A 72,089-nucleotide genomic window follows, 5' to 3' on the forward strand; every position below is an offset into this window, starting at 1 on the left:
CGTAGCTCAATTTCACCCCAAAATTGATCAAGCTACGTAAGAGTCTGGCTTATGAGATGTCTGATTAATGTACTGTCTTCCAATAAAGCAGGTACTTAAGATAAAAAGAGCAAATGAGAGAGGAAAGTAGAGGAAGTCTTTTCAGTGTATTTTTCATCACTTTGTATCTTTCTTGGGATTTTTATTTTTTATTTTTTACCTCCTAGCTCTGTCACACTGCCCTAAAATGCATCATTTTGAAACCAGAAGCTGATATGATCAAGTGAGGAAAGTACAGAAAGCATACTTAGCACTCTATTTCATGGCCTATCCAAATATCTCATTACCTCTCAGCCAAATCTAAAGATGTACATTAACTAGAAAAGTATGCATGCAAAACACTGCAATGCTAGAGTGAAGAGCACAGTAGAGATGCCAGTGAGAAATTTCTGTGAGGGAAGAGAAGTTGTGCTTTGCTCACAGAAGCACCAATTAGGGTGCACACAGATCAACACACCAGTCACCAGAAAAAGCATATGCTTCAGCTGATAAGGGTGATGAAATGGCATATAGTAACATCATTTACCATTAAAATGGCAAAACGTCTTAAAAGAAAACCCGTTCCTTCCAAAATAGGTGCCACATATGTTGATAATATCTGGCAGCGAGTGATGTCTTCAGAGATCTAAGTATCAACAGGAGGATCCTCAAGCCCACCTGCGTAATTCACATCCTGTCCACAGAAAGCTACTAAACAGAGCAGAGCATGCAACTGCACCCACCATCAGCGATTGCTTTACCCCATACTTTTATACTTTTCCAATATCTTTATCCCAAATCTAAAATAAAGGAGTGGATACCAGTGGGGTTTTACAAAACTATAATAAAATAAACTTGTCCCATACTTAATACCAGCATGAGTCGATTCTTATTTTGGGCATTCAATGTAGAAATAGTAAGGGTCAAAATTTATGTAGGAAGAAGGTCAGCGAGACCTAATAGCTCCTCAAGTTATGACTCCACTAATTAACACTATTATAATCTTCACCAGAATAGCTCTAGTCACAAATTAACAAGCAAGCTGTTTCTTTACCATCAGAGAGTCTCAATTATTCCCAAATGGAACCAAGCTGGTTCCACTACTTTCTCGCAGGTTGGATAAGGCAAAGTTGACGTGTTTTGATTTTCAGACATGCAGAATGGAATAGTAAAGTAGCTAGGCTACTTTATTCATGGGCAAGTGTTTGGCACTAACATACAACCTTATATTATAACCTAATAACCTCATATTCTAACTTTTTTTTTTTTTTTTTTTTTTTTTAAATACATGCTTAGAAGTTTCTCAGTTTCAGGACTAAAGTAAGTCTACTGCATGCTGGAATTCCTCTATTATGAAAACTCCTGTTGCAGTGTTTATCTTGCCAGTGTGGTTGGTGGTCCTTGGTCATGATATCTCACAACTGGCATCATCCTATATATTACCACTGACAAAGTTTAGGCTGAGTCCAGTGGACACAAAGACAGTGGGAAAAAAAACACAATTCCACAGTATTTTTGGAAAGCTGAAGCTCATGAATAAAATGAACAGTTAAAAAAAAAAAAAAAATAGAATTCCTGCTGTAGTCAATCAAGAACTTTTGTTAATGAGTTCCAGACAGTCTTACATTTTTTAAAAAGCATAAGATTTTGGATTTTTGCCATTTAAATCAGCAACTACTGTATAAATTACATTTGTAAGACCCATTGGCTCCAACCAGAGAGACTGAGTTATGAAAGGACCAGGTAAGAGGAAGTGGAAAAAAGGACAAGCTATAGAATATCTGTGAGTAAGATGACTAATATCACTACATATATGAGTTCCCATTTCTTTGGCTTCTTTCATGGATATTCAAAGATAACAGGAGGACAGATTCAGAAAGAAAAAATAAAAAGAGAGACAAATCCTGCAAAGGAAGGTCATATTTACAAATGCTTAATATTACTTCAGGTTTATAGGAAATGACTTATGAGTTGCTTTTTTAGTATTAAGAGTTTTTCATGAATTTTTCAGGAGAGATGGCAAGATTATTAATGAACTAATAGCCATAGGAAAAAAAATTATTTCTAACAGTCTCCAAAAATCTAGCAGTTTCACTTCTGTCAGTAAAAATGAGGTAATGTAGCAAAGTCCCGACTATGAGGAAACATGAGCAGATTTTTAGATCACAGTTAAGATTCATGTTATATCCCATGCTGTGCTGAAAGGGAGAGCTTAACCAGTTAAAAACTGCATTAAAAAAAAAACCATCATCTCATTTCTTTGTTTTTTTCCCTTTGTTATACTATTTTTTTTAATTAAAAAATGTTTTTTATTCCAATACTATATACATTTTTCTTGTCATACAGATTACATTTTTCTCAGCTTTAGTAACGAAAATAAATGTTTGCTTTTGTTTACAGCCAATTTCTCTTACGGATTCAGAATCAGAGTATATTAATTCTAAATTCACGGCTGGAATTGAGGACAAGGAAGGCGTAATGAAATATATTTTTTTTCTTCTAATTAGTAGAAATGTTTCTACTCTTTGAAAATCTTGGTAAATTTCTGTCTTTCCATTAATCTGGCACATTTGTTTGAAAAGAACATGTGGCAAAATGGAAGAACTTTCAGTTAACGTTTCATTTTGCTGTATTTTCTCACCATCTTTCTAGTTTGGTCAAATATGCACTGATCTTTTAACCATCACCTGAGGAAGTTAACAAACTCATAAGCAAGGTAGATGGATGCATATAAAGCAAGAACCATCAGTCACTTGTTGACAAATAAATCCCAGAGCAAATACCAAAATATTTAATTAAGCATTTAGATCTAGTTTGTGTGTTCCTTTAAGCTAATGGTTATTCATTCACTCAGTCACAGACGACGCTTTTTTTCATACTCGAGTCTTCTCTGGTGGCCTATCACACTGCATGGAACATTTTCATATAGATGTACAGTGTCATTCATTAAAATGTATTTCAACATTTAAGAGTACGTTACTTTTCAAAAATGAAGATGCCCCCTGCTAACCTCCTGCGAGAGCATTTGTGTTTCATCTTTAACATAAATTCGTTGTGCTTTAACACAGCCCAAGCTGCACCCAGGACAAGATTGCTTACAAACGCACTTCTCTTCCGCTTGTTTCCTGCATGTATTCAGAGCAGTTCTGTTCAACGTCACCATTTTCTGTAATCGGGACTGCCTTCTTTGGTTACTTAGAGGGGAATTTTATCCCCAAAGCCCCACAACTGATGTTGTTTGTAATGCTACAGCTGTCATGCCACTAAATCAGCTTCCAGGACAGTGACTACTGATGCAATGAGCAGACAATTTCTGCACTCCCTCAAAATGACCAGGAGAACCAGAGACGTATACTGGAATATATTACCTTAGTGCAAATTCAAAGAATGTGAATCTCTCTCATGTTCACAAGACCAAACTCCTTCCCCATAAATGTAGAAAGCTCTTGAGCATTTGGAGAAAATTAAACTAAATACATCTTGCCAACAGCAAATACTCAAAGGACAACTTTTGTTTTAATTACTGTAGACATAGAAAAAGGAGTTATTTAAGGAAGTCTGTCAACTAAAAGCTATATATAACTCCTGAGGAATTCCTTAGTGATTTTCCTGGTTAAACAGATTTCCTTAAAAATACATTCATTTGCTGGACAGACTGGAATTATTGTAAAATGAAATAGATATTTTTTCAAAAGTCTAATGTGACTTGCAATGCTAACACAGCACACACATCCATTGGACAATTTAGGTTTCTCGTATTGATCTTAAAAAAATGAGTAGGCATTACAAAGCCAATGTTTTTATCTACTGAGTAAAAGGGCAGAATGAAGTGTTAACCACTGGAGTTGAAGCTCCCTTCCTCTCACTGATTTCAGTAAGCATTTTTCCAGATCTGAACATTTTTGTTATGTTCAGTGGTATTCCATTCAGGGCTGTGATATCCACTGAAGCCAAAGAATAGCAAAGTTTCATCCTTTAGAGACTCCAATGTCAGCTAAATAACCCAGGGGGCCATTCTCTGAATTAGCATTGCAGAGTATGTACCAGCAGTGAGGGTTCTACTGAGCAAGGAAACAACGAGAGCAACAGACCAAAGTGCACACAGTCCTGATTTTGTGCTATCATGAAGGCACATATACAGTTTTAACCTTTTGCTTCCTTCCAGATTCTGGGATGAAATTCTTACTCAGCTTTACATTCGCCTTAATTTATTTCATAATATTTATGTCAAAATTAAATTTTAAAAAATGCTGGTTTTGTAATTACCTTTGTGAAGATTTAGAGTTTATATACAATTTATAATTGAATGCTACTTTTATTTTATAGCACAGTGCCAGTCTGCACTGTTGTGAAAGACCTGTGAATAAATATTCATAGGGATGAATTCAGAGGTGATGGGCAACACAGACTGAGGAAAAGGAGCCCAGAGTCTGTGTTGAGGTAAATCATGAAAAGAGGAAACAGAAGAGGAAAAGCAGCTAAGTGAAAGGTATGTAACACCTAATCTAAGGCACATTTCTCTCTCCTTCAGCACACACAAAACTTTTACCAGTTTCTTTTTATGGTTATTGAATGCCCACATTACCTGAAAGTGGAATTTATTGTGCTGAGTGTTAAACTTTAAGTTTTACAAATAAGCTTCTTTACAAAAATATTTCTTATCTGTAATCTACATCATCAGCTCTTACACTACCACTAAGTTCATCCCATTGTCTCCCAAGACGGTTACCATGAACATATATCAGAATATATGTCAGCCTCAGAAATACACATTTGTACTAGAGTGACTATTTTCTGTTCCTTATTCCCTTGCCTCTATTTTAAATGTACGTGTATGTTTGCTTAGAACTTAGCTTCTGAAACAGAAGGACAAAATGAGCAATTCTGACAGCTGTGAAAAGATTTCCATAATACAGAAAATCTAAATGCCTCTTCAATCACTTTCTCAATGAAAACATCCCAGGATCAAAGAAATCCAGGGAAAGAGGAAAGATTAACCTAGAAAAGGCAAATTAGCAATTCAAGTGAATAAAGCTGGGTTTGTTGCTTCCTGCTTCAACAGTATCCAAAGATCAGGGCCTCAGTGCTACAGCTTTCACACGTGTGCAGGGTGGACAGCAGCTTGTGTGAAGTGAATCAGGGCCAGCACAATTGTTTGAAGGAGGAGGGATGCACGGTCCCTGGCAGCTCAGAAGTGCCTTTTCTCTCTGGTTTCATGCAGCTGACATACCGAGCAGAGGCGCCAGAGAGAACATGGCGCTGTTATGGAAATAAATGACTTTGCAGACCCAACGGAAGGAGGTGGGAGCGAAAAAGCATCCTCACCCCCTGCCCTGGCAGCTGTGTAAATCTGTCCCTGCCAGGCGAGCTCCGGGAGGTGCTCATCGGCCGCCTCCCCGGGAGTCAGTGAGAGTTCAGGTGCTTACTGTGTCATCAGGCTTGACCTTCAGATGCGACACTGCCAGGACGTTTGTTTTCCCACAGCAGTGATTGCTTCAGTCAATTATTATTGCCCATCCTAGAGTGCAAACACATAAGGACTTGATTTACAGTGCAAAAATGTACATCCTGAATTTGTTTCCTCTTTTGTTTTTGGACTGTCGGAGCATCTCCACCTTAAAGAGATGACAGCAAATTACTTCATAGGTAAATATAGCTATGTATAGGAAGGATAAATAGCAGCCATTCAGGTCACTGTGGGATGAGCGTTCAGTATAGCTTCGGACCAGTAGTGTCAGATGCGACTATATATTTTAAGCTTTTTGTTTTAAAATTTTTATTCTTTCTGCTTTTCTTTGAAGAAATCATCATTAGCAAATTTCTTGATTTGGAAATCTAACCTCTAAATCCATTTTAACACAGATTTAAGATTGCGCATTCAGTTCTTTAAGCAATGTTTAGGTATTACCAATATACTGAAAGATAGATGAGACAGCCTCATGGTAATACAGCTTTTAACCTTTCCTCTCCTCTACCATGACGGCGGAGAATTACAGTAAATGATGGTTACCTTGTCTGCAGTATGGACAATTGATTTGACCTCACTGCATCTGATGCTCTAATGGACTTTGTGGCTGAATCCCTGGAGATATAAAATATGTCCAAGTGAATTGGGGCAGGTTAAAGAACGGACCTGCTTTTCATGGCTGGCTCAAGCTATAATAGATCTCCCGGTTGTTCTGAGAAGAAGATTAAAAATGATCAATATCCAAATCATTAAAAAAAAAAAGTGGTGGCTTCTGTAAATCTACTGTAGGTGGGTTTTTTTTCCTGCTAAACACCGGAGGGGGGTGTCTGGGTTGATAACATGAGTTTCTATTACAAATGTTTACTTCTGTTTACTCTCTAGTAGCATGCTCCTTTTTATATTAAGAATCAGACACACAGATGGTGTGATTCAGCACTGCTTTCCTGAAGTCATACTTGTTTACACCATGAAGAGTCAGGCCTTAGGTCTATTTAATATAGATGAAATAACAATACTGTAATATATTTCCTGAAGCAGAAAATAAAATCAAGGACAGATTTCAGAGAATGATGGCAACTGTGATAACTGTGACTGTCCTCACAGTTCTGCTAGCCACAGTGTCTAAGACAAAAATAAAGGTCTAATTTAGTGAAGGAAAAAGAAAAAAAGATTTTTCCTTGGCTGCTCTGAGTCCTTCATTTGGCAAAGTGCAATTCAACATCTTGTTTATCCTTTCCCACCCTCTAAGGAACATGTCTCTGCTCTTTTCCCACCAGCACATAACAAAGCTCAATGTGAGTGTAAGTCTGTCCAGCCTCTGGAGCAGCCAGGAGAAAAGCTTTCATGCCCCACAGCTGGGAGCTCACCCACAGACCTTCTTCTCTACATACAGCAGCAATGGGCCAGGCAACTTCAGTGGGCTTATATGTATGCACATACTTACCTTCCTGTAATACCCAAACATTAAGAAGACAGATCTACAGCTGATCCATTTGAGGCATGCATGTATTGGTTTGTATTGCAACTTACTGAGTGAACTTGAAATGCAGAGGAGCCCAAATCTCTATTCTGGACAGTTTGAGGTTGTTTGGATCTGACATTTCTGTGTGTTCACTGACAGAAATAAGCTCATTATGAAGTTGTGTTGGAAGATGGATGCCCTTTTTCCAAGTTTTGAGAAGTGTCTAGGCAGAGTAATTGGACTGCATTAGATAAATCGAGTGAATGTGAAAAATCTTCATTAGAAGGGAAGAAATATGTGGTTTTAAGTGCTAAGACACTTCCACATAACATTACGGTTTGCATCTACACTCACAGTACGCAGAGAGATTCATGCAGATGTCCAAAAATTGAAAAGGCTTTAAATGTATTTTATCCAATTGTTTGTTGAACAGTATTTACCTTTTGCATTCCACAGGTTGTTTTGAAATCTGAATGTGTAATAACATCTCTGAATGTTTTAATTTAAGCTAATGTGCTATTCCTTTATGTAAAAAGTAAAGGTATTTTGAAACTCTTTGCTGAATACTCTGAGATTGTCCATCCTCTGTGTGCTAGCACTGAGCTGAATGCCTAGCATCCGTGCATAGAAGAGGGAACAACTGCTGCCCCTCCGATCCAGCTATTCTTGTATCTGGAAACATTGTCAGGTGCTACAAGCATCACGCCATCTGAAAGGCCAAAGTTGAGTACTACGTTATTGGAGTAGATGACACCTTATTCTTATTCTTCAACAATTCTAACAACTTAGAGTCCCTCGTTGTCCCTTTATGAACACAGATGTCATTGTGAGGGGGGGACAGCCAAAATGACAAGAAGGTGACCTGTCAGTGAACTCAGGAGCAGGTGAGGCCTGTCAGCTTCTAATTTGAAACTGGTGTCAGTCCTGAGGAATGGCTGGTATAATCACATTTGTAACTGATATCCTATAAACGCTGCAAACATTCACAGTGCGCCTGTTATGAGTAATATGAAATTAACAATTCGTGTTTATGACACAAGACACCGACTGAACCAAGTAGGTCTCCGTAACTGGATCAGCTCCGTCTGCCTTCTAGAGCAGCGCATTGAACTGCTTCAGCCAAGCCAAATTACTGTGTGCTTATGTTACAATAGGCATTGTATTTATTTTGAAGACAAACTTTTGTAACTAGGTGTAAAGTGAGGACCTCAGAACTAGCTCCTAGCTCAAGTAATTGCATATAAAACTTCTCTTGCTCAAGCCCAGCCATTAAGATGTTCATGACTTTTAAGTTAGAATTTGGGACCTAACAAATCACATGTTGTAGCTCACATTTTCTAAATAACTGAAGGGAAGGCTCTGTGTAAATCTTCTCTCTCAGACACATAAATTACCAGCTGCATGAATACTGCCATTAAGACATGCAGACAAGTGCAAGGGGTGGGGACAGGGCAGGATGCCCAAAAGAGGTGGAGTTACAGAGAAAACAAGGCATTTGCTCACTGAGTAATTTATGCCTTTTCTGCCTTCACTGTAGCTGAGCAAGAATGAACACCATGAGGCAATGTGTCAGGTGCTGTCATTTCACTACCATTGAGGCATTTTTCTGCAAATTGTTTTCTTCCTATTTCTAATCATTTCCACCTGAATTTTTTATTAGGAAAAGTCAAAATTATAGTATGTGAAGCAAAGATTTGAAATGAAGTTGCATTCCAGGATAAACTGAAGCTCAAGTGCATTTCTCATTTGAAGACAGCAAAATCTCACAATCCTTTGCATAATTATTTCCAATCCAAACTGACAGGAGCCCTAAAGTTCAGTTCCTTTCCTGACTGCACTGCTGCTAAGCTTGGTGCATAGATCAGAAGGTCCTTTCCAATGACATGCAAAATAAAAGAAGAACCAGACAAAAAATCTATTTCAATTATTACACTGGGATTTAGTTAGCAGAGCTGAAAACATGTGAGTCCAAATCCCAACTAGCTAATGGAGCTTTCTGAGCAGTTCTATACACCTTCATACAGGCAATCCAGTGGAGCTAACAGCCTGTTGTAGCACTCTTTAGTGGTAGGCAAATAACACTCATTTCCATTTTCTACAGAAGAACTGCACTCCACAAAGCTTCAGCAACGTAACCAAGGCCAGGTACAGCATTATAGCTGTGGTTCAGACACTGACATCCCTTGTCCTCTGACCCAGCACTGACACAACACACTTCTAACACTGCCTAGTTCAAGTTGCTGGCCATGAATACCACCTAATCAGCAAAGTAAAAGTATAATTTCAAAACCAACCTACAAAACTGCTTCAACCAACCTACGAAACTCCATCGCACCTAAGCAAAGGCCTAGCTCTAAATTTCACAATCACACTGCACCACCTAAAAACACTCCTGTGAGAAGGATCCTTGACTTTCATGAGTCAGGGCTGGAAGCTGCACCCCACTGCAGTTGATGCAGTCATCTCTCAATGTGTAGAACTTGTCACGTTACTCCAATGGCACAGCACAGTTGTTCAGTTTGGATAAAGTAATGTATCGGAATTGTTGAATCAAGGCCTGATTCACTGATTGATCACCTGAAGCAAGGACTGGGCCAGCTTTAGGAACACAGGTGAAGGCAATTCAGCTGTGTGACCTGAAGGAGTGGAACCTGGCTGCATCTCTCTAAAAGCCCATTTAAGGGCTGATTAACACTAGCAAAGGATCTCTTTCTGGAAATCCCTCCTCTGTGGAGCTTTTTGTTGCAAGCCTAAATTTTTGGATACAGATGAGCATTCCTTCCCTGTTTGCTCCTTTGCTATCTCACTACGGTACTCTTTCCAAGTGTATTTTGTTGACTGTACAAGTGCAGAAAACTTTGGTAGCTGTTCAGAGCTTTTCTAGAACCTGGTAACATGTGTTTCAGTTATCCTCCTACTTACACAGGTATAATTATTAGAATTCCCCACATGGTTTATGAGGAGAGCTGTGTAACAAGGCCCAGCACAACAACCAGGTCAGCTCCAGGGGCTGATGGGCAGTGGCACCACCTGGGAGCTCTGGGCACAGTGCCTCGACTAGATTGCTGCTGTAGCTTACTTGTATGAGCCTTCTAAATCACTGGTCATATAAAATGCTCCTCTGCCAAATTGGTTATGGTTTTGATATTAGCTGTAAATATCCATTATCTTTTGATTTCCTAGCTAAGCAAGCTTGAGTGTGTTTATGTCTTCTATGGCTTTCATTAGAGTAACACTCTGATCTAGCATAAGATCAGAACAGAGGAACTTACGATTATTGATAAACACTAATATTAGCTTCTTACAGACCTTCCTTGTGACCCTTGTACTGCTTGTACTTGTAAGGAGCAGCTGGCACCCCTCAGCTCAGCCCATTACCTGCAAGGATCCCCTGAACACCTTGCACTGGCCATGGCAGTACTGTAGAAAGGAGGCTGCAGTGGGCAATTCTGAGCTCCTGCTTCCAGTGCTGGGCCCCTGTGAGGCTGCCAGAAGACCAAAAGACAAGATGAAGAAAAAAAAAAAAAAAGTCAACAAAAAACTATTATCTTTTCTCAAAAACAGAAAGTGGAAGAATGAGACTCTGGCCTTGGTGGTCAGAGAAGACTGATCTGAAGATCTTGAGAAAAATCCCCATACACAGAAAGAAGCAGCAGAGCACATCCGTTTTCATGACAGAGGTTGGTAATATTTTGAGCACTGAGGTCCTGCACTTCCTCTTGACCTCACAGCACCACTTTCTGTTCATACAATTAATGCTGGGGAAGCTACCGTTCCTACCAACTTTCATTTTTAAGATAAAATCACTCCTTTCAGGGTAATCTTGAAGAAATGAATAAGTGGCAAACTTAAAAGCAGGCTTACCTAGTGAAGAGATGTACAAGGGAAAATGGGAATATAAATGTATGGCCCAATTTTTATTTTATTCATTTCTAGTACATTAGGGTAGGCAGAATTGGAGTAGGAGAAAAGGAAGTTTGACTTTTGGGGTCTTTTTTCTATATCATGCTGAATGGAGAGCAACGCTACACATAAGCTCACCGTGTGGGAGATGGTACTTGAGCATGAGGTGTTTCTCTGACCAGCCTGAATCAAGGGCTTGAGCAGCCTGTATCTCATCCAGCTCCTGTAACTGTTGTCTTCTGGGGATTTTATTCCAAACTTCATGAATATTTAGCAAGGCTTCTGAAATAAACTGGCTCTAGCAGTATACACTGAGACCGTGAACCAATGATTGGGGAACTAATCTGTTTCAAATCCTTGCTCTGCTCGATTCCATTGCAGGTTTAGTGATGAGTTCATAAATAATAGCTGTTTGCTGACCATGGCTCCCATACACGAGTGCCCTAATCACTGAAGATTATTTTTTTTCCCCCTCTATACAGAAATTCCATCTGCTTGAGAACGTTTCCTCTCAAAACCAATGCATTTACAAGGTTAGTGCTAGTTTTGGTGACTCAGTATTTTCTTTAAAAAGAACACCACAGTATTTCAGTCAAAAACCATAATCAGCATGAACTCAAATGGCACAGATTCCTAAGCCCTTGGCTGCATGGCAGCCTGCGTGCAGCTCTGGGGCAAAATTTGAGCGCTGCAGCAGTGACCAGCAAAAAGCCCTTGAAGCAGGAAGGCAGCATTAAAGCCATCCATTAAGCAGTGTTTATATTTACCGTGAGGTGAATTACAAAACTCCTTGTTTTGTGTTTGAAATTTGAGGGCCTAGGAAAGCCATCTGGGAATGGTACCTCAGACACAAGCTGTTATAACAGTAGCAAAATTCATGGCTGCATCTTACCTGTTGGAGCCCTTCTTCTCCTACTTCCCCAGGAATCAGCACAGCAGAGGCAGTGGGATGCCCACGACTCACAGCCTTTCCTGTTTCTTCTCACTGGAGCAGTCCTGCAGAAGGACAATATAGATTTATTCAAAGGAGACAGCATGGAAGCAGACCTTGATGCATGTGACAGAGCTGGAGGCATCCCAGTGTAATTAATGAGCAGTGAAACAAGTAGTTATTTATGTTGCACATTTCTAATGAACGGGAATTAGTCATGTCTTTAATTCTTAGGTGGCTATTTATGCTGCTTATCTGATATCTGAAAGGAAACTGTACTGAATATTTTCTACTCCAAGGAGGATTGGGTGGCTAAAACAAGATCTAACTTGTGCTTTTGGCAAAACATTAGGAAACTAGTTTCCAATTTTGGAAGTGTCTGGATGTAGTTTTCCATATTTTTTGCTTTCTTTGAGTTTTCCTGACTTCAGTCAGGAGGTGAAATGCCAGAAATACCCAGGGACAACATATCTAACAAGACCGCTCCCCCATGGGCGTAGCAGCCCGCCGGGTGTTTTTCCAAACCACCCCTGAACTCTGAACCTCCAAATCATTCACAGATCTCTTCCACTGGGAGATGAAACCACATTGCTGCATGGCTGCAGGAAGGAGCGTGGTGGGGAGCCGTGAGGAAAGCTGTGTTTTCCATTGCCTTCCTGAGCTGGGATGAGTGGTGGCCACACTCACTGCATCAACCTCTGCTCGTGCTGGATGCTGTGAGGGATATGCACTGAGCAACATTAATTCTGTGGTCACCCAGAGCGTGAGCACTGCCCTGTTTCTGCTTCAGCTGAAGCCTGAATGGAGCTGGGCTGGGAGAGGCCTCCATTTCCCATTACACGATGGTATTTTCTATTAGACACTAAAGCCCTCTGTCCCTGATGATAAGCTGGTTTTTATTATGAAATATAACAGTTGTATTTTACACGGCTCTTCTGTGCAATGCAATTTACAGAGTTCTTCTGGTGGCTCTGTCATTGACAGGGTGCCCTTTAAAGCAGGACTTGTAGCACACCGAAATTTTCATGATTCTAAACTAGCAGAAAAAGAAATATTTCGATGGCTGACAATTCCAGTTAGGTAACTATTATTGAAGTGTGTACAAGATTGCATGTCAAAACATTTTTATTGTTAGCTGGTAGGGATCACACTGACTGACAGCAGCAGTTTAACAACTGAACCACAGCGCAGTTTGTTATTGTACCTGTTTCTCCATAGAACAGCTCTATATTTTAGCAGCTGCTATCATTTTTAAGTTACAAAGCCTGTTCCCTCTCTCCCACTTTCAGTGCCTTTACCAAGTTGGTACGAGTGAGTAATAAAAGGAATTTAAAGTGCTTTAATTTTGTTTTGTTATATGGCATTACATTACCATAGCCTCTTAATAACATAACAAATATATACAGGAAATACAGCTGAAGTGAGTACAGAATCATTGAGAGGAGGAGGGGACGTTAGGTCAGGTTGGTGGGGGCTGGTTGTAGTGGCTTTTTTCCTTTCTTTGGGGAGCAGGGGGCTGAGGGGGGCAGAGGGTGGTTAAGATCCAATTGTGCTCCTATAGTTATGCAGTTGAGACACTCCAAACAGAGAACTAAGTGGAAAGCAGAGTTCTGCATCAAGCTGAGATATTAAAAGGAAAACCACTTAACAGAGCAGAAGGGAGACAGTCAACTTACAGCAGCACAGTAGTTTTTCTCACAAAAAAGTTGCTCTTAAATCCCCCGGGCATTACTCACACATGACTTACGCTGCACAAGCAGCCCGCAGGCGCACTCCGCTAGGTGGCGGGGCAGGCGCTGCCTGCTGGCTTCCCTCAGCTGCTGCCTATGCCTGTAGCAGAGTTCTGTATTATGCGTGTGCTCAAAATTCGTGATTTGATTGTCATCCTTATATTAAAATATTACCTGCAATCACACAGCCGTCCTGAAAAATCCCAACTTCTTTGCTTTGAGATTTTGTAAGCCATGTGTGTGGTTACTTACCAAAAAATCTTTCATATGACCACATCTCGAGGTGGAAGTTACTCCGATCTGCTGCTATGGGCTGCTATAGCATCTGTATATTTATCTTACTATTTTAAACCCCCCCCCAAAAAAGTTGTTTTTAATGTTCTTACAGTCTACCTCAGCACAAATATCACAAATAATCACAAAAACTGCAAAGGGGAATGTTTGAAAGCTACAGAAAAGTTTGGGACTGGAAATTTCTGTTTAGCTGGGTGTAGTTGTACTTATTCAAGCAGAATGCTTTCACAGGCAGTGATGCTGACTATGCTGCCAGCATTGTGCCCATGCCGGTTCTTGCTTTGTCTGTTCACACAGATAACTGGGTGCACTGTGGCCGTGACACATGGCTGAGCTGCACTGCTGGGCTCACCTGAACGTGTTCCCACATGCAGTGCCCTGCTGGCACTCTCACACAGTGTCTGCCTTTCACCCAACATCGTACTTCAACACCATGGCATGGCTGCAGCAGCTGTTGCTGGAGGACAAATACGGACAGGAAATGGAAAGGAGGTGGTGAGCAGAAAAGTAAAGCGGTCTCAAATAAGGAAGCCCTTTATTTTCCATTTGTCTTTGAAGACTGGTGAATGTGCACCAACTTACTTGCATAGCTTCCACACGAAGGAACTGACTGTTTTGAAAAGGAATGCAAAGATTCACACTTGGGCAGAGAGATTTCAAAGCAGTGAAACTGCTTGGCTCTTAAAAATGTTTTTTAAAAGCAACACTAAAAAATATAATAGGTAGCAGCACAGATAAGACAGCATTAATGAGTACAGTCCTTGCTGGTAAACCACTGCTGTGCTTTTGAAGTAAAAATGTCAAACTGTTTTTGTTTGTTTGCTAGGAGTCCATCTCTAGCTTCCTCTTATTTTCATTTGAATGGGATTTGGACTCTGCCTGTCACTGTGAAGTAGATTGGAGAAGAGTACTGTCAACACAGATGAAGATTCAGTTTGAATAAAATTAAAATAATTAAGTTCTGTTCAACATCAGTTTGGTTCTGCTTGAGTTGCCAAGACTCCTTACACAATTTGGGATGGGAGTTGGGCTTTTTTTTGGTAGATTGTGATTTCCTTGGTTGGAATGCTATGTCCAAAACCACCAACCAGGAGAATGAAGGTCTTCCACCCAAGGGTAACGTCTGTTATCTCCAACATTTGGGATATTGTGTCCAAAACAGGAGATATCAGCTTTGGAGGAACGTGATTTCAGAGTATTAAGCAGTTCCAAAGACCACTTGGATTTGATCTCCAAATGCCTGAGATAAATACAAGCCTTGAAAATGACCCTCGACACCCTGGGACCTTTTCTGTGGAAAAAGCTGAAGCACCCAGAGGTGTATCCTTGACTGTGCTGCTGAGTCAGTTAATTACAGTGCTCTAAATGAAAAGAAGCTTTGGTTAATGTAGGAGAAGAAAAAATAGTACTAAGGTTGACAGTTTGTGAACACATATGCTAAACATACGCATATTCCTATACAGCAGGGAAAGGAGTTAGAGGAGAGCAATTTTATATCCTAGTGCCTATTACCTGGACAGAGCAAGGAGCTGAGGAGACATGCAGGAGCAGCCCACAGCTCTGCAGCGTTGGTCATGCTGCCAGCAGCCTGCTGGTACAGCCACGCCACACTGATATGCTACTGCAGCCCAGCAGGCTGCCAGGGAACTGCTGTGGGAGCTGGCTGGGGCAGCGACAGAGCCCAGCCAGTTCCCTGCCATCTGTAGCAAGCTCAGCAACACATTGAAGCTGGCTGAACTTACACCTTGGGGTGGTTCAGTGTCACGTGCTCAGAAACAAGAAGCTTTGCTAGACTGTCCCAGCAGCACAGAAATGCCATATGGATCTGGTAGAAGTGTGAATTTTGTCTCAATTACAGATAATCCTAGCACTGTGCAAGCAAACACCTTAATGAAAGGTAGGGACAATACATTTCTTGGCCTTGTTTAGGCATCAGCATTAGGGTTTTCATGGAAAAATGCTTCACAGAAACAAAGACAGGATTTAGCTTTTCCTACCTCTCTTCATTTCAAAATTTTCATTCCTTATCTTGCATAAGTTCACTGAACAGTCACTGTGGCTCATCTACTGTATAAATGCTTGCAGATCACACTGTGCTGTGGGATGTTTTTTCACAGCATTTAGAATGTGCAGCTGCATATGGGAATGTAGGAGGGGTCAGCATTGATGGGGTTCACATTTAGCACTGCCTACTGGAATCCCAAAACTAAAAATGAGCCAGAGGAGAACAGCAGCACTTTGCCTTCCATTCACTTATGGTCAACAAGCAATTCCAAAGATCTACGTCTGATTTCACAATTCTACACAAGCACCCTTGCAAATCTCTTTCAATCCACAGCAATAAATATGTAGGCACCTGATGATTGGACTGAGATCTGAAATGAACATTTACTTTGGTCCATGAGGAATGTACCAACTATCTATAAGCAGTAACCTAATCAAAACTATCCATGGATTTGAAAAATTCTGTTTGAAGAGAACAATCAGAAGACGTATAAGCATTCTTAAGTTTTTCTACCTCTCACTGATTTCAGTACAGACAGTCAAATTGAAGTCAGATTGTAAATGCTTGTCCTTATTGAATTATTGCCACAGACACTAATGTGCCATAAGTATTTAACAGTAAATAGACGTAGCATTAGGAGCACGAATTTGGAACCAACACAATTTATACGAAACCTACGGCAACTTTGTGATCACAGTTAACAAATCCAGAATTTTCACCAGCAAGACAGACACCCAGGTCACTCAGCTGCTGTGGCTGGTTTGTTTGCGATTTGCCTTGTGAATGCAGATTACAGCCACAACACTCAGTAGTCACGTAAGTGATAACTTCTGGGATAAGGTGTTCATCAGATGATAGACTGAAACCACATAAGAAGCCTCAATCTTTTAGTCAAAAAGCAATTTTGTACTTTTTTTCTAAGGGCTGAGTTCTGCATGAAGTTCTTGACTAAGAATAGCTCACCCTGCCTGTCCAACCCACGGGCTGCAGCAGTGCTGTGAGTGGCCCCATACAACCATCCCCACACAGCTCTGCCACTCACCCGCTGACCCCAGGCACTCCCTGCTATTCCATCCATGCAGTACTGTTATCCCATATCCCTGAAAACATATTGGGCAAATTCATCTTTTTTTTTTTTTTTTTTCCAAATGTCACAGATATTTTCCCTGTTATTTAGATAGAGAATAACAGACACACACTGATGTGGATGTGGCTGTCTGCATCGCTTCTGAATACCTCAAGCAGCACACCATAGGGTTATGCATATGCCAGTCCTTACAATCTTTTTTTATTTTTGAGTGCAACATGAATTTGGGTGTAATCAAACTATGATGTGGTCCCCTTGCAGTCAGAGGAGAAAGATTAAATATGGCTGTATAAGCCAGCACTGATCCACTGAGAAGTGGGCAGTCTGGACCACAGGTAAGTGTGATGTCAGTTTCCATGCTATGAGTAATTATGTAATGTGCCCCCCCCACACACGGAGGTTACCCATAGTGTCCAGAGCTGCTAGCACTGGATTTAGCTTAAAATCCAGGTTTAGCTCCTCTTAGAATGGGATCCAAACTTGTATTTCATATCAAAGCATGTAATCCCATAACAATTCTAGCTGTATGGAACAAATGAACAAATGAATTTAATGTTAGTGGTTAAGAAAAAAAAAATTAATTTAGTGGACTGTTGTTTCACCTCCACAGGAAATACTTATCTTGTGATTGTGCTAGTACATGCTCCTGATCCTGATTCTACAAGGTTGCAGTGTAGACTGTGGGTCTTAGAAAGCCAATCTCCAGTCAAAGGGTCCCATCATTGATTTAACATTTAACAAGAAAAGGACATTTGTCAGAAGGTCACGCAGCCACACTTGCCCCTTCTAGATACAAGAAGTGAATGCTGTATTAACAGCTCAACATATTTTCAGGTATCTTTAATCTCTTTCCTTGCACTCTGTTCTTCTATTGGGCAGTCAACTGAAGTCAGACTCGCCTCACTGGCCCAGAAGAGCAGCCGGCACTTAGAGGCAGAAAAAAATCCACACCTTCACACTGCTGACCTTATTGTTCTACAGACTGTTGATTGCAAGTCATCAAGTTTCAGCAGTTCAGACAGATCAACCTCTGGAAAAGAGAAGCAAAAAGAAGGAATTAACCTTCTTATATATACAGGATGAGGACACTACCTCAACTGACTGACAAATGCCACTCAATTTTGCATCATATGAATGTGCTGGGGCTGTAGGGCAGCACTAATTAGCACTTGCTATTTGATTGCTGTGGGCAATGGAGAAGGGAAAGCAATGGGGGCAGGTGGAGCCCATGGAGGTGGGATGAGGCTACCCTGGACAGACACCATCCCAGGCTTAAATGTCCCTCCTTACAGGGGCAGGTGCCCAACAATTTGCTCAGCTCCAGCGCAGAGCAGAGGGAGCTGTTCTGAAAATTTTAAATGAAGAAGAAAAATAACATTTGGCTAGAAGAAGGAATTTGCAAAATTTCATAAACACATCATGGGGATTTATTTAAATACTCTTTCAAAACTTGCATAACAAGGAAGTAGATGCAGATAATTTTTATGCATCTCACCAACACTACAAATAAGACCCATTTTTCAATCACAGTATTGAAAATATGTTTCCTCCCTTGAGTTACACGTAGTCAAGATTGTCACAAGGGGATTTTTTAAAGAATTCGTTAAGCTGAGAATATTTAAGTTAACTTTCAGAAGATCTGTCTACATTTCACTGTTTTAAGTCTCCTTTCATAATTATGTTTAATGCAATCTCTGCAAAACAAATAAGATCACTCATTTCGCATAGGCATTCACCCACTGCAATGAGCTCAAACAAAGACAACGGCAGAGATAAACAGCTGAGAGTGTACAGCCATGTCCTTCAGCCAAGCAAACCCCCAGTTTTTTTTGTTGGTCCTTTACAGTTCATCATTCAGAACTGTCACATTTCTCACCTCACAGAAAGAAAAGTCCCACTGGAGGACATCTAGCAGAGCTTTCTCCCCCTCACTAGCAGCCTTCTGCTATGCACACAAGCCACAGCTTAATGCAGATGCAAACATTTCTAACAGCTTTTCCTTAAAGTACCTGCTTGTCACTGGCTTGGCTATTTTTGATGTTGTTATACTTTTGAAATGAAACTTGAAATTCCACCTTTCATTCAAAAGGGGGTCGAAATTCCCTAGGAAATTGCTTCAGATTCTTTAGGAATGTTTGCATTTTCAAAAGAGTCAAAGAAACTAAACGTCTACGCTATATGTCTAAGTTACGTGTAATTTAACAAGGGTTGGATTAACAACAGAAATAATTCAGAAAAGTATATGCTTGTGATTTAATTATTCAATTATTCCCTTCTACTATTCTTAATAAATATTTAAATATTGCAGACAGCAAGATAAGTGAAACATCAACACAGTGCAACATGGCACTGATTCAGGATGCACCATTGGATACTGGACTCGTCAGGCCTTTAGGACGCAAGCTAGTCAGTGAACATCAAGTATACTTTTTGATGAACTATTTGCAAATGAGATGTATTCCAAATGTTTGCTCATTTAATTAGAACATAAAAGATGATTTCCTTGGCTGGACCTTGCTTCTGACCCTTCTTGCCTCTGTGTGGTTTGTACGATTCTTGGCTAATGAGATATAGGATATGTACTAAACATTTACACATTAAAGGCATCCTTCATTCAGCATGAAGGTGTTGATACATCAAGGATACCTCAAACATGCTGAGATTCCAGCAACTTGTCAGACAAATTAGCACCTTACCAATCGGGGGTAAAATTGAGTTTCACATTTCTCCCTGGTGGGAAGAAAAAAATCAAAAATCACTGTAGTTTAATACTTTCTTTGTAAATATGAACACAGAAAGCCTTATAACCTCTGTAGTGTAAATTATAGCCCTCACTGACTATCTGATTTTTAATTCATTGGTTTTAAATGATCCTAAGCAGTTTACAGCAAATCTATTGTGTCATATCTCTCTTAGGGCAGACATTTTTCTTCTATTAAGTCTCTCTCTTTTACAAATATTTAAACTCCATATCTATATATATCAAAATGGAAGGAAATCAAAGTCTTAAATTTGTATGTTCCATTAACATTAACTACCAGCCGCTTTTAACTCAAACTCTAAGGGATATGTGGAATTAAAGGACTGTATAGCAATGAAACTACGATGGTTTAATTTTTTTTTAAGCTGACTAGTCCTGAAAATTAGTGGATAAAGATTAGGGTTAGGACTAATGCATAAAGATGCAGATTGCTGGCACCATGCATGAGACATGCAGAACGCCAGAAAGACCTACTACCTGGAAATCCAGCCTAGTAAAGCATCCCAATAGACTGAGAGTAAGGGTAAAGTCAGCCATAGGTGCTGTAGACACTACAGCATGAACCAGTGACCACCCAGTGCCTCTGAATCACCAGACATTACACAGCATGGACTGAGGACGCTACAACACATGCTGCTACTTACTCAAGATTTGAGGAGAAGCTTACTATCATAAACCTCAAAGATAGGAATTATTTAGGCATCCAATAGCTTTCTGCAACTTACATAGCTGAAACATTTACCTCACTGTGAACTCATCACAAAAACACACATTTTCCAAAATTGTGAGGTCAGCAAATGAAATCAACTTGTAACCTGTGCAGGAGGAGGCGTGAGCTTTCTATGGAGACCAGGTGTGTACCCACAAGTCATTCCTTACTTTCCCCTTGCCAACTTCCTCATTCTCAAATTCAGTTATGTTTTTTTTTAAATATAGAAAAGAAAGAAGTAGAAAATCTTCCCAGTTGCAGATACTTGAAACTCGTTCAAAAATTTAGTAATTATCATCATACTAATGGATTTTGTCATCAGCCTCTCTCTCTTTATCAATAAACCCTAGTATCTAAACAAAACACACATCCATCCCTGTTCCACAAGGACTGTGACTGTGATCCCACATCCTAACTTCTTATCCGGAGAAAACTGAAGATTAATTTTGTTATGCTATATATATTTGTTCATGCTATATATTTGCATGGAACTCTAGAGCAAGGCTCCTTCTCAGTAACATACACTACGTATATTAAAACACTTGCACACTTTTTCGCCTTAAGATAAAAAATATCTGACAGATAGCACATTTTTAAATGCTTAAGAGAGAAAGAAATACTGACTCCCATGCATAGAGTGCGGTTAAAAAGAACTGATTTAGAGACAAGATAGTGAATCTGTAACTAAGTGTCTTAGCATTTGACTAAAACAATAATGGCCAGCACTAATTGCATGTGGTCTGTTGCACAGCTACTGGAATCAAATAGTAAAGAGGATCACAGTTCCTTATTAGTTAGGACCACCTACAGTGATGGAAAGCCTGAATGATCAAAGAGAAGACATTTTTATGCTGCAAATGTTGATATACTCTTGAGCTTTCCAGCACAATTTAAGATCCGGTATGAGCACTTGACACACTAACATAACACACTGGGCAGCGCAACACATGTGATAATAGACTACACAAGCTTCACTTGCTTGAAAAAGAAGTGAATAATATTCAGTACTATTTTCTTGTTCCCTATTGCATTGCAGAATAGTTCTCTATTATTACCAGAGTGGAATGACTTATTTTCTCCTACTTGAATCAAACCTAGACTAGCTTTTGTTCCTTACACTGTATCATGAGAGATCCCATCACTGCTATCCAGTGATCACTGGATAGATGATGTAAAAAAACAGGCATTATTTATTTGTAGAAATACAAAGTAATCCAGTGTGATTACTTATCATTTGTAACTTGGTCATCCAGGACTATAGACTTGTTTCTGTCTTGGCTGAGTAGCTGAAATGTTTGGCAGAGAATAATTAATGTTATTCGAGTGACTATAATTACTAAGAGAGATTATCATTTTTAAATTTATAACTGCACTTTGTTTATTGTTGTTCAGTCTCCTGCCTTCAGTAGATCATGATGTTTGGTGCTGTAATTAAACAAAATCTACTCTGTGTTATACAGAAGAACTTTATGGTTCAAGTGAAAGGTGTTGAAAAGAAAACATGAATATTAAATTCTATTTTTACAAGATATCATCTGTCACTAAAAATCTACCATTAAATCATAGCGGGAACCTAAGAGAGCTTTCATTTAATATAACAGACGTAAGAAGACAGACAGATAACAGTGCTTCCAATAAGAGCAAGTTTTACTGAGCAAAGAGTATAGCAGTTGACTTTGTTGCTGTAAGAGGTGTGGGAAGAAGGAAGATTGCATAACTGGCAGAAGAAATACTGATTTCGTTCTTGTATAATTATCCCACACACTGAGAATGGTTGCATACCTTCTGCTCTGCTTTGATGCATTTATTAGTGTGTGCTTATGGTCCAAACATATATACATTTCAGACACTGAACTAAACTCCATTCAAAGCAGTTTAGCATTTTTCTCTGAAAGCTCTTCAGAACTCTTGACTTGAACACCTCCAAATTCTTCAAAATCTACTCTGAACCAACCCCATGTTTAAGGTTCAGATCTCATTAGTTTAGGCTAGGAATGCTCTCTAATTACTAAGAGAGTTTTCTCAAGTTGCACTTTAGAAATTCATCTTTTTTTGTACGCTGTATTCATAAAAAGCTAAAAATTGTGGGGAAATTAGCATTGATGGATGTTTTCTTATCCTCCATCAGGAAATGATGTACTTGAAACTCATTACAGATCTTCATAGAAACTCTGCCGAATGTGCCTTGGGCTTTGTGCTGATCAGCACACACTGAGCTTACTGCATAATTCATCTCTCTTGTGTCACATTTAATGTATAACATGCATTTCCTGTTAATTATGAAAATAAAGATGCGTTCTTTCTTTTAGAAACATAATCATTAAATTACTACAGAAATTAAGAAACACAGAGATGTGTTTTACTCATTTTACATGAAATTTCTAAGTCAGTGCTATCTTTGGCTCTGAGAACTCAGCAAATGCACCTTGCTACTCCTTCACACATCAGGCAGAGCCTCCCTACTGAAGCCTCACAGAGATAGGTCAGTTAGAACCCTGACATCCTTATGGCCATCAGGGCTACCCTCCTAAATGGAGCTGTGGAGCCCATTAACTTTCTTTCTTACAAGGAGTTTTAAATGTTTTTACGTCTCTCAACATGGATATCAGTGAAACACTGGCAACCTGTAACTCATTTTCCTCATTCAAGGTTGAAGATTATTCACTAATGTTCTACTTCACTTCACCAATCCATCTTTGTAAGTCCGTTCAGCCTCCCTTAGCAAAAGAATGAAAAAACAAAAATCCTACCTTAGCATCATACCCACACCAATATTTATTTTTAAGTCACATTCTTCTGCCACCTCAAAAATTAGTAGAGTGTTGGAGCAAAGCAATACTATGAACCTGAAAATTCACCATTCTTCTTTGGTGCAATGATGGCGAAGGAGGAGGCTCATCAGAACTCCCTGGTTCATTCAGTTCCCATATTTCACCAATACACTGATTATTCTCCTCTGGAGGAAGAATCCTATGCTGGGATTATTTGCTTTGAGGCTGGTGAGGGAACTGGGTCGATATTACTTTCATAGTTTACACTAGCATCAGGTCAATTTGGGGTTTTTAGAGGTTTTTACTAACTACCAAGGCAAGGTTGAGTCAGATGCAACAGAATCACAGAATCAAAGATGCAGTAGATGTAGTATATAAATTCCAATTGTAATATTGTACTGCCTCTCTTGGAATATACTCAACTGTCACAACATGCAAATACCTACAACGTCATCTGCATTTTCTCATCACAGGTAGGAGTATCGTTTTTGGAAATGCAACCACATGTAGACTGAAGCTTACCTCAGATGCTGTGGCTCTGTATTTCTTGTTCAATGGGGCCCTAGGAAATGTATTACTCCTCACTGCTGAGGTGGACCCAGAGCTTTCCTAAAACGCCTCTTAAATATCACTGGTGTAAGCTGCCACTCCTTCCTTTAAGGGTAGCTGAAGAATGCTACTTCACGATGTTTAAAAGGTGAAGATGTAACCCTCAGTTAAATTAGGTAAGCAAATATGTAACAAATTATTAAAATAAAAAAATCATGAAATATTCTTTCATGAAATGCAGGGATTTACAGTCATCTGACAATAAATGCTTTTCCCCATCATTTTAGCATTTCACAACAGGGCAAATTTGTGGTGTTTTTTCAAGGTATTGAATCTTTTGTATATCTTAAATGAGATTTAAGAAATAATTCTTTGTATTTTTTCATCTCTAGCTCAGTTTTGGAGCGCGTTATCTTGGCACAGCCCATTTCGTAATTACATACTACACTTGTTACACATTTCTTGTATAAAGGTGCGGGTTTTTTTTTGCCATTAAAGAGATTTCTTTTAGCATTTCTTATCCATTGTTAGTTGGTTTACGACATTAGAAAAAAAGCTATAGAATAATTCAGACATATTCCAAGCTAGAAGTCCAGCTGTTCTAAACATTAATCATTTTTCCTTCCAAGCTTAAAACCTTGCACTGTTGCATTTTTCAACCTCAGATTTCTTTCACTCTTCAATGCAGTAAACAGTGGGACTGATATTTTTTAAAATGTATCTGTGCTGATCATTCGTCCTTTGAAGTACACTATCTGATTTGCCAGAATATCTTAGAGCTAAATTATTGACAGAAAGCCCTGACATAACATTTAGGACAAAAAAAAAAAAAAAAAAAAAAAAAAAAGTTATTATAATCAACTACATTATAATATTTTCAACTCATCTTACAGAAAAGTGGGATTTTTGCAGTTTTGATCCAAGAGATTCAGAAATCTGACAAATTAAATCAAATTAAAATGTACTCCTCCTTAGTTCTGCTGAAGAAAGACTCTACCAATACCTAAATTTAAAAGGAAAAGAAAATCTCCCCTCTCTGCAGTAACAGGCAGTTCTCCTGCCCCTGCCTTTTAATTTAAGAATTCCTGGCCTACATTACTCTAAAAGTCACATGTATATTGTAAATCTTCTACACAATGAATGCTTGATTGAGTTTTAGATACAAGATAGTAGAAATGGTCCTCAACATAATATTTCTTCAACACTGTACAAAATTTCTGTGCACTTCATGTGATTGAAAACAGACAAACTCAGGAGATCTATTCAGACCCCAAACAGCTCCATGCAAAAATGCTCCATTTTCCTAAGAATCCTTGCATTCTTTTGGCTCCAATTTAAATTTGCTATTAACAATTACTGAAATGAACAAAAACACACAATCTATTCTGAACCTATCTGAGGTTTACCTTCAGTCTTTCCATGGAAACAAATATCCGTAAGAATAATGGTGCTGGGTCAGACTGCAAGGGTAGATAGTTTAGAGCTGAGTCCAGAGCTGACCAGCAGTTGATCACCATGGGAAGTATCTATGAAAAGGTCTATTCTTGGGTCAAATGAACAAAGAATCAAAACTATCCCAACTACAAAAGACAGCTGACAATCATTTGCTTCACCTAACCAGAGAACGCTACTAAGACTCTTCATGCAAGTTTTCTGCTCAATTTGTTTTACAGATTTTTCTAAAAGAAGCATTTCCTCTGCCATTATGAAAAAAAATTGCCAAATTTTCCTGACTCATTATAGGGCACTTCTCCTTAATACACATATTGGCTTTCATAAGTTAGAAAACAGGTGGGCTTCAGTGTGAGTGCTTTGCAGAGCATGAAGTAAGGCAAACCTTCTCACAGATCACTAGCACCTCACCTTGAATTCAGAGACTCCTAAACGCAAATCCCAGCAGTTAATTTACTTGCTTTGCCTCCACATTAGGGTTACAATGCCTACATGCTTCTCTTTTGGAAAGAAGAAAATAACTTGGAGGAAGATCAGAGAAGGCAGCTTTGTTAGATATGGGAGTCCTTGCCTTGGCAAATGCTCTGTCCATCAGAAAAGCATTAAGCAAGTCTTTCAGAGCCATTTACTCAAGAGAGATGTACCAACAAAGGGCATTTTAAAAGAGTTGGATTAGAGGAATCCCAACTTCAGTATCATCATAATAAATAACCAGAATCTGATGCCTCTTCTGCCAGATTCGTTCTTCCTCTTGGAACAGCACGTCACTGTGCATCATGGAAATGAAACAGCAGATGTTTCCAAAGATAGAGCAAGATTCAGTGTGCTTGTCAGCTGTCTTCCTGGACTGCAGGCAGACACTGTAATTATAGGCAGAAAGCCACTTCTAAAATACCTTGCAAAATTTGGGAAGAGATCTAAAATTTTAAATAATGACAATATTCCAAATATTTGTAGCTGATATTTGAAAAGCAAACAGTGCAGGAGGTAATACCATTCCTCCAGTGAGTCCGTTCAGCTAAATCCCTATACAGAGTCCAGCTGAATGTCTGCAGAAGAATTTGACACTAACTTCTACGACAGTCATTCAGTGGGTGCGAGCTGATGAAAGATAGAGAGCTCTCAGAGTCAGAATCCTGTTGAAAACCCGTGGCAGCTTTAAAAGCAAAACCAGGTAATGGTTTCCAAAAACAAACAAAATATAACATGAACTTGATACTCCTTTCAATTTATGGTTAATCTTTAATGCATGGACCCACCCACAAAACAACACATAGTTGTTTTCATTGCATATCTTGATGGAACAGAGAAAGCATTTGGCAATATATGCACTTTCACTATGTTAGAAATAGCTAAGCAATTTGGAAATGGTGGACAGAATGTAAGAGCTTACTGCTTAGGACTATCTGTCTTCAGCTGTATCCTGTGTGTCAGATTATTGTTTGTTCAGTTAGGAGGTTTTCAGATTAAAGATGCACAGAGAATAAATGATTTCAATTAAGATAGATGGTGCAATTACAGGGAAAAGTAATGGTGGAATTACAAAGGGACTGAGCCTCACAGTTTGCACTGAAACAAAATGCAAGATTCTCGGGACTTCCAAAACATATGCCTTTTGGCTCCCCAAGTTACTTTTTTCACTAGCTCTGAAGTTAAATGAAAATCTCATTATTCCAATTCAAGGAAAGTAGCACTGTGAATTTTCAGCAGGGCAAGAGCCACCATGGGATATTGTTTACTGAATGACAGAGCATATTGAGATACTGTCACTATTGGGAATAGACTTCAGAGTGGTCTTGTGTAAAGGGTGAAAAGACAAGGCAAACCCAGGCTAGCTGTAACTGCAAGATGTCAATTTCTTATTGCCATTGTGTCATTTCTCAGACAGAGTATACTGCAAAATGGAATAATCTTTGGGACTCCCAGGATGACAAAGTTTCACTTGAACATAAAGAAAGCACATGCTATGCTGTGAAGGACCATAATCTCTTGTCATTTTCAAATATGCTTGCTCAAGTAGCCCCGTTTTACTAATGTTACACCTATTCCCTCTTTTTTGTAACAGTATTTATTAGATTTTAATTGCAATGTTGGAAACAGGAAAGGTTTTTGTTGTTCTTGGTTTTGTTGTCATCATCCCACAATCAAGATTTACCATTTATTTAAATGAGATGAGCCGGTATATTCAGTTCAGCTGCTAGATTGACTGTCACTGAGTTGTCAAATACCAGTTATGAATAGTATACAGAAGAAGAACAAGTTGACCTTGAACTCACTAAATGTTTTATGAATAGTTCCCATTTCCAGAAAAATATGAATATGTTTTCCAGATTTGCTCCTTTTGCTTTCCTTAAGGCTGTTCCCAGCAACAAATGCCTTTCATCTTACTGAGAGGCTTGTTACACAGAAGGTTTGGGAAGGGTAGAACAACATTTTAATGATGAATTTAATGCTTGTGGATCGTAAAGGATTGATTATATTGTAGGCTGAGTTCCTGGACCTCGCCAAAGGCTATGGAGAATATTGTAGCAATAATGCTAACATTACTTCCTAACAGTTGTCAAATTCAGTTTTATTATTTTCCATTATTGAAATGATTTGGTCTCGGCAACTATTCTATCTTCTCAATTAACATTTTTATTCTTAAGAAAATAAGAGTAGATAATGCTATTTCAACAGAATAAATGAAAGCAAATATAGTTTCCATCTATCTAGCTCACACAACCCTACACATTATTTCCAAACATCAGAACATGACCTTAGCGCCTCCAGCTGGTGCTGGAAACCAGGAATTCTCATGCATATGCCAGAGAAGATTGCAGGAAAATGGGGTGGTTTGTACTGTATGACCCAGGTCACAAGATTCAGTTTGTAAACAACAGAAGCACTCCAAATAGAATTAATTCAGGACACTTGTATTCAGCACTAGATTTTGATCAAACACTTCAGAAGTAAAAAATAGCCACTAATTTACTCTGCCATGAAATATATTGGTTCCTTTTCAAATACACTGGGTCCTTTTCAGAAGGTACTTTCAGCTCTTTCAGAATTTGTGGACAAAGTGGTTTCTAGCTAATATATATTTTTAAATGCTTTTTAGAAAGCCTCTTGCATAAGAGTTCATAGCAACAGCTTCTCCTACTGATTTAAGAGCACAATAAGGTTTCATAAGAAGGATATACTTGAGTTCATAGATTGCTTGTTTTTTGCTTTATACTTTATTCACCATAATCCTTACCTCCTCTTAGTAAACAAAAACAAAAACCAAAAAACAAAAACAACAACGAAACAGTAAAAATGGCAGTGCCACTATTGATCTCTACCCCAAAGCAGGTCCCCTTGATCTGGATTGAACCTGTCTCTGTCAGTAACAGTTTTTCGAGGAGACCGTGCTATTTAAAATGTTTCACAGGGCATCTAGTTATTTGTTCGTTTGTTAGGAATGATGGAAGAGACTATAATAGACAAGCAGCCTCAGCTGGCTGCTGGACGTAAGACTAGATCTAGTCATGTCACAAAGACAGAATATATTTCCTGTGCACTGTGGAAAATAGTTCTCTGAAACATCTTGACCCAAGACTTATTAAAAAAACTATTACTGATATAAATTGAAATTCAAAATGCACTTTGGAATTTCACCACAAACATTTTTTCTCTAATGCTGGTTTTGATGTTATGAACAGGAGGTGAGCGGTACAGGCTGCAGAACAGTATATGCATAGCAGTTATCCATTCTACACTTACATGATCAATTTTATAGCTGAATGTAAAAGGAAATATGTTTTCCTGCAGAGCACAACTCCTGTCATCTGTACCATATATTCAAGTACATTTGGGAAAAGGACAGAGACTCTCATTATAATCTTCTTTTATCTAATGAAAACTATCTTTGTAGTTTTTAAGGCACTTCATCTAAAGGATAGCTTTGATGTACACAAATAGTAGAAAAGAATGTGAGGTGCCAAGTGTAGTCCTGACTGTCCTGTGTCACTAGTAATATCAAGGATCACTAATGTCACTTAGAGAGGCATTCAGAGCGCTCATCCCACATAAGACGTGGTGAGAAGAAACCCTAGACCTGCTCCTTTTCTTCTGACACACTTACAAGACAAACACATGCACCATTAAAAATAACACAGCTCTGCTCTGATATGTTTCCCTCCCATGTGTCCAACTTAAAAATATGCCTCAGTTCACAGTGTTATGCTTATTAAGATATAATATTACCGTTCTGCTATGAGCCACTTCAGAGGACAAAGCCAAACATTTTCTCTGTAAAGTCTGAAAGTTCCACAAAAGACCCTAAACATTTTATTGTCTTTAATGATCAGAAATAGTCAGCAGATGTGATCAACAAGTAACTTTTCCAAAACTCTCTAAATACCAAGCACAGTTTTTGCCCTAACCTTTATATCCTTTTTTTCCAGAAATGTACATAGATGACTGGTCCAAACTAGATTTGATTACAAAAGATGCCAGGATTTACTCAAAAACAGACATCTAGTATTGTGTTTAAATATGGCTGACACGTGTTTTATGGAAATCATAGAATAACCAAGGTTGGAAAAGACCTCTAAGATTATCCAGTCCAGCTGTCCACCTATGACCAATATTTCTCACTAAACCACTTCCCTCAGTACAGCATCTAAACATTCCTTGAACGCCTCCAGGTCGGTGACTTCACCACCTCCCTTGGCAGCCAGTTCCAGTGCCTGACTACTAAAAAAATTATCTGGTTTTATAAAGGATTAAGTTGTCTCCAAAGTGTACACAAAGTTACACATTAGAATATGTGTGTTCCTCATTTTATTTCTGAGTTATAAAAAACCCTGCGTACCAGATAGCCATCATATGGACATATGAAGACCTGGCAGTCTGGAACCTTTCTCCTCACTTTTAGGTGAACCATTCCTACTCTTAATTGTTCTTAATTAACCTGTATCTAGAGAAGTTGAAAAATATAAAATACATGAAGTTTGAGCAAAGTCTAGAGAATCGGAGAGATAATGGAAGGCAGAAGATATGGAAAAATGTTATTTTCTACTACTTACTGGTAAAAGTCCTGATAAGGTGGATGTTTGTTTACATTCCTCAGACATCCCCTCTTGTCTAACATTGTGAGTATTCAGTAAACACAAGCAGTGATATGACAGGCACCTATTCAGCTTTCTAATTATGTAAGTACAAATATCTACAATTTGCTTTTCAGCAATTTCTAACAGTAGAATTGAATCTGATAAGAAAGGGAAAAGGTGAATTTTTATACAGTAATTCCCTTAGGAAGCAGGGAAGTAGAATTAAGCAGAAATGTTTGTGATTTTTAAGGCAAATCGACTGTCAATTTGAAAGAAATCTATAAAAACAAGTGATTAATAGAGACGGAAGTGATTTTTCTTTTTCCTCAGAGCAATTAAAACTTTGGGTTTTTGTGGTTGCTTTTTTTTTTTTTTTTTTTTTTTTGTTTTCTTAGCAGACAGTAAAAAAAAAACCAACAAACTTTCATATCAAAGATTCTGTTTTCATATAACTGAAATGAATGCATGAGGCAGCTTCTAAGTCAAATCCCGGAACGGATTAAGAGCATTTTCTAGTCAAAAATGAGGAGAAATGAAACCAGGATCTTGGTGTGCCCTCTTCCCTCTTGTACTGATGGTTCCTTGGCACACTGATATACGTGCACCCACAGCTGCCTATCCCAGTTGGCCCACAATGGCTGCCTTGACACAAAGATTCACTTGGCAGGTGTTTACTTGCATCACCTTCAGGACCCCAGTGAGTTACCTTGACTGAAAGTCAAGCCAAAAAGATTCAGTGTTTGCCCCCTTCAGGTCCTGTTCTGTCTCCTCAGCAGCAAACTACTCCATTCAGATCAAAAATCAATTTAGTTGCAAGGTCATATGGAAATACCTCACAGCACAAAAAACTTAAGTCTCTGTCTTTGTGGAGGTCTTTGGATAAGTAGGCAATTGACCACCTAAAAGCTCTGGCCATACTTTACATGCAAAGAACTTCATGTCCATCTCCTGTACAGTCAGTGCAATCAATCAAACTCAGGACAGTCTCTGCTGCCACTCCAGCTGTTTTTTTTTCTCACTGTGTTTCCTAGTGCAGTTCACTAGTAAACTACAACAATTTGTACTAGAAAATCTTGAATAACAACCTTCCCTTATCTATAGACAAAACAGTTCATATGATCCCAGCTGGGGGAAAAAAAAGAGTTCTGTTATTGAGGATTTTACCATTTGTATTGCTTGTATTGGTTGGAAGCTTGGTTTGCAGGGGGATGGCATTCTTCCTTCCCCCACATCCCTTTTGGTGAGTTGCCTTATTTCTTTATTTCCTAAATGATTTATGAACAACTGTGAGGACTTACGGTACTGCTCAATTATGATGGTTTGTCATAACATAATCACATAATGCATCACAGGCAAAGATTTAATTGTATTCTAATTGGAGTCCTCATAGCCTTAAAAACATAAAGCAGAGGAGTTTGTTTCACTTGCAAATGTGGGCTACAGACATAATAAGTGGCCCTGTGATGAGTTATCATCAGGGGGAAGGCCTACCAGATGGCAGACATGAAACAGAAACGTTTTTTATTTCTGCAATCAATAAAAAAAAAAAGTGAGCTGGCAATCCTGCATGAAAAACTTTACACAGAACTTTTTCACAGAGATGAGAGACTTTTTCTTGGGACATACCACCTGGGAATTTGTGATCATTGTTCCTACCAACTTGTATAACTTTAACATCCCACCGAGCTGACACTTTGACACTAACAACTGTGCAGGGAGTAAAACAGATTTACAAGTGGCAGTGACCTTTTCATCAAGGGAAGTAAAGTAGACTTGAATCCACCATACCCCCGACTCACAGTCCTGACAACATCATTCAACATACGGTAGGAAAAGCACTTCAGCAAAAGTTTATGAAAGTGACATTGACACAGCACAGTACGATAAATTGATCCCAACACCATGCCATGAGTTTTAAGAAGCATCTCTTTTTTTTTTTTTCAGAGAGATTAGACATGTTTGCTGCTTGAATAATTTAGTGTCATTTGTTACTCAGAGATGACAAAATGCTGTGGTATCAGCACCTTTTTAGTTATGAACAGGTAATCATTTTGACCACCCTTCTAACTGTAAAAAAAAAAAAAATAAATAAAACAAATAAATAAATGGCAACAATTTATAACTGAATGTTCCTACCATCATTTCTTTCTTATCTTAGAGCCACATACTTCTGCGCTGCATGCACAGGCCTTATTCTCTACCTTGGATCTTGTTGCCCTAGCAACTAATAGCCAAGCTGGCATCAAAAAAAAAACAGAGGTAGCCTCTCTGATTTTTAAAGGAAATTGACTACTTTAAACCCAGTGAACGCCTGTTTTAATTGCACTGTTCATGGTTGTGAATCTCTCTCAGCATTTTTCAAGAGAAAATATCAGTGTAATTCAGCTCTGCAGTTTGCTGCATAGAAGCAGTAAAGCAAAACTTCTCCTGCTGGAAACTTCAAGCGTAGATGATTTATTTTTAGGTATCTAAAAGCCAAAAATTAGGTCTGCATTTGCTCATTCAAACTCTTTGTAATTTCTTTATGATATAAAGGCTATGATTTTAAGTTTCTGTAAGAGTAGGAATAGTTTACTTAGAAGCATTGCACAACTACAACTTATAAGGGTACTTTACCTCAAGAAGAAAATTGTTGGACAAATTTATGGTAAAGCAAATTTTCCCTATCGATCAAGCCCTAGAGGGGCATTAACAACACTTAAAGGAACAAACTGTAGAAGATGGAATAACTGACACGTATAAAAACTCAACAAGAGAGCCAAGAAGTGCTAGTAGGAAATGGAACACTTTAACATTACATCCTGGTCATACCAAGGTCCATTGGCCATGTACTCATTCCAGATAATTAATTTACAACACATTAAACCTCTGTGTGAAGAAGGAAGTTATGCATCAGTTGTGTAGGAATATAAAGTGTTATTGATTTAAGATTTCTACTGTATCCTGCAGTGACAGAAAGAAACAATCTAGTTGCATTTTAAAGACAAAAAAACCTTTTCTGAAGGACACGTTTGCTAAATAAGTGCACTTTACACTACATTTAACTGAAGTATTGTTGACATCCTAAAATAAGCATTGTTAAGAAAGAAACCTTCAGCATAATTAGGAGATCGTGGCATGACTGGATAGCATTGGCATTCGCTCTAAAAATCAAATGCTTGGAGGTGATAATGCTCTCTTTTACAGTAACAGTTTAAAATAGAAAAACACATTGACAAATATTATTTAATGAATAAAATATGAGTGATCCAATAGCATTAATACACTACAATACCTAGCAAGAGTCACACGCCTTTTCCTCACGGGGGCATTTTGCATGTAACATGTAAGGGAAGGAAATAGTTGCAGACTGGAGAAGTTCTAAGACATGAACATCATGGCCAGTTCCCTTCATAGAGTCTTTTTCTGCAATTAGATGACAATTTTCATATCACAACTCAGAAAATTCAAATTTAAAAGCTGGTTAGCATTTCTCACTGCAGTTCAGCTTCTCAGGACCATGGGACAAAGAGAATGTCTGCCCCGCATTACTCACAGCTTTCAGCAAAGATCTACTAACAAGATCATTTAAGACTTGCAGCAGTTAGAAAGAGATTTCAATCTGCCTATATGCAATACACTCCCAATTGCAAGAATTCCATTTCAAGTAAGCAATAACGGCAGAGAAAACATAAAGGTATCCATAATTGAACTCAGGCTGAACTACACTGATCTCACAATAGAGAGGGAAGTGTTAACATTCTGGTAGAAAGTTAGATCGTGTCTGGGATTCGGTACAAAATACCCAGAAAGAGGCTGTGAAAGATCTAAAACGAAGCCTAGAATTCTGCAAGGGGAAATTACTCTAGCAATATAGGAACACTGAAAAGAAAACATTACAATAGCTAGTCGAAGTACTACAAAACTCTTAGCAAAGTGTAAAATTCTGGACTATAAAAACAGGAGAGTGCACAAATTCTACAAATGAACTCATGCATAGAGGCACGTAATGTGAACGAAGAAGATCCCTAGCATGTAGAAGATTTAAGAATTGCCATTTACAGTTCGCTGCAAGAGACTGTGTGCGCTGGCAAGCATACACAGTACGAGCAAAGTAAATGACAACACAAGATCCTTTTGTAGAAATCTAGCACAAAGCCTCAGTACGTGAAGAAGTGAAAGCCATGAGTAGACAAAAAAATGGCAGCAACAGAGATACCAGAGCTGGAAGTCCACACATCAAGAGGGAAGCAACTCAGGAAAAAACTCATTAATTTTAAAAAACTTTTTTTTCTCCAGTTTTAAGCTTGACTATTTATGAAGAAATGTGTGGTGGTTTCTCTCAATGCTACAGTCAAAACTGAAGTCAAGTGCATTATTCATCATGGGTACTAATAAAAAATTTAATGTCAGTGCTCTCCAAGAGTGAAGGGAGCCTTTGGCCTCAGTCTACATCTGTGAAAAGTTATATATCTTATTTATGGAAAGCTTATGTTAACTGAAACTGTCTATAAACTACTTACTGCCATTCCCAATAGGAATCTGATAAGCATCTTTATCTTACTGCCTCCTGAAACTTCATAATTATTTCTTAACTAAGAATGGTTAATTTACAAAACAAATACAAATGTAAGTAAAATTTGTTGCCTGCACATGCATATTCTGGAGCCTTTGAGACACTGCACTGCATACAGTTTAGAGGACACATTTCTATATGATGTCTACCCATCCTTTAACCATTTCTGCTCTCAGCCTAGGACTACAAATAACAGAGGAATATTAGGGTATTAGCCTAGGTTGGTGCACTCTCCACTTTCCTGTGAGAACTCTGTATAAAGGTCTTTCAGTTAGGCCAAAGAGCACTTGTAAGTCCATTTTCATAAGGGACAATGACCACAGATTCCCAAAACATCATATGGGTGACTAGCAGTAAGTTGCAGCTTTTGCTTGGTCTGACAGAGCCTTTCCACAAAGAACTGTACCTTTCCCTAATCTTAAACTCACACTGTCCAATCACTGTGACAGAAACAATTACAGCAATTAAAAGCCAGTATTGGCAGTTCCGTGGTGGGAAAAATTATCTATACCACATGCAGCTGTACACACAGCAATAAGACAGAAACCCCTGGTTAGTCATAAGAACAGAAAGGGCAACCCTTGTGAAAGATCCCTGCATTTTCTTAAAAATATCATTTTCAGTAAAACTGGTGCAGGCTAAAGGGGAATAAAGAGGCCATGTTACAGTAACTGCTGGTCCCAGAGTCGTGACTCTAACTCAACGACACAGGAAACTTACAGAAGTGTTGCCAGCCCAGGATAGCAACTTCTCAAGTAGGTGAAGCCATCACGCATTCTGCTCTGTGGACACTGAGACATCCACATCCGTTTTCTTCTTTAGCAACCAAATCATTATTCATCCTGAGAGAATATGATTCATTATGTAAGGGACTTTGATTTCAGTTAGATATTTTGCTTAAATCACCTATTTTTCTTCTTAAAAGTTCCAATATTTGGCATTAGAACTTGAAAAATAGCAGGCAACAATAATTATCATTTTTTAAAAGAATTCAAGTAAAATTTAACATCTCTGCATTCCTCTTTAAAACTGCAATGAAATGAGCACTTTTTGTTCCTTCTCATTCTTTAATAAAAATACCTTGTGTCTTTTGAGATCTCATCAGTCCATATAAACACACTACAATGTATACAGTACATTACAATGTAGGCTTCATTAAGTATCTGAAATGATGTTTCAGTATTTCCCTGGAACTAACTGTAGCACTGCATTTTGGAAAAACGCACATACACAACTCTTCCTTTTCTATCATTTTACAGTGAAAAAAAATATGAAAAATAAAAAGAGCATTCTTAATTCAGGTTATAGGTTCAAATGCACCAACCTTAACTATCTGCAGCTTTAACAGATAAAATGGACAAAGGACAGTAAGAAGAGCAAAATAGAGTGATTTCCTGTGGGGATGCTTTAGTCACTGCTGGTATCACCAGAAGAAGAGCATAGGCTGCCTTATATATCACCCATCTGACAACACTGCTTCCCCCATCTGTATCAGAGCTGCATGTCACTTAATAGCTTGCTCAATTATGAGAAAGTGTTAATAAGTAACCTGGGCACGTTCACTCTTCACTAAATTATAATCAAGACTTGATTCTAGATTTTCTGATTGTTTTTCTCACACGACACGTCAAACAGAGATTTCGTATTTTGTACACCTTTATGGATAATTACACTACTATGCTATTCCTGTTACTATCACATTTAAAGATCTGTTCTTCTTTTCTTTAACTTGTAAATCAAGATACAGTCTCACAAAATATTTTGTTCTTATGAAGTCCTTTTTGCCAATAATTATCAGCCTAATAAGAATTTGGAGATTTCCTTGGCAAACATGATAGCGTGTCAAAGAAGGTACTGATCAGTAACACCCAGACACAAATCGCTTACCTGCTGTTAGGGGTCGTGTTAGCTCCCTCATGCTTGCACACCTTCATTTGCTATATGCTATGGTAACCACTGCACATCTCACATCATAAGCTTCCACCACACCAAGCTGACTCACAGCAGCTGGACAATTGCATGTACCCTACAAGAAAAAAGTTCAGTAAAGAAACCTGGTCCAGGGAAACAGAGTGAGAGACCCAAGCTGTTAGCCAGGTAAGAGAATATACAACTACGGAAAAATATGTATATGACGCTTAATTATGGTTAAGAACAGTCTTAATGAAAATGAAAGTTGCAGTTTCAGTTAAATATAACCATGTTTTATTTCTGCTTATTCCCCAAGGTGTTTTCTTTCCCCACTTTTCACTGAGAACAAAAAATACCTATGTTACAATGTTAGGATTTTTACGTGATTAAACTTCAGTTTTACTATCCTTTACTGAGTGTTTCTTGTCACACTCACTATCATGGATCATGCGCATCTGAGTCATCAGACCAGGGACATTACTGATGTGCTGCTGTATCTGTCCTATAGATACATATTTATATGTAAATGGTGTATCTTTGAATGAATACCTGTTAGTGAGCGCATCACAAAAGAATAGGACTATTTTTATATTCCTGGCAATAAGTATCTTGCAGTACTTTGAAAAAACACTTTTCTGAAAGAGTTTTGTGTACAGTAACTGCAGCAAACTTTAAAATCAAATCGTACCAAGAATGTAAAGTGAAGGCAGATAATAGGCATTGGTTTCTTTCTTTCTTTCTTTCTTTTTTTAACTATTCATCCATACTTACCATGTCCCTCTCTAGAATCCATGGATCATTATTCTTTGTAGCTCTTTTTTCTTCAGTGTAAGACTATGGAATGAAGTCCACATTCTGAAATTACACACAAATATGTTATAAAAAATGGAGTGTTTGAAATCAATTCTAATGTTAAATGCAAAGGACATTCTGGGCTCATTAAGTAAAAATATCTCATTTAATGAGCAGGAAAGCACTGGAGCACACTGAACCCTGACACAAAGCAAATTATTTAAGTGATAAATTATATTTTATGGGGAATGTAAAAGTTAATAATACTCAGGGGTAAGGCAATAAATGCAGAGGTGTAACTAACTTCATTGACTGCTTTACTTACAAACATGCCATATGTACCTGGCTACTTGAAATAGCAATAAAAAGAATTGGCAAACTCACGGAACCAAAGATTCATGTGGAGACCTTTGTAGCATTCTTTTCCAGTAGTCAATCCGCGTTTTATTCTTTTCAAACTCATTATTCTCCTCCCTCTCTCACTTTAGGATATATACCTCCGGTCTTTGCTTTTCACTTTCTGTCAAATATTTGATCTTGCATTCATTAAAACTGAAACCTTCTTATCTACCAGAGAGGCTAATAAAATGAGTGCTCATTTACCTGAAATGATGCCCTAGAAGTGACCTGAAACTTTACTTGAAGAGAACCAATCTATGCTGAAAGAAAACAGTGGCTCAACTGTTAATCCTCTGCCTTTCCAGTACATACAAGTTCAGTGGATGAATCTCCTAAAGTTATTGTTCAGTGAGATCAGTGCAGCAGATGAACTCACTGAGGATACACATGCATAAGCCTGTGCAGTAGAATAAGAGTCTCTACTACAAACACAATTATCAGAGCAAAAACTCTTTCACTATGTTTTTAATTGTGCAAAGGTAAATATCAAGTAGAAACCAATTCAGGAAGAGTATCAAAATTATTTCCTATTACTATTTCCTCAACCTTAGAAATGAAATTTGTGTTACTGTCTCAATACTCTTTCCAACTTCATTTATATATTTACATTTCCAAGCCAACAGCTAGTGTTTTAATCTCATGGATACATCCAGGAAGTGAATATGAAGCCAATGCACCGGATTTGTACAGCTTGTATATGTATAGGATGGTTATTTGCACAGCACAAGTAATGATGTTTGCCAAAACTTTCAACAGACTCGTTATACAGAATTAATCAAATTAATCATGAAAAGATTATTTCAACTATTTTGTAGAAATAAGAGTTCATACTCAATCCAAAACAAAGTTGCCTTCACATTAGCCTTCTATTTACTTTTCATCTTTAAACAGCTGTATGATAGTAATCAATGGTCTTGAAAGCAATTGAACAAGCTCAATACATCACTTTGAACGTGTAAAGTTAAACTATATACAAGCAAAAAAGTGCTTCTGACTAGATCCAGTATAAAACAAGTCAGTAGGAAAAAGAATCATTCAAAAAGATAAAAATCTCTAATTCAACCTCTTCATTGAGATCTAAAAAACAACAAAGATTATACGTGTTTCCTAGAATATTTCTGAGACATACTTCTGCCAGATTATGTAACTAGAAATAAAGAATCACATAATGTTTATGTGGAGCTACTTGTAAATTGGCCACTCTGCATGATGCATGACAAGAAATAGTGACAAAAGACGCATCCAGAAAAATTATACATTTCCAAATACACATTTGAGTAACTTATTCTCTCCTAAGTACTCAGATAACATCATACGGGTTTTGAATCTGAACTGGGAGATTCAGACTTAGTGCATTTTAAACAAAGCTGAAGGTTTTGAATGCTGGATTCTGCACATGGAATAGAGCAACCCTAGATACATGTACAGACAGACAGAGGGACAAGAGGTTGGAGAGCAGCCCCACAGAAAGATGTAGGAGTTCTGGCTGACAGCACATTGGACCTGAGCCAGCAGTATACCCTGGTGGCCAAAGCACTAAGCATCCCCTGGGAGCACCAGGCCCAGCACCACCGCCTGGACAGGGGAGGGGCTGTACCACCATACAGCCTCATCCCAAACAGTGCAGTTTGGGAACCACAGCATGAGAAAGGACATAAAACTATTAGAGAACAGCCAAAGGAGAGCTACAAAGATGATGAAAGGCCTGGAGGACAAGACCTACAAGTTGCAGCTGAGGCCCCTGGGTTTGGTCAGCACAGAGCAGAGGAGCTGAGGGGAGGCCTGATGGCCTCACAGGGAGCGGAGGGGCAGCGCTGAGCTCTGTGTGAGAGCAGCCTGAGGGAAACGGAGCAGAGATGTGTCAAGAGTGTCAGGGAAAGATTCTGCCCCAGAGGGCAGCGAGCATGGAACAGGCTGCCCAGCAGTTCAAGGATCACATGGACAGTGCTCTCAGGCAGATTTTGGACAGTCCTGTGTGAAGCAAGGAGCTGGGCTCAATGATCTTGTATTCCCATTCCACTCAGGATGTTGTAGGCTTCTAATTAATCCACTAACTCGAGAAAGCAGGAAATTGCAAGAAAAAACTTGAACATTGTAAGAATGCTGAGTTGGAAGCACCAAGAATATAAGCACGTACATACATTAACATATTATATTGAGGAGTTTAGAAGGTTAAACTAGAGATGTCTGGCATCACCCTCCTGTGTTCCACAGTAGCTTATAGTGAGACACGCACATAAGACTTGTACTACAGCTCAAAATGAGGTTGCCATCAAAGGTCAGACTACTAAAACAGGTAAATACATCAATTCTTGTATTCCCGTCAACATAAAAACACTGAAATATATGGAGAGGCCAATATCTAGATCCTTGTGAAACCTTATGGTAAGAGCATTTCGTGTTTGAACCATCTTCCTCCTGACTACAAAGCATTTTTATGGTCAATAGTCTTTGTACATGGGAAATACTACTCACTGCTTGTGTGTTTTTGTTTTTTAAACCTGTAGGCTATCAAATATCAGATAAAAAAAAGATATTAAAAAATATCATGGGAGAAACCTATCCCTGAACTAGCAAGGCATGCTTGTTATATCCTTAATGAAAAGTTTCTCCAAAGATCCTTTAAGATGGTTTCTCTCAGATACTCATAGAAAAAAAACTGTGACAAAAGGTATCTTACAGCTGCAACTTTTAGATTCCAGGTGAAGCAGATTTCAAACTGCAGAGATTTGAGGAAGTTAAGGTACAGAAAATCACCGCACTAATTGGTCTTCCTGATGAAAGATTAATCCCTTCTGGTTAAGGTGATGTTGTACGGCCACTAGGGATTGTAGTATAAATGTACATGAAAAAGAAAAAAACAAAAAAATTCCCTCTTTAACGCAGTGGAGAAAACAGCAGTTCATTCATATTTTAATTTTATTTATATCTATTTTAAAGAAATACTTCATTCTCTTTAGATAGCTTCAAAAAGATGCAAGGAGTAAAAGACTCCATAAAGACGCCAGGAAGATGAGGGACAGAGGAGCTCAGCATGTTCTCTACTGAACTTCCACCATATTCCATAATGAAAAACATGCCTTTCTAACCAGTAGATGCTGCTATCTCTACTTTTCCAAATATTACATTTGTGTTTTCAGTTATACGTAGAATAACTAATGTACTGGTGCCAGTCAGATGGTTTATATCACCAAACCCCCACAAGCAAATTTGTTTTACACAGCAGTTGAATGAAAAACATCCTGTAGAGAGCACAAGCATGAGGGAATGGGAACAGAAAACAGCACTAGCAACATGATTTAAATTAATTAAGTGAACATTAATACCTCCAAGACACTGCCTTATTGCTTCATATATATTTAGCGTGAAAAGCTGTAATTTACATGTACAATATTTTTAACACCATCTATTAATCAGATATATACAGCTACTCTGTTTAATTGATACTGTAAACAAAAGGCCTATTTGAAAACATATGCTGCAATAATTAAAATGTTATTATGCTGACTGTGCCTTTCTTTGAGGAAATTGTAACATCTGTATTAACTGTGATAAGCATTGATTACCTGAAATGATATAAATATTTGGGGAGCTAATAACAATCAGGTAGGGTTTCAGTGCATGCTATAGACAGCAAAGATAAATTGCAGGAAACTTAGATCAAAGTTGGTTTGTGAATAAGTTTGTTTTTGTACTTAATGACTCAATATAAAACACACACAGAAAACTCTTCAGAGATTTAAAGCACACGGAAATGCCATAAAGAAACATCCCATCCTGTGCAGCGTTTCTGTAGAATCTCCCTGTGCAGTGTGTTGGATGTCAGCACACAAGAAGGGGAATGAATTCAATCCATCAAGTATTTACCATGCTTTTTTTTTTTTTTTTAAACCAACATTAGACACTTCTAAGAATTACTTGCCTTTTTTTTTTTTTTTTCTTGTAGAGCTGAAAGAAAGTATGTAATTCTCTGCCTTCCCTTTGAGAAGGTTATTTTAATGCTGCAGACATTGAGACTGGGTCAGCCATATCTTGGTTCTGAGTGAAACATTTATTTTGTCTGAGTTACTTTCACTAAACTACCACAGACTTCAGTAAGGGCTTACATCACCTGCCTCGGTACTTTATTGGTGCCTTTTCCTCTCCCACTCTAACATCCCTCTCTATATAACCCTTCTGTTATAAAGGTTAAAGTAAGATATGTCGTGTCACCAATCTTACCAAAGACTGGATTTCTGGAAAAGATGAAGACTTAAGGTGGAGTCCTGATAAAAGAGGCAAAACGACTTCAACCCCAGTGAAGGTAAAATGGCATTACTGAAAGCAGAATCTGCTCTGTACTCATTAAAGAGAACTTTTATTGCCACCCTGTATCATCCTTTGCGCACAAGACAAAAGCTCATTCCTTTCAGTATGTGAAAGAGAGCACAAGAAACTGCTTGGAGAGAGACACAGCCACGTGCTGACGTATAGGAGCAAGGGCTGAGGTCCTGAGACGGATCCTGCCTTCAGGACTCTATGCTGCTGCCACTGAAACCAGTAGCACCAACAGAGGTGCCTGGTATATTAGCAGGACTCTGGCCCCAGTAATAAAATGGGTGCTTTTTGCTGACAATGACAGGAACAAGTTTTACCCAAATGTCTGAATCCAAACATGAAGCAAGTCATTTCACGTGACTGAAAAGCCCTATTGACGATACAGTCCCACAGGACTCCCCATACTTGTGATCAGGAAAGAAGCAGAGTTTATGTAAACCTTTGCCCATGATTCAGGCTTGAGTAAACAAAGACTTTCTATATTTTCTGCAAGCGTTCCATTGTTAATACACAGCATGCAGCATTTGTTTCTTATTAAGTTGTATTTTCATTTCTTTGCTCTTGTAATTTAGGTCTTTCCAACACTCTAATTCTTTTAAGCATTGCATTAACTTGCCATCTTATAACCTCTGTACAGCTTTCTCTGTGATTGTTGTAACAATTTGTACTATTCCAAAGCACAGGCACTATTTGCATCTCCAGTTATTATCTTGTCCTTGTTTCCTTCAGACTAGCAGTCCCTGATTTTATTTTTTTCTAACCAACAAGAAGGCTAAAAAAACATTATCTGCACAAAGCATGATGTTCTGTAGAGACAACAATAGCTGTTTACTGCTCCTTGCATAAACTACTTTAATTACCTTTAGATTACTGGTGTTATTCAAAAACATTCACTTACAGCTCAGGGGGTCCATGGGCATTTACTGAAATTCTTTGCAATAGGCTACTTTGTCTTAGTTGCAGCAAAGCGTATTACAGTCTGTCTACTCAAAGATGGAGTGACTTATGCAACAGGAATCTGAGATATTCACAGTGTTGATATTTGTGGCATTTATTATTCAAAATAAAATGAACTTACAGCAATACAACTGAACATTATAACTTAGTGCAGTAGTAGTGCCTTCGTGAACAAACTGCTACGTCTAATTCCATATCTGTGGTGAGTTAGTGCATTTTTGCTCAAAATACAGATAAATCCACAGTTTTATACAGTTACATATACACATCATGCTGGCCATGAAAGCCTAGTTTGTTTGACAGGTTAAACAATTCATATTATTTTCTACAGGTCTGCTAGCTATCATTGGGCTACGGCAGCACGGTAGTGCAAAATTATATGGGAGAGCAGGACACCTAAGAACACAGAAATAGAAGATAGCCACTTAAAATATACCTCAAATGCTTTTGCAACAACATTAATAGACTTGCATAGGGCACACAACCAACTGAAAAGATCATTATTGATTATATGTTGCTGAGTGCCACAGAGAGAGTCAGCTGAGTAGGGACCTTACTGGAGATGATGCTAGGAAGGGAAAAAGGGTCTTGTTAAGTGCTATTTGGTCTCTTCAAAAATATCAACTGAGAAGGCAGAAAGCTAAAGTAAAATGTGGAGATCTTTTATTTCCTGATTTCTTGTGTACTACATAAAGAACTATAAAATGAGTTCCTCTAATGCTACTAGTGCAATTAATAAAGATCTGCTTTCCCTTACTACAGCCTTTTCCAAGATAGTTTCTTGGCACACTGTATTTATTACACCATAAACATAAATAGTGCAGGGCTGATTCACTCTACATTACAATAATGATATTTTAAATATGTAAAGGTTGCAGTATCCCACATAGCTTCCCACTACAAAACAAGACGGTACTCAGTCTTAAGATTCTATGTCCCTTTAATGAATCTTCTCAACAAGGCGGGATGTAATTCCATTTAAATGTTACAGTGAGGTGGAAATTCACATTTAGGTAGATATTTGCCTTTCATTGCTATCTCATACAGTCACTGAGTGCACTGAAAGCTTCACAGGTTTTTCAATATGCTGGAACAACTCTTGTGTGTTACTGTTATGTTAATGATTGCTGTAATATGAGACTATGGTTTTGTAAGTACCAAAGATGTCTGAATGCATTTGTTTCTAAACAAGAGACAGTCTGTGACAAACACATACTGAATAACAAAAGGAGGCAGAGGGGCTAGGGGACTGGGAATAAAAAAAAAAGGAAGAAAAAGAAACAAAACATAGCAAAGCAGCCTATCTGAACAACCTTGATACAGGACTATTAGCTCTATATAGGGCTTCAGCTATTCATTCTATTTTGCTTTTTTTGGACGATACTACCTCTATTGAAGAAAGGAATTTGGGCAGAAATAATTAGGTTCCGTCTGAAAGGAAAAAATGAAAAAGTGACTTAACTGGGGTTTTATAAAATCTCATGTGTCTCCTCTGTAAAAGAAAGAATTTGTATACAACTATAAATTTTTTATGTTTCTATCAAACATTGATAATAAAGGTTTTAATATTTATAGTTACCCTTGGCCAAACTCTCAGAGTTGCCTCTCCAGTAGGGTACACTCACAGAGGTACTCATTGCCTTTGGGTACCGCTGATTGGGACAGTGAGCACATCATGGATTTCCCTTTGGAATATAGCACTGATACCCAGCTCTTCTTAATCTTCTTAATATTCAATTTTAGGCATTCCTCTGTAATCAGCTTTATCCTGAATTCTGATGAGTTCTTGTTTTACACTGGGAACTGTGTCTTTTAACAATCAATGTTATTAAAATGACCCTTGATAGTGCATGATTCCACAGTGGGGATTTTCAAAGCTATGTACAAAAATGCAGATCATTACGACTTTAATATGGAAGTTTAAAATCAGAACTTCTATCTGCCTTGTTCAAAGTAATTTTCCTAGCTTTGAACACTTGCAATACACGATAGCTTATTGCAAGATTTTGGTTTTCTCTTCACAGTAGCCCAAGAAACTCTGAGCAAAGGAGAAAATACAGTGCTGGAGCATAGCTAGTAGATTTATGGTCACTGATCTGCTTGTTGCCTAAGAGCAGATGAATTAAGGGGCTTTGTGATGCAAGGTGCACTGTAGAGGGTACGTGTTTTAATGCATTATTATAACTTCATGGGAGTTATTTAATGATCTTTTTGACTAGCTTTATTGTTCACTGTCCATAAGAACCATCACACTGCTGGCATAGATAAAATATATTAGGAAATGAGTTTCATATCAGTTGCCCTTCTAGTGAACCTGTGAATCTCTCAAGTTTGTTTCCATTGTACAGCAAATACGACCAGTACAATTACGAGGAGATTATACATCATTTTGTTGCAAGTATATGAACTGGGCACGAGTTTGTAGTGGAGCTGAGCTGGGACTGAGGGGAGGTACCTGCCTGGAGTACCAATGTTCCACTGAATAAAATGCAACATACAGATCTACCACTAGGCTTGTTTCTTATCGAGGAGGAGAGAAGATGCTGTGTTAAGGGGGCGTTTAAGCTGAAATGAAGATACAAACTGCATTGTGAAATAGAGCAAATAAAAAAAAATAAAGCAGTGCGTGAAGAAAGTTTTCATAAGTCTTTCAAGTTACACAGCAGAGGAAAAGAATTTTTGTTAGTAGCTGGCTTTTTTTTCTTTTTTTTTTTTTTTTAAAGACTTAGTAATGAAGATTATCAGTTGCTGTGCAGGTAACTGCTCATTAGAAATCACCAATAAAAAGGCTGTTTAGACTCAGCAGAAAGGTACTTCACATTAAAATGGAGGAGAGTAAATACGGACTTTTGAAAATCAAATAAAGAAGCCTTGAAACTACTTACCCACCCTGCAGTTTCAACTCTAATTGTTCCGTCCTGAAGCAGAGTTCAAATATTTAAAAAGTATAATAAAACAGAAATCCCAGGCATCTCATATTCAACAGCAGTTTCCTTTCCTCCTTTCCTCCTAAATGTCATGAAAGGAAAGCCTAAGAAATCAAAAGATTGTTTCAAAAACAAAGGAAAAGAACGCTCGTACCAGAAGAACATGGTGCCTGCTCAGTGTGAAAAACATTTCCCCTTTGTCTTATTTCCATTATCGAGAGTAAATAACCAGATTAATCCCAATGGTAAATTTACGCAATGGTAAATTTGAAGGTAAAAAAGGCAGCACTTCACTTGAAAAGAGGACACATCTCTACAAGGAAGTGAATCTAAGTGGAATTTGTGAACTTGCATTAGCATTTACGTAGAAATTCCTGTATGTAAGTGACCATACGCAGATCTTTACCATGAAACTGCACCACAAAAATCATACTTGGAAATAAAAATACACTCTACAAGTAAGACTTGCAGAACAAAGCAGTAGGAGAAGTTTAGCCATCAAATTTAACTATATTCTCCCTTTAGTGCGTATAAATTTGGATGCTGCTACTACAGAAAGTCTTTCTTCTTTGCCTCACTCAGTGCCCAGGCAGGACGCTGCACTGCATGTGGGCAAAGATTCCATGACAAAGGAGAAGACTTATTATCTAGACACCCATCTCATTAAGTCAGAAAACAAGAGGTAAAAAACCTCTTGGATGCAAAAGATGCAGAATAAAAAATCATGTCATACATCCTCTGATGATGCCTGTGTCCTAAATTAGCAGAACTAAGTCATACATTGATATCAGTGTATTCTACCACATGTTATCAGGTTGCTGCTCTAAAACCAACCAATTCATCAAGGACTTGAAACCTCTCTATAACTGTATAACCCATCTGAGCCCAGCCTTGTGTACTTGTTCAAACACAACCACTATTTCAGTCTTTCAGCCCTTCATCTAAGAATATTTGTAGTTTAAGATCTAACAAACTTTTTCTTTAACTATGACTTTATCAAAACAGTTATGGGTTTTCCTTTATGTAATTCTTCTAGAAAAATGGAAATTAAGACAGAATTTCACTGTTCAAGGAAACCTTACACTCAATCTAGAAGACAAGCTTATCATATTTCTATAGGCTTACTTGAAACAATCTCCTCGTTACTCCTTTTGCAATAACACTCTGGAAAGGAGGAAGTGAGTGGCAGACGTCTTAAACACCAGGATGCTTACAAATTCAGAAATTTGTTACTCAAATTCAAGATTCAATTTACCCTCTTGACTTCTTAACTGAAAAAAAAAAAAAGCTATCTTTTTAATGTTCAGGAAATTATGAAGGGAATGATATTTACTTTAGACTACTGCAGCGCAGTTGATTTACCACCAATATAAAAATTGAAGTCTCATTGCCTTGTGGATCAGTACTGGAATCCATGGAAACAAGGAAGAGTGTAGAAATAAGCATTTATTACCCTATGAAAACAGTTGAATTCATTTAGTCCTTCCTAAACAACTGCAAAATAATAAGTAATGTTTGGGGTTTTTTTTCCTCATTTGCTTATTTCTTAAAGGAAAAATGTGAGGGCACAGGTAGATTGTACTACAGCAGTGAGTACTTAAATACATTCAACAATCGGTAACAACTTGAAGTAAAAAACCTGAGTGAGTTTAAAGAAGTAAGTAAGAAGTAGCCATATGTAATGACTGTCCCTTTTAAAAATCTAAGATTTATGCATTCTAATATTGGTAGCATATAGAAAAAAGTAAAACATGAAAAATTTTCTTGGAAGACTGCATGCAAGAACATAGAATTAAGCAGTTAATCTTTAAGAAATTATTTGCTTTGTTTAAAGAAAAGAACAAAGATCATTAAAAAAATCTGAATCTCATCTAAGATTACTGAAAGATTTACTTGAGGCCATATTGCATTTCTTGTTTTCCTGATTAACAAATCATCAGCACACAAAGCAACACAGGTGGTCAGTCCCCTTGGGGTCACATCAAAGGGGCCACCATGAAGCTTTAGATGTTATTCAAAAGCAATCTGAAACTTGTCTCTCACTGTTTGTCCCATCTATTGTACTCCACAGGGTCATCTTTAAAGGAGTGTCTGGCTTACAAAAACCCACTCATAAAAATGGTTTTCTGTGACTGATCTGGGAATGGTCTGTTTTCAAAGTACTTGCGTTATAAACTGTATCATGCTAAAACTCTATTTTTATATGAAGCAATGCTTTTGGTCCTTACAAACAAGAAATTGACTTGTACTAAATAACAGTCTATGACTTACTAAATAACATGTCTATGATTACATCCATAACTGATGTCAGTTGTGTCCATAAGAAAATCACATAGACCAACAAAAAGAAGAAATATCATGTCAGAATAGCTCAGCCATAGCTCTTAGAAGAAATTCTGAACTACCATACATTATCAGTTTAAACCAGTTGTTGCAGTCCTTAGATCAGCTCTACACTAAAATTTTATGCCGTATATTTTGAAGTTTCTTCTGGAACTTCAAAATATGTCAGGATTTTATTTTATGTTTTTAGAATGCCTCAGAAGCAGTGCATGAAGTAATGTTTCAGTCTACATCCTATACTCATGGAGAAGGTTTGGTTGTTTTTATGTTTTTTGTTGGTTTTTTTTAAACATTAGCACTTTGAAGACTATCAACATTGTCCCTTAGTGCATGCGAGTTGCAGGAAAACATCAAAGTCTTATTAAGTTGACAGTTATTCCATCAATACCAACAGGATGTTTATAAAGTATGATTCATGTTGGGCATACCAAGAAGAGAACACAGAATTGTAGCTCTCAGTAATAAACAAAACCAACATTAATCGTTTTTCCACAGCTGAGAAAAGAGTTATGGGCAAGCTGTCATAGGAAGAAAAACCCAACAGGGCTTCCCACTTTTAATAGACAGGCCGGAAGATGACTGCAGAAGAATTTCTGAGTTTTTAACTTTATGCTACGTGCAACAAAATCATCTAAGAAACCCTTCACAGAGGATTTACTAAAACACACAGTTTTACATACAGAGTTAGGAAATGCTTTCAGAGAATAAAGCATTCATCAAACGTGGTTTTCAAGTCATCAGATGCGGCAGTCAAGCATTCAATTTCTGAGTTAATTCTGTCCTACTCTAACAAGGCATAAACATCCTACAAATGTACTTTTTCTGCGGTCTTAAAGGACAAAACTTTAGAAGTTAGCAGTGGATAAGGCAGGTTCCTGCAGAAATGCTTCTTGTCTAAATGTGAACTGCAGCTTTTGACTCCCAACAAATATTACTTCACTCCTATGCTGCAAAATCCTAAGGATTTGTAATTAAGGGTATGAAAAAAATGTACATGATGTGCTAGTATCTGTGTTCTGTATGAAATTATCATTGTGAAATGTTTTTATAACGCATATTGTAAGATTTTAATATTTTTACAACCTTACTGGATCACAGAACTTCCTCTTTTTAAAATGTCTGCTTCCAGCAATAGACATTTTTAGATATATTGCTGCTAGAAAAGGGATCATCCCTTATGAGAAAATGACTAATCTAGAATCAAGGGTAGATCTGAGTAAAATCAGGTAGCAGAGCAATAGCCTGGAATATAATTTAACTTAACCAAAGACTGTGGGTGGTCAATGCTTACAAATGAAACAGCAAAAAAGTGCATTCTTACTGTATTGCCTGGAGTGCTTAAATTGACCTCTTAGGAGGGTAAATATTGTGTCTATCCAGTTGACTATGTAGTCAATATCAAATAGAGCAAAGGGTTTTTTTTCCGTACTAGGAAAGTAACCCCTCAGTGAGACTAATTAATTTCCCAGAAAACATCCAGGATATTGATCTGAGATTTGAAAATACTGTTGATGTACAGTAGTTGTCACACGTGAATAGGAACCATCTTTGAGGAAGCTTTAAAGAAATGGGACAAGCACTATTATAGGGTCTTTCAAATTAACACATTCAGACAGCTCAACTAAGAAACAGACAGTCTGAGCATTTTACCTTATAATTGCTCAGAAAAAAAAACATTTTCTATAAATCTTAAACAGATTTTTGAGAAACTTACTGAATATTCTAACATAAGAGCTTCTCTACTAACTTGTTTTTAACACTGAAAAGTGCAGTTTATCAGTTATGAGTACACAAGAGGGGTTTATCTAATATCTTAGAGGCACGGTCCCTGCTCTGAACAAATGCATTTGAAATGTGAAAGCTTGTTAGATACAACATCTGTAATCATCGTTGGTAATAAGGTCTATCCCAAGCACTGTCAGGAAATATCCTGCCTATAGACACATGCACAATAAGCATCTATTTAAATCACCAGTGGTAAAATATTTCTTGCTACATCAAAAAGAACCTATTAGTTGTATGACAGAACTCAGCATTTTGCGGAGGGAATGATTATTTGCATCAATTACCTGAGTAAGAGACTGCGAAGCCCACGCAAACATGCAGATGTCTGTTCACACGACAGTAGTTACTGGGTTTCATGTAAGGTTTAAGATGAGATTTAACAGCAGTATCTGTTCAAAAGAGAAGGCAGGTTGGGCCAGGTCAGCATTACTTTGTGCATCACCCTCAGCCAGAACTAGATCTTTAACAAACATCACAGTGATTCTAGAAGCCTGGATTATTTGAGGTAATTGGAAGCTGCAGTGAGTCCTGCCTATAGAGGAGCTCTGCCCATAGGATATGCCCCACACTCCCCCATATCTCCAAGGAAGATTTTCAATGCCAAAAGGAGTGGTTTTAGTCAGGAGACATTGCTCTGTGTTGTGTGGTAAAGGTTTGCAGCAGCGTGCAAGGTAAATAAAATCAAAGATGATGTGGTAACTGGAAATGAAAGGAGGACAGAAGTTAGGGACTTCCTTGCAGCAGTGGCGGATGGGCAAGAGAGGTCAGCCGAGTAGGAGAAAGATGAGTGCTGTTTTTGCAGTTGCTGATATTAGGAATACTTTGCAGCACATACAAGATGGTATGCATCTCTAAGGGCACAACAAGTCACTTATTTTCAAGATAAAACATCCAAATAGTTAATTATGAAAACACGGTTAAGGATCAAATGCAGCCTAGAATAGATTTTTATGCATTAGAATTTCCTGTTAAATTATAGAGGTTTTTAAAGGAAGTGCTGACAGTCTCTTAACCATTGCAGTGTGAACAAACGAATAACAATATACATATTCTTCTTGCTAATAAAGCTTTATAGCCTTGAAATTCAGTGTGGAGTCAATCTATTGATAGCGGAGAATTTTTGAAATAAAGGCTTTATGGTGCTTTCTTCATTCCACAATGCAAAAAAAAAAAAAAAAATCACTACAAAAAAACAAAACATAGTTCCAGGGTTTACTTTTATTAGCAGACTTCTAGAGATACCTGTGATTCTTTTTTTTCCTAATATGTATGTTCTTTATGACAGCATTAAAGTCATAAGCAGTTTCCAATGGATGCAAAGATTTCTTCCAACTTGAGAAAGCACTGGAACAAGATATCAAATTTTTTATTCATTTAACTAGAGTCATTGCTTACATCTCAAGTTCATTTTTTTTCTTTGATTTTACACTACATTTCCCAAAAGGTTTTCCCATTAATATTAACAGATTTATGAATCTCATTATTCTGATTTATGTCTTTTCAATATATTTAAGGCTATGTCAATATTAAGTTATTTGTCCCTTGTGAGCACCTCCTACACAGTTTGGATTAGAAATATTTTTAAACATATACTGAGAAGTACTGCTTTGGACTCAGAAGCAATATCCTTACATAACTCAACTGCTTCTTCAGCTGTGTAGTTTACTTAGTGAATCTACTCAAAATAACACATTCTCCACGTGTGGGACAAAGCACTTTTAAGATAATCAAATCATAATAATTTCTTTGAGAAAATACAGGCAGGATGCTGTAAATACACCACACTAAAGGACGTACACAACCTCTTAGCAACTCTGCAGACTGAAGCTGCTCTGAAGCCTTCAGAAGGCCATCCCCACCATGCCTGGCCCTTTACACTGAGCGGGTTTGCTCAACTCCACATGGCTACACAGCTATCCTACTGCCACCCGAACTCCCAGTGTTCCAGTCTTTCCCAGTTTTGAAGTGAGAGCAATCTGCATGGGATGAAGGAAACAACTACTGCCTGGAGCTGCATCCCTTAAGAACACTTGCCATAACATATGGGTTGCATCTGAAACGGCTAAACTGCCAGCACAATGCTCCTGTCTGTCTGCATGACAACATGATTTTTATTTATATGAATATATATATTAGATGAGGCTCATTAATTTCAAATACGAATGCTAATGTAGCAAAATTAGAATTTGTCCCATCTCTATCAATATTTCTCTGCTCAGTATTTCTTCCTGTACTACTGGTTTTCATACTCACACCACAGTCAGTATGAATTCCCAAACAGAATTTCTTGAATGGGTCCAAAAGGACAAGGCTACACAAAGAAGCAAAACAAAAGAAGTGCATTTCTCAAGCAAAGGGTCCACATGTTGGGAGTAGTTTCTTTTCCTTTGCAGATTTGCATAATGCTGAAATTGATTGCTAATTATCATGGTCGCTAGTTTCTATTACTGCGTCTATGATAAAGATAGAGCTGGTATGGAAACACTTTGACATAACTGATGTTTATATTCTAGTTTGGCCATACAACATTCCCTTTTACAAACCTTCGTGTTTGTACTAGAAATGATCAGAAATATATTGAAAGTAATTCTGTGTATGATGGCAATCAATGTTTGGGAAAGAAAATCCCCTCCACGGACACACACTATTGAGTCTACCAGAAAATGATTAATGCAAATTGCTTATTAGAGCAACGCGAGAACATCATTTAATCTCGTTAGGTGAGCTCTGCTTTCTGCTCTGACCTCCCATCACTGGGCCTTCCCAATTCCCAGAGATTAGTCCTGATGACATTTTATCTTGTTTTGGTTTTTGCTTTTTTAAACATAATGAAGGAAATTTCTTTCAGGAATACTTATTATTTCTTTGATGCTGACAAAGACAACACAAAGATTTTTCCCAATAGTTCAGCTTTTTGCAAGATAAAATCTGAAATCAGTTGTTCCTCTGACTCCACAAGCATGCAGCAGGTCTGCAGATCTTGATCAAAGAAGAAATCTATCTAGCCTGCAGGCCATGTCAGAAGAAAAGACTTTGTCCATGAGTATCCACGTATATTCTGATAAGTTTAGTAACGTTTCTAAAAGTATTTGTAAAAGAATTATAAATTCCATATTGTTATAAGCAGAGCTAGACCATACTCATTAAGTGTATGTTCTGTCATTCACAGAACAGGAGTGTAAGTCTCTGACTAAATAAAAGAACCACAACATCACTCAGGAAAAGTACCTGCTAGTTTCTGAAAGTTCAAATACATACTGATTGCATCAGGAAATTTCTAGGAAAACAAACTCCTTTAATCCGTGAAACCTGGACTTCCATGGCCCTGGGAGAACTGAAGGTGTGCTAATGTATGCTCATCTTCTTCTCTGTTGCTTTCCACTACGAACAAAGCACAGAGCTCCTTATCAAGTTTTACAGAATCATAACCCTCTCTCTGTACCTTCTAATTATCAGTACAGGATTGAGAATATCCTTTTTCATATGGGTTACTGTAAAGCATGCTTTCTCCATTTGGAAGAAATCATCATAGAACTCACTTAAGAGGAGGCATCTTTTTCACAGTCAAACTTTTACTGAGCAATAACTTGGCCACTGTCATTTCCTATAATTCTGCACTAATGGTGACACGTTTTATTAAAAGGAAACACATCAGACAAAACAGCATAATTTACAAAAAGAATGATTTGTCCTGGATTTACACTCACCCATGTCAGTAAAAGCAAATTGCTGCTTGAGCTGAGAAACCTTAAGTTGGACTTTAAACAACAGTGCATGTTACAATGCACACTGAGAAAATACGCAATGCCAGCTGTAACACACTTGCTACCAGACTGTTTGGCATCTATTGACTGCAGGGCCCTAATCTTTCAAACAAGCTGTGTGCACAGATCCTGGGAAGCCAGAAGATGTGTGCTTCTGACGGGACATATTGGAATGAAGGAATAAGGTGCAGGTTAGCCCTGCCTTTTTTGGTGTTTTTTTTTTTTTTTTTTTTTTTTGGCTTGTTTTCTTTCTTCCTCATATCACATGAGTTATCCTCCAGCTTCCAATTCACATCCTGCCTTGTCAGGTGACATTACCTGTCTAGAGGCATTCGTCCACCTTCTCACAGGGCAGAGCCAGTCTTACCTTTACTGTGAAAGCAAATCTGAACTCCTTCAAACCTCCGGAATTCAATTCCTCTCCCTTCTCCTGATATTAGAAAGTAGTTCTTATTACTTAAAAGGACATTCCCTGGCAACTGCTTAATAACTATTCTCCTCTTCACCGCTTTTATTTTTAATAAATAGATTCCAAGATGTTAAGGCAGGAAGAAAGCACAATGAACACTTATGACTACATTTCCACATACACGGCCCTTCGGTCAGCATTCAGCAGCCCCCACACCTCACTGAACTTCAGCAATCACTTCTGTTTCTGCTCTAATGTCAAAGTTTTCTAAAGATGCCATTGGGAAAGATCCTCTGCATATTCATTTTATTGTATTATTCACTGCATTTTGAAAATAGTGCTATATAAATGAATATAGTTATTGTGTATTATTTACTGTTCTTTCTAGAGCAGGCTGCAGTCAATTGAGACCATTACAATGTGAAGACACTCTCAGGATAATCAGAACCACTACGTTATACCCAGAATTGGTCAAAGCGTTATTCCTGAGGGGAAAGTGAGCATCTTGGCTAGCAGAACTTCAGCGAACAGCAGGAGGAGCAGCAAACCCATGTCCCCTCCTCCTTTCTGCAGCACACTGAGGAGGGCAGAGGGGAAGCAGCTGCCCTGGGACCATACTCCAGCAGAGCCTATGCACAGGTTACCACCACCCACAGCAAAGTAGAAGCAGCCTTGATTTGAGCTTTCCAAAGAAAAGCCAAAAGACATCCTCTAACAGCACCAGGTTTCAGTGTAGTCTGGTGGTACAAGGAAAAAGAGTAAGCAGAAGAACCCCAGCATGTAAAACCACACTGAGAGCAACTGCATTTCTTCAGCTGAAATACATCTAATTTGGCTGCTCTGCCTTGTGCTGCTGATCCCAGACAGAGAGGTGGCCGTACTAAATGAGAAATGCAGCAGAGCCAGCCCCTACGAGATCTGCAGAGCTCCTTTCCTTCTATGCCTGCCTGATGCTGCCAGAGCCCTCCCAGGGGCTCCACAAAGGAAGGTGAGAATCTGGGGAAGAGCAGAGAGGCATTCACAGGAACCAGACAAGTTGGGGCCAGCAGCCCCACATGCACCTGCCCAGCATCAGACCTCCAGCTCCAGTGCTGCTGGACCCAGGGAGATAGCAGGCCAGGGAGCAGAGCTGGATGGTGGTGGCAGAACGAAAGAAAAGACAGCATCCGGTGCTGCCATGAGAGCTAACAGATAGAATTATCTTGGAACGACACAAAGAAAGTTTGCTAACACCCAGATTTCCTTCAGCAACTCAAGAATAAGGTGTTTCACCCAAGCTGTCTCCCAAATTCTTTTCTTTAGCTGCTACAGAAACAGAAGTCTCATGTACCAGTGATTCATCCCATCTATCTTAGTGAATGAATTACTACAACTCATTGACTGAAAGTGCCTGCCTCTCTATTGAGTAGAGGAAGCACAGTTGTGGACAGGCCACGTGCTCAACTTCAGACTGAGCAAATTCGGTGAAATAATTTAATAGGTTAAAGGAAACTTATCTGTAGGATTAGCAGTAAGGAAAAGAGGTTCCCCAAAGCTGACATTCCCTGATATAGGGAAAGCCAATATGAGGTCAAAGGAGGACTAGAGTCCACCTAAACAAAGTTCACAAGGGTACAAAGTAACTGTACTTAGTTTGATCACCATTAAACAGTAGAACATAAGTTTAGATCATGCAAAACTTAGAGTAACAGCTGTAAATTCTTCTCAACAAGTACCTGATAAAACACTTGCAATTTCAATCCAGAGAAGCAAAGTGAAAACCCATCAAAAAGTTCACCCCATCATCAGCCAGAGCAAGTGATGCAACCATTTCTATCTCACCATCTTCTCCCTCACTGTGACAGAGATTAATATTTTCCTTTTCATAAGTTCAATAACAAAAAAGGAAAAGTTTGTTTTCAACTTTCTGGTATCAGTGGGGAAACAAAGCCACGATAAAAAGGACAAACAGGAACCCCACACCTGACAACAATGAAGAATCTTGCTTTCAAACATCACACAATTGGCTGACACTTTTTTTTTTTTAATGGGCTAGCAGCTGCGTGACTCATTTATGTATGTTTTGCCTGCCTTAGCACTAAGCAGACTGATGTAAATAGGAAGTGATGAGGAAAATCAATTCAGGGCAAACACATTTTTTTCAAGGCTGTAACAGGAAGAGATAGGAAGCCCAGGAAGATACTTGATAGATATTCAACTCTGCAGAAAAGAGGAAGCAGCGTGTTGAAGCACTAAGCTGGCTATTTTGAGTTGTTGAACGGAAACGGGATACAGCACAGAAAGGATGCAGATAGGATGCATTTTGTTGCGTAGCAACCTAGGGAATAGAAGCTCCTGCATGTAACTGGAGACCATCTGCTTGTAGGAGAGGGAGAGAAAAAACACGTGTTTAAAAGGGAAAAGAAAAAAAACCGCAACACTGAAAAAGGAAGTTTAGTACCCCGACCGTGTCCTGGTCAAATCACACTGGTAAGAATTCAAGAGTTAGAAGAACTTAAGTCATTGTATGCAGCTTCCTTCTACAGTATTTTTGCATTGAAAAATGTTCTTAGGGAACCAAAGCAAGCTTCGGAGTAAAGCAGGCAAACCGCCAGGGAAGATAATGAATTTCAAGGTACTGAGTTTGCTCCCACTAAAGCAGATTGTGACTTTTTATTCCCTCTACAGCAAAGTAAAACAGCATTAACTTTCAGCACATCAGCATTTTTTATTTGGTTGTACTTTTGCACCTCTTCCCAGAACAGCACCCAGTCACCAGACTGCATGGAAATACCCAATCTAATTCCAGCTTGCAACACAAAAATTTTCTGTTTATTTTTACTAATGCAATTTTTGATGCTTAAATAAAAGAATAGTAGATTGATTTCAGCCAAATTAGAATCAGGATTTCCTGCAGTGCATTGAATTAATGACAATTTTACAGCAAAGGATTTACTACGATTAAAAAAAAAAAAAAACCACCACAAGAGCATTCTGAAGAAGATATTTCCATTAGTAGCAAGTAAAGAAAAAACTTAGGAAAAGAAAAAACCCAAAGCCTTGCCAGATGGAGCTACTGGTATCTGCTGATGGTCACAGTTCTGATCCTGAGGCAGCCACTAAACTGAGTTGAGCACTGATGGAGACCTAAAGAGGACAGCGCAGGACACGCCAGGAAGAAGCTCCATGTACCTGGATAGTCTGGCTTGCCCCAGTCACAGCCTTTTGGTGATGCACTCAGCTCCTCTTAGCACAGACCACGGGAAGCGTTGGTCTCTAGCTCTGTGTGCAGTTGTGGCCATGGGGCACGCACCATCCCCCCACATGAGTTTCCCATATGCCTTCTCTCATAGACCAAGAAAAATAAACGCAAATAGCTGTCCTTGTTTTCCTCATTCCAGTTTTCTGTTCTTTTTCTAACACTTCACTATAAAGATATTTCAGATGGGCTCGCAGTCATTTTCAGAGTCATATGGTGTGTAATTGTTGAGGAGAAAACTGTTATAACCATCATGTCAAATTTATGGCCAGTACCACGCTGCACTGATTAGCTTCTGGTAACATTACAGCATTCCTTTGATTGTATTTTTCCTTATCTGGTAACCATTCAGATGGAACTAGCAGCAGTCTGTCACAACAGGACACATTAGGCTGAAGTCAGGAAACTCATGCTGCTTTCTCACCTATCAGATCTCCCAAGCAAGGGTGGTTCTTCACTGAAGTTTGCTCTCGTAGCTCTTGCTTTATGTGTTTTTTAATATCTACGTATCAGATCTATTTATATCGAGGCTGAAAAATCATGCTTCAGCACATCCCCTGGTCTAAGCACTGGTTCTGATGCCATCAGAGTCCATCCCTGAAGTTGCACAGGCTGATTACTGTATGCAGGTGGCAGCATAAGCATCTACTTACAAACACACATCAGTGTGTGCAAAATATAAAACAAAATGAACAAGCATGAGCTATTATGAGAAATCAGAAAGAAAGCAAGGACTAATTAAACTTGCACCTAAGCAATTATTCCACCAGAAAAACTGCCACTGTTGCCATGCACCTGGAACCACACAACACTGTAAAAACGGGTGTTTCAAAAAATTATATCTTAAGCAAGTCCCCAGAGCTTTTTAACTGGAACACTTAATTATTCAATTCTTCTATAGCCCATAATTTGAATTGCTTCGTGCCTCAAAGGTAGATGGAAGAAGCCTAACGCCTGCAAAGAAATTTGCAAAATACTCACTGAGTTCATGGCAAAACAAGAGTGCCCAAGAGGTTCAGCACAGGCCTAGTCATTAAAAATAAGTCAATAAAGGTAACATTTCTTATTAGAAAACTACATTACAAGATGACTAAAATAGCCACTTCTTTCCACACAGTGATGCCAGGACAATCTAAGCAGAAAACATTTCTAGATAAAAGGAAATATTTAACTTGAGAAAATGTTTTTTTATGTTCACCTTCACTAAGAAAAGCTCCACCTGAATAGATGAGAAGTTACTCTAATTGTTGTGAAAAGGACGGTTAAAAGGACAGAGATAGAGCATGCTCACAGAGACAGTACATAAAAACATTTTGAAGAGCTGTCCAGTTTAAAGAAAGTTGAATTCTGCACATTTTCTACTCAGATTCTGTGATCTCGAAGTCAAGAAAGCCAGCACATTGACTGCTTGTATAGTACTAATACACTAACTGCATGTCCTGAAATACCAACTTGCAAATTGGGATCCTTAGCCAAACATTAGAGGGTAGAAGCAAAGCAGAACCTTAGCAGAACCTGAGTTATGCCATCAGCTCTCATCTCTCTTATGTGGGAGATAATTAATCCTTAAGGTTTCAAATTAACATAGAAAAGTTAATTTTTGCATGTCTTCTCTTCATTTTGCCCCAATGGAAAATGACTTGACATTTAATCAGAACACAGCAGTTCTCCTGACTCATTCAACCCCAAGGAGATGCTAAAAGGATATGCATCTCTGCACACCATACATGTCCATCACATTTTAAGATGTGGTTGAATATTCCATACATCAGACTACAATTTGCAAAATCCTTTCTGCATTTGATGCAATGAGCAGACATCTTAAACACCATTCTCTGCTCAAAGAGCAGTTGCATGAAAAATCTACAACAAAGTAGCATTTGCAAAGGAAACAATGCTCCTTTTCTGTGTGCGTAAAATAAAAGAACCAGCAATAAGAGTTTAAAATATTCCCTTGCTAGTTTAAAAACCAAACTTAACTACATTCAAGTCACTTCCAGTTTTGGTGGGGGATTTGTTTTTGCTTGTTGTTTGCTTGGTTTGTTGCTTTCCTTTTTGCTAAATATTCTCTTATAAGAAGTGTCTGAAAAGTTGCATCAGTTACTCCATGAAGGAGCACTGAGTCACATCACAAACAGTAAAGTACATTGCAGGTTTTAGTTGTTTTTAACTGAAAACTGAAGCCCTGCTAATAAAATAGAATTTGTTGCATCATAGTATAGGAACTTCGGTATCCCATTCCATGCTTTCTAAGGCAGAGCCTGAGCTAATTGTCATGACCATTCATTTGATATTTGAGAACAACATTGCACGGACACCACTGAGAAGCTTCCAGGATTTTTCTTCAGCTAAATATTTTTCCGTTCTGTTACCCACTTCATCTGACTGAAAAAGCATCGACTTTAGACATTTCTCTAACATAATGAGCAGCATAATGGGGGAGAATGCTTCAGCTGTACAGATATTTATTAGAAGAACGTAAAGAAGCTTCATTATTTATATGTATTCAAAGTCATTAAGGCAAGTTGCTTCCCTGCATTCCACAAACTGCTGTCTTTGACACTGCTTCCTGTGGTCAAACATGTTGTTCTGTGATATTCATTGCAAAAATTCCCACCAACTGAGGCAATTCAGCTTTATTGGATAGCTCCTTTGTTTCCAAACTTATTTCCCCCCACAAGAGATTACATAGAAAAGACTGTAGTGTCTGTACTCCTTCAACATACATTTGTGTCAATTTGTATATATATAGAAATGGAAAAATGTATATACTTACACACAATACTGAAATTTATATTAATGCACTTTCATATATACAAATATATGCACAAAAACTGTTAAGCATTTTGATTTAGCATTCGTATTTATCACAGTCTAGTTAATATAAAAAATTCTCTTTACTAATTTGCGTGGTTTAAGAGGACTGGGCAAAAGAAACAATAGAACAGCTTAATAATAAGCAAAACCAAATTCCTGAAGGTTAAAATTTGACCTAAAACATTTCACAGTTTTGCTCCTGGAAAGGGAATAGGAAAAGGCCCCAGGTTGCTTTAATGGTTGTCTCATATACCCAAAGTTATTCCATAGTCAAGGATTATATCCACTCTAGATTAGAAAGCTACTTTTATGAAAACCTATCAATTACCTAAGAACAAATTTATCTCCTTCATTGAAACTGTCAGTACTGGCTGTATCTCCTTTAAAATATCACGTGACAAAGTTTGCCAGCTGTAATAATTTCAGTATATGTTTACTTGCATATTTGGTTTTCTGATTTGGTCTTGATAATAAGTTTGTGCAAATCATTCTCTTTGGGATTGTCCAACTTCCTTCCACCTTCTCAATGGCCCCTCGTGCAGCAGGACATCCTGCATTTTAGGAATTTCAGTTTGTTATCTCAGTAGCTGTGAAAGCATTGTCTGAGTCAGGAGTTTTCTTTTTTGTCAGAAATGACTGGTATGCAGTTGGCATCTAACCTTACGTGTGCGTATGCTCAGATCTGTCTTGTTTAAGCTGATATTGACATGGATTCATTACATATGAGTGCTGAACAGGGCACTAGTCCAATGCTTTTCCTAGCAGTAGTACTGTAGAGCCTTTTCTCCCTATTTAACACCCATTAACATGAATGAATTTGATATTCACATACATGGAAATCTATTTACACAAAGGATTTTCATTTCCCACTTTTCCTCTCCCGTGGCAGCTAGTGTGACACTGGGCAATTCTTGCTAGGCATCACTAAGGATATAGACTTGATTACCTCTAAAGTGATCTGTTATCTTGGGTCTGGAGAACTTCTCCAGCCTTTATGTCAGAGCTCAGAGATCCCCATTAGAGTCACTCAGCTCATTACTAGTATTGCACACTGGTCCTAAGTCACGTACCACAGACTGCCTGCTAGGAGGTTACACGACTTCCACCTCAATCAGCATTCTCTGCAGTAAATTCTGTTTGAAGATGTCTCTCTGAAATATTTTTCCACAAATATCCAAAGTAGGGTGTTCCCACAGTCACAAAAATAGTCTTGTGCCAAACTGGACTTGGAGCTAGGACTAAAAAAAATAAGATAGTAGGCACACTACCCAACAACCCCACTTGCTGCCTTTAAGGGCATTACTTTAAAACGGTGTATTTTTCATGTTTCATAAAAGCTTTATGTTTGTTCAGTGAGATTACAGCAGCAGTGTTTCCAGGAATAGGTCACTGGATCAGGACCCACACTTGAGTTTTATTTTTGGCAAGTCACTGAAACACTTCACACCTTACCTCATTCACACCGGCACGTGACGTGACCCAGAAACCACATTAACATCGGGACTCCGTATGATAACTATTCCTCTTATACATGACTGAGATTGTGTATCAAGCAAGAAAAGTTGTTATTTCTTGAGCTTAATTCAGACAAATATTTTCTGACTTGGAATAAATTGCAATTAGTAAAAAACAGTGTAGGTTTACATTTATTTGTTAATGGGTCTTGACCCCAGTTTGAAGCCTGACATATCAATATTATTTGAAATGCAAAAATAAGCTTAATTAACTAACAAAATTCTACCTTAAGTCCATTTTATCTGCTAGAGCTACAGCCAGAGTACCAATCCTGTTCTGCAAGAGCAGTCTGTTCTTCATAGACACTGGAAGAAAATCACACTTCTGACTTTAATACAGCAAATTTAAATTACTTTAAATTTAAAAACTTTAAATTAATCCTCCTTTCACATCATCATTTATTACCAGCCAAGACACTGTCCATACCAACCCTCCTCTGCAACTGTCAGTGACAGCTTCCTTGATAATTGAAAAAACTTTTAGATCACTTCACAAGTTTGTCTACATCTCTTTTTATCCAAATCACAGATTTAGCATTCTATTTGTGCATTTGATTTGGTAGTAGCTGCAGCTCATACTGAAGGCCAATAGCTCTATACATCAAGCCTTTGCACAAGAAATTTTAGCATCTAAAGATGCTCAGCTCTTGTAACTCTTGTAAGAAGATATTCAGCACCGACAGGAGCATAGTGAGAAAGGATTGCACAACATTTGGTAGTGATTGCACCCCACTCCCCTTTTGAGAACATGAGACAAACCCAGAGATAACATCACATTAATACCAGCAATAATATATTACAAGATCTGTAGTAATATGTTTTATTGTCTTTTCCCTGGTGGAGTACTTGGTAACTGTAATGTTGTGAAGCTGTAAATTATCATAGCCAGGTAATCCAGTTAGTAGTTAGGCAAGTTGGCCATAAAAATTGGTTCAGAAGTGGGTCTCTGCTGCAGGTCTGTCAAGAAGCCTTTTCTGCTGTTGTTTTTGCCCACAGACATCTAGGATGGTTTTCCATCACAATCAGAGGGTCCATCTTTTTGTTCAGAAATATCTTACAGCTCTGGAAATGGAACCATTTCTGAATAGCTACTACTACAAAAATTGGCACCTCACCCAACCACTTAAACCCTCTAACAAACATGAAGAAAAGTTTATATGAATGCTATTTGCAGTAATACACTGTAATGCAAAGGAGGAATATGCAGTAATATCAGTAAAGAACCTAAAAAACACTGAACAGTAAATCAAGAGCAGAATTATTTAACAAATGACTCGCCAGGTACACTAGCATTATATGCCTCACTACTGTACTAAACCAGCCAACGAAGACAGGTTAACAGGACCTACACACGCCAAAGGGTTTGCATTTATGGCTCTGTCCATGCACAGATCACCATACACAGCTCCACTGAAAAACAGATCCCATTGAAGAGTCCTAAGTGCATTGAAAGCAACAATTACTCATCACAGCACTCACACAACAGATTAGAGCCAGACCTATGCTCTTTTCTGCATTTAGTTCAAGGCTCTGATGTGTCCTTTGCAGTATTATGCATCATTAACACAGGCTGGGATTCTAATAACATTTTTTATAAGTTTTCACATTTTTCTTTTTTTTTTTTTTTTTTTTTTTTTTTTTGTTCCTTACAGGTTGCCTCATTTAAGGCATTTAAGATAACCTGAAATGAACAGTACTTCTAGTTATTAGATCTGATCTCTATTTCCCCATGTCCCTTTGGGACAAGCGTTGCTGCCATTTTGAGTAGTCACATCTTGATGTACTGAAGCTCCATACAGCAAATCCCTCCATCCCGATGAGCATTGTATCTGTCATATCTCAAGGCAGAGCTGAGAGCCAGCTAACAGAGGAAGGACTGCCAGTGTTGGCATTTTTGTCTTATTGTTTGTTTGCAGTCATTTCAGACTATTTGCATTTATTTCCATAGCCCCCAAACTAACACTGCTTTCCTTCAGCAAAAATCTCCCTCATACAGAACAAACGAGGGAAAAACAAAATTAAAACTATGTTGCTCTGTAAGTAACACCTACTTACTCCTGCAGAAACTACAACAGAAAGAAGCAGCACAATTACGAGGGTGGATAGTGATAAGACAAAGGGGAATGGTTTAAAACTGAGACAGGAGGTTCAGGTTGAATATTAGGAGGAAGTTTTTCACTCCGAGGGTGGTGGTGCACTGGAACAGGTTACCCAAGGAGGTTGTGGATGCCCCATCCCTGCAGGCATACAAGGCCAGGCTGGATGTGGCTCTGAGCAGCCTGGTCTGGTGGTTGGCAACCCTGCACAAAGCAGGGGGGGGGTGAAACTACACGTGGTCCTTTTCAACCCAGACCATTCTATGATTCATTCCATGAATATCACTGTTTCATAGAGCATGTTCTGAGCCACAAAACACTATTTTTCAACATAGTGACCACTATTAGTTACACATTTTATGCAAGCAATGAATGAGAGCTTGCACAGCACATGATAAGAATCTGCAACAGCACAGATGACCTAAATCCAGACTATACACTGGATGCGATAGGACAGCTCAGCCAAGACCGGCAATGCGATCCAAAGCCTTCAGACTGGTATGGGACCTAGCATTATCGTATTGCAAAAGAAAGGTTGCCTTCTTCTCTGGCCTGCCTCTGGAAGTTTGAGCCTTAAGCTTAGTATCATGACAGTAGCATTCAGCAATCAGCCAGTTTGCCAAGGGTTCCAGGAAATCCAGAAGGATCGCCCCTTTCCTATCCTATAAGACAGCGCACATTGCTTTATCTACTGAGGGCTACATCCTTAACTTTTTATCTGATGGGGAATTCATATTTCTGTTCACACTCACTGCTGTTTTGGTTCCAGTTCATAGCGTTGACAACTCAGCACCAGAATAATGCAATCCAGGAGACTGTCACCTTCAACCTCATATTGGTTCAGTCAGCCTCAATAGCCCTGCACATGGTGATCTTTCTGCTTCTGTGTGAGCACTTGTGGGACCCCACCTTTGTGATAATCCAGCACTGCGTCTGTCATTTCCAATGTACTGAAGCCAATATTCAGCTCCATACACAGCTTCCTGATTGTTCTCCACAATTGAGCTGATCAAGACCTCTCCATTTTGTGGTATAATAGCCGTGCATAACTGTCCAGAACATGGCTTATATTCTTATATTCATATCACTGTCACCACTGCTAAAACATACCACCCACCACCTCACTGCACTCACATTGGCTGTTTGAATCTCCATCAACATTCAGCAAGCATTGATGAATGTGTCAAGGGGTGCCATTTTTTCCCCATATGGAAGAATTCAGTGACACACCTTTGCTTCCATACACACTTCCACGTCAGAAACCGTTTTGTCAGACTGCCCCTCTGCTGCCATCTGTCACACAAGTAACAATATTGACAAGAAGGCTCCATCTCTCCTGCTATACTACCAACATCCACCTCCAACATCATGGGCCTAAATAAGAGGCATTACTTTCAGAGCAACCCTCATTTATTTACAACGTAGGCCTAGCTTACTTAGAAAGCTCTTTTTGCAGCCTGCCTCTTGGACTACAGCACAGGGATACGCCGCCTGAGACAACAGGAGGAAATAATAATTCATGTTAAATACAAAGGTTCTGAAAAGGAAACATGAGGTATTACTGATAGACACTTCAGAAAATCAGGATGCCGTTCCTCTCCACTGGCCTAAATGACCATACCCTGAGCAAAGGTTTTTAAATCAGTCAGATTACAGCTTCTCAGTGTCCCACTGACTATAATTCTACTGCGCATTTGTACCAAAAATATCAGAGTTACATTGATTTTTAATGAAAACAGTCTTGGTTAGGAAGGCTGGAGCTCTGGAGCTGAAGCAAGCACTAGCACTTGAGGACAAGAGTGAGCAAAGCAAACAGAAGGGCATCAGAATAGCCTGTCCACTGGTAGATCCAAGACAAAACACTAGTTTACAAACAGATAAGATTTTTCATTATGATGCCTCCTTAGCACAGTATTGAGGAACATGTAGTTCCCTCAACATTACACTGCAGTTTTCCTCAAGGATAGAGTTAAGATGGCATTTAATTTTGTCTGCGAGCTACAGGCTGAACTCCATTGCTTCTATTGTAATGTCTTGTTCTTAATCTTATCAGGATAGTCAAGTCATCAGTCCAAACTGTAGTCAAAGGGAACTTGATCCCATCTTCCTCATTCTCACATGCATTTAGCCTTGATCACTCACCCAGAAGTGCAATGTTCTACAGGCCTTGCCTGCTTTTGCTATTGCCCTGCTGGTGCCCTTATGCTCTACATTGCCATCAATGAGCACTATATATGCTCTGGCTCTATTATGGGTTTGCTAGAATAATGCCCTTCAGATAGACTAAACTAGAAGTGAGAATAGATTCCCAAGGACACAGCTCTTGGTTACAGTTTTTAGAAGTGAGCCCAGTTACACCCCAAACTCCTCTGCATACATCTGAAAAGTCTTCTGGATGATCCAGACAGTTCCAAAATTGTTATATTTACCAGGACACACTCATTAACTAATCCTGTTAGGAAAAACAGAAGTACAGCTCTCCTGTGTGAAAAGGATTTCAGGGCTGTCCAGTTCAGCATACTGCTCAGAGCAGCCTCGGCCAAGAACCCACATCAGGCTGCGCCTCCAAGATAACAGTTGCCCAGCTTCCCCCCAAAACTCCTATATTTTGTTACACTGACTCTTTTCCTTCTATCCCCACCTCAATTTTCAGCTACAGCCTTAGGTTCCGAGTCAGTGAAGGTCTGGCCCAACCTCCTGCAGCTAATTCTCCACAGCACTCTTATCCTCCTGCAGAAGGGAGCCCCAGTCCCACCTCACAGGACACAAACTGCAGCCCCCCCAGAAGCTTGGAGGCCTCTGCTGAACTCACCCTGCTTTAATCCATTCTCTTCTGTACCAAGCAACCCAGAACTGGTTGAAATAACCACTTGCTAATAAGCATAGTGGTAACAGACATAACCAAAAACAGCCCACACTAATTGCTTACAAGCAACAACTTCAGACAGCCATGTATTATTATGTACCAGCTATGGGCATGCATTTCTTTTTTCTCTCTTTATTTCACTTCTGCAACAGTTTTTGAACCTCACGGTTTTACTGCTACCAAGTTAAAGATGTTAACACTTCAGAACTAATGAAGCAGTCTAAAAATTAATTGAAATTTCTTAGCTGAAAGTTCCTTGGTGCTTAATGGACAATGGATCTCTCCTGTGCTGAAGTTTATGCAATCTTTGAACTGAGAGTAAAGGCAGCACAGGTTGAGTGATACCCACTGCCTTTTCAACTTGATTGTATTTTACATCCCTCCACTGTAAGTGACTCTGCAAGGTGATGATGGTCAATAGCTGTTTGGGCTTAATACTGCAATTTTCAAAGCAACCTCCCTTCATTGCACCTGGTGGCATCCAGCCTGAATGTACTTGAAATACATACAAATTTAATCAAAACTGTTGATCAATGGCTTTAAAAGAAATAATGGTTTTGTGTTTGTGACCTGGTTGTAAAAACAGTCACAAATATTCTAAAAGTACCATAAAAAACACAACCTCACAGCATAAATCAGAGAACGCCTTGCAAAGCAGGATCTCTGATGTCTATTACCTGTATATGATTGATTAGTTGCTTATCCCAGCTTCATCTAAGCGACAGTCTACAGTGCATCATGCAAGCACAGCTGTTTCTAAAAATTTAAGGAAAACTTGGGCAGACAAAGCCTGTCACTTCAGCCTTATAAAACTTTACATCTAAATCAAATATGTTCTTAAAAAATAAAATGTCAGTTATTTAAGTGGATGGCTCCTACCAGGCTTTTAATCTTTTTCGCCTTTTACTTTTAGAATTTGGTTAATGAGTGTGTGAGAATAGCAGCAGTAGTATCATGGGCATTAAGTGCTTTCTGTACTAGAACAACATAGAGAATTCAGAAATCTTGATAGTTTATCTACATTTATTTAAGAAGTGTCTTTAGGATTAGTATTTTTGAGTTTTACTAGTTTTAATTTCTTTGTATAGGAAGGATTATCCACACCTTTGATAACAAACTCCAAATTATTTGGATCCTGGATTATACACAAATATACATGCTCTTCTTCCATGAACTCTTTATGCCTCCTCAGTCTTTGCTATCACTCTCAGATGAGCAGATTAAGTGGCACATTATACTCTGTTAACTGAATAGAGGCTTCGGCATCCAGCTTTGTGCTCAAAAAGTAGAAATGTTCTTTGGTGAGTAAAGATGTCTCCTTCAGTTGCTGCCTACAACTTGCTATTACCTTCCAGTAAATTCAATCTCTTGCTACTTACTAAAATGTAAAACTTCAATCCTGAGGGAATCCTTGAATCAGACCGAAGTGCTATAGATCTTCATCACTGAAATGAACACCAACTGCACCTTGTGGACAGAGCAATATCAATATTGCTTAGAGGGTTTCACGTGACATCAAACCTCCCTCAAATCTATTCAAAAAATTGCTGAAAACAGCTGTATTTATGGTGAAATACCTTACGAACATGGAGGCCTTTAGTTTGTTTCCCTCCTTGTGCCTTCCTTCACTACTGTGATCTGGATTTATTCCAGTTCTTTTTATCAAGTGATAAAAAAAATAAAGCATCAAGGTATGAGGAAAAGAAAAATCTTCCCAATAGAGCGGGAAAATAACTCATCAATTCCTAAATCAATTCCTGTATGCCATCATTTCACAATTGTCTCCCTGGATTTTCTTATGTTTTTGTTGGTTTTCCTTCAATTAATTTACATTTTTAAACAAGCTAGTTTCAACCAAGTTCAAAAGATGAAAATTTGAACAAAGTTCTCCCTTCCACCACATTAAGTGGGAAAGAAAATATACTATTAGGCATCCAGAGGGATAGGGGAAAAAGAAAGTTGAACTATTGCTTGCAAGCACAGTAAAACAACAAAACTTATACCGAGTGACTGCAAAAAAAAGCCACACATTCTGGAGCAATGTTTTTGCTCTTTTTTCATGCTTTCATAATTTCATAAGTAGTGATCTTCACTGCTGAGTCAGATGGAATCTCCTCTGTCTCAGTGTAATGCTCCCTGTGAATAGAAGGATGCTTCTCCTCAGCTCTGCTGGGCAGAGGACCCAGCTCCCCAGCAATTTAGTCCCAGGCTTCAAGGAAGAAGGATGACCTGGTTGAAACAGGAGTTAAAGCCGTGCTCATTTTTAGAGTGGTATTAAGCTGGAAGATACCAGAAGGAAATCAGAGTAAGGCCACATTTCTATGCTACCTTCACACAAGAAATCTCGCGCTACAGACCTTTACTGACCTGTAGCAATATGCTGAATCAGATGAAGTTTAAGAAACAGATTCGGATAAGGGCTTTCATGAATCTCCCAGCTAGTCAATTTCTGCCAGGATTTTCTATTACTTACAAGGCATTTTCCATACATGAATATTAGAGTTTACAACAAAAACATTGTTGGAAAACATTTGGATAATGGTTTTAATGAGAGCATAAACAAAGCCTATAATATGGTAATTAAATAACAAGAGATGAAAGCTATGCTGGAAATCTGACCTCGCTTAACATATTACCAAAGCCACTCTTACTGGCACAGAGTCACAGGTTGAGTTGATTCTGTTTTCGTGTGAATGCCAGTCTGATATGGAGAACAGAATCTTCTGTGGTTGTGCCAATTTAGAGAAAACTGTTTTAAATAGAATTAAAAGATTCCCAAGTACAAGAACTGAGCACACAGCATTTAATACTGAAGTTTAAATCTAATTGGACAAAAATATTTTTAAGGCATGTTCATTATAGAACTTTCATTTCCTGCTTTTCTTAATTGGCGTTAGAAAAGATATACTATCAGGATACAGATAAATTTCAAGATATTCTCAGGAAGGAGAAAAATGAAAATGCTGTTATCTGATGGCAAACTTGGGGTACTTTCCAAGCTGACTTGGATTTCTCAGAAGAGAAGACCTGCTGAAAAAAAGCCTGATTTATTCAAAGCATGTGCCACGAAGCTTCTGTTCAGCCTCATCTTCCAAGGTAAGTGCTAAGATCTGACATGACACCCTGGTGTTGAACTAAACCAGAGATATGGGCACATGGGCCCCGGTCTAAGAAATTATACATAGCCACGTAGTCAAGTGTTAATATTTGTGATTAAAAATTATGCTAAAATTATTTCCTAAACAAAGATAAATTAATGCAGCATTATCAGTGGGCAATAAAATGATGGCTCATGTTATGAATTTATACTATTTCACCTTCTACATTATTTTTATCATTACATCTTCTATGATACACTGAAATTTTACAGCACTTCACCAGTCTCTATAAATTGAAATACTCTCACAAATTGTACTGAAATAGCTTTAAGCATTCTTAATATAGTGCAGTACTGGTAATACCTAACAATAGGTGATAGCTGGAATGCTTTTCTAAACATGTTAGAATTGGTTTAGCATTGGAAGTTCTAGTCTGATAAGAGACTCCTGCACTAAGGCAATCAACTGAAATTAGAAGCTGGCATGTAAATTACTGTACAAGAAATTGCATTCGCTCCCAAATTCCCTTTTATTATGCATTTGCAGACTCTCTCTGTATAAACAGAGTGCAGTGAAAAAATTCTACCAGGAGATGATGAGCAGCAGGAATTGTGTTTTAAAAAAATAATTCTAAGTATTTTTAAGTCTGAAAGATTTGATACTTGAGAATATTGGCAAACAGAACTCATTTTGATCTTCTATTTCACAACACATCCAGCTGGTATGACTAACTTGTTGAACGTATCCTTCACAATGAATGCAACCTGTGAGCCTCAGCTGGGGCACCAAATTTGTTCTGCTACTTCTTTCTTTTTAATAAGATACCCACAACTTCACATTTGGGATAACACAGAATAAATGGTGTGGCAAGAAACAAGAGGCTGGAGGTTGTTTCTCTTTTAATTAGAAGCAGTTTGGGACTGCTGATTCCAAACAACAGAAATAGCGTATGTGAATTCTGAGACAGTTTCCTGAGACTTTCTACATGTGCCACATGCAGTACTAGAAAGCAAATGCCAACACCACCTTGAAAAGATTTATGTTGTTGCTTATTGTTTTTATCCTTCTTTGAAACTTAGTTTGATTCCAATTTTCTGTACCACTGTACGAAGTATACAGGTTGCTAAGGGCATCTGTAGCAAGATAGTAGAATTCAAAAAAAAAGAACTATTTTTTTTAATAATATCTAAATATTATAATATCTAAACAAAGTGGATATCTACTATATCCACCATACTAATTCTTTTGAATTACACTATTTATTCAAAATCTAAAATATATTTTAATCACCAAATTGAACCTCTTATCCCTTGTTCTCTTTTTCAGAACAGATGCATAGCACACTTACTCCACATGCTGACGGGTTTTTGGCTGCTTGTAAATCCTGAAAATATTGATCAGTTAAAAATATTCGGATGCTTGCATCCCTTGATTCTGCTTACCACAGCCTTTCTTTCTGGTCAGTGAGCAGAGCACCAGCAATTTTGTTATAATGATAAATGACCCTCATAGACAGGTCACTCTTTTTTACCTAAAGCCACAATTTGCTCCTTCCTTTAGGTCACAACCTGATTTTTCAGGGTGACAGATTTATTACTTTCTTTGTGTGCTAAAAAACAAATCACCAACAATTGCTCAAAATACCGTCCTGTCACAATAACTTTGAGCACTTCCCAGCCAGAATGATGCAACACAAGAGGGTTTTTTCCTGTTTTTAAAGCGGCACAATCACTTGTACATTTAGTCTTGCTGTTGTAAAGATCCATTTGGTCCATCTCATCATACACAGCATGTCCAGGCTCCCCAAAGAATAAGGTATTTAATATCTTACTAAAAGCACCATTAAGCCTCTCACAATAAGAGGTGTTACTTTTAAAGTCCAAAAGAAGTCCAAAAGAGCAACTGCAGGCTGACCTGTGGTCCTGAAGACTTGTATTTTGAGTGGAGGTAGTAAAACCAAAGTTTGCTTTATGAACACTTCTAGTTCATCCCCATATCTGAAGCATTAGAGCAACTGGACATTTTTACAAGGAAAAGTTGCCATTTCAACTTTCACACTTGTCTCCAAGATGACTTTTCCCCAACAA

At 38.3% G+C, this 72,089-nt stretch overlaps 1 long non-coding RNA gene across 1 annotated transcript; it reads right to left on the reverse strand.

Annotated features, from left to right (window-relative positions):
• Positions 1-11,817: 11,817 nt before the first annotated feature.
• LOC122181633 lies at positions 11,818-35,517 on the reverse strand. The gene is made up of 3 exons (XR_006179516.1): positions 35,490-35,517; positions 17,864-17,927; positions 11,818-11,846 (listed from the first exon to the last, which is right to left on the reverse strand). It is a non-coding gene; the product is annotated as an uncharacterized LOC122181633 (long non-coding RNA).
• Between the last annotated feature and the right edge of the window lie 36,572 nt (positions 35,518-72,089).

This window comes from Lagopus leucura, unplaced genomic scaffold, assembly GCF_019238085.1.
Source record: "Lagopus leucura isolate 7727_CA_CO unplaced genomic scaffold, USGS_WTPT01 Super-Scaffold_100009, whole genome shotgun sequence".
NCBI lineage: Eukaryota > Metazoa > Chordata > Aves > Galliformes > Phasianidae > Lagopus > Lagopus leucura.